Genomic DNA, 72,089 nt, shown 5'->3' with positions numbered 1-72,089 from the left:
CGAGAGGGAAATACTTTGAGGAGAAAGAAAATGGGTAAAATCCGTTCCGGTTTGCCTGGTGTGTCGGTACTTAGTCGAATCCTTTGATGACATTGCAAAGGTATTATGGGGTGATTTTTGTTAGGACTAGTCTGGGTTAGCTATAGCTTAGTTCATCCGTGAAGAAGTGAAGTACTCAAACTGTCTTGACAGACCAATCACAGTGTAGGGCGGGGGAGATGGCTATACACGTCAGAGACTGAAAATAGCTGCCTGTGTCACAACTGTTGCCTAGTCAGATCTTCGATAGCCTGGCCTGTGTATGTAGAAATCTCGTCCGAGATCATCACAACACCGTTTGACTTCCAGAAAGTATAGAGCCCCTCCCCCCCCAAAAAAAAACAACAACAACAACAAACCACCACCACCACCACCAACAACAACAACAACAACAACAACACAACAACAACAAAAACCCAACAACAAACAAACAAAAAAAAAAACACCCCAAAACAAAACAACCCCCCTCAAATCAGTGTCTATAATAGCAACGTGAACAAACAACGCAACAAGCAAACAGATATAAATGGCCAAACAAATTAAACAAACAAGTCAAATTTCCGATGATAAGTGTGGTGAACTTAACATGACTGTTTGCAAGAGCTGATAAAAGACAGTATGATTACCAGAATTGTGGGTGCCGATCGGTATTTATTACTTAAACATCGCAGGATTGAAATTGCATTTTAATTTTTGTTATTTAATTTGTGAATACTTTTTACCAAAAACCAACAACAACAAACAAACAAACAAACAAAACAACGAAAACAACGAAATCAATGGCCCGCTGTTCATGTGGCATGCATACAATCTCTGATCAGGAAAGGTGAATACGGTATATCATGTATAATATGTTGGGTTTCAAATATAGGGCATTGCTCTCTGGTTAAAGGAAACCAAAACCCAAAGAGCAATGTGGATTGAGTGAAAGTAGCAACACTAGTAGAACGCGTCAGTGAAAGTTTGAGAAAAATCGGACAATCGATGCAAAAGTTATGAATTTTTGAAGGTTCTGCTCAGTCATCAGCTTGATACTGACATAATTATTTCCCCTGCTTTCTGAAAGCGGTTAGTGAAGTGCTGTTTCATTATGCTAGAAAAGTGAAAGCATGTTTAATTTCCTTTATATTTTCTTTATAATTGTTGTCAACACATGACGTCATAAACTCAAGTAGTCTCCTCATCCAGCGGTTCCAATACCAAAACTTTAAAAATTCATAACTTTTGCATCGATTGTCCGGTTTCCCTCAAACTTTCACTGATGTGTTCCACTAATATTGCTGCTTTCACTCAATCCACATTTTTCTTTGGGTTTTGATTTCCTTTAAATCTGTACTATCATCATCTTCATGACCGTCAACCATTCGCAGAATCGTAATTCTGAAATGTCATGGCATGGATGTGGCTTATTTCCGACAGTTCATTCAGTTGGATGAACAAACATCAGAAATTAAACTGACGTAATACTAGCTTTCTGCTCACACTTTACGTAACTCGTCTATCACGGTCTATGAAGAGGAAAGGGTTTCATTCGCGTTCTTAAAAATCCCGCAGGGCTTATTTTACACTTGGTGACATTTAATGTCCGTTTTAAGACGATCTGTTCATATTCTCGATGTCTGAGATGGGATTAGGTTTGGCTTCGTCATGTTTCATCGTGCTTGGCTCAAGCGTGAAATACCTTCCATTTTCTGGTGCTGAGGATAAAACCACCGTGTTTTCGCGCTGACGGCGAATTGATAAGAATTAAAGAAGAAAGGGGAAAGAAGAAAAGTGGCACTGCGTTTTTCCGACCATTCGGGTTTCAAGGCTGGCGGCTGGATTTCGCGACAATGTGTTGTACAGCATCTTAACCGCATTTTGCATTGATTTCGCAGTACTTATTTCATTTGCCATGATAACCAAGTGAACAATGTTTACGTATTAATCCTATAGCTGTGTTTTTGTGAATTCATCACCACATAGTTAGACATCCATTACGTATCGAATATAGAAACGGAAGTTGAACTTTACTTGTTATTGATTGTCTCCTTTGCTTTGTAAGGGTTTGAATCATACTCTAATGAAACAGTGGCTATACCACGAATAGCTTATTGTCCCAGATCACACATCGAACGAATAATAGCGACGAATTCTAGTGGGTGTGCCCTTATCTATGTGCAACCAAGTAACAACAGTCGGGAAAATGCAGCAACTCGGCATAATAATGTTGTGTATGAGGAAAGAATGTATGAACGACAGAATGAACTACCAAGGATATGAAGAAGGCTTCACGCCCATTGTTGCAGATTATACAGGAGAACATCAGATGATCTAACGTCTGGGTATCATGGTTTACACGTGGATAGGAACCTCGTCAAACGAAATGGGAAGAGAGGACTTTAATTACTGGAAGCCATCAAGAGCTGTAAACTTTGAAGAGTGCATGCAGACAATCATTGGACTAAAAATGTGTTAGACAGAGTGGGTTCTGTAATACAGAAACAGGAGGAAAGAGAAAGAAGGTTTGAGGTGGATTTGTTTACGGGAGATTGCACTCTCCCACTGTCCTCTTCAGAATGATCAGAAATATGCAAGGTTAGATGAAAGAGGGGTTTATCTTCTGTTTACAAGGCTCCTCTTAAGAATAGGCGGAAGAAGACACTTCAAAGTTTGAAGATAAAGGGCGCCGCCAAAGTCAGAGACGGGGAGTTTATTTGCCTCTCACGGAACCCTTGTCCTCTTTACTATACTCGAGTAGCATGCGCGCTTCGGTGTTGATTACCTTCATGTTCTTATGTTCACTCAATGGAAATATTTTCCAAGACAAACGTCTAGACAGAAGCATGCAGTATAGCATTATCGGATGTTGCACTTTCTATGATGTGAAGACACTTATATACAAGCGTATCCCCCTCACCCCCCCCCCCCGGCATCCCGACATGCAGCGTAAAACTTTAAAGTTTATACGTCTCTTAATACGCCGAAGCATATTCTTCTCTTTCTCTTTAAAAAAAAAATAAAGTCCCCCCCCCCACGTACTGCTGTGATCCGCTGTTTCTTCCTATATTCGTATAAATGAGAAGAAAGAGCTTTGCTGTCCGATTTGAGTTGTTATCATAAAAAAAAATAGAGGAGAAGACTGAAAGTACTTTACGGTACATAATCACATCTATCATATATATTTGATATATGCATATTCATATTTACATAACATATACATTTATATATCATAATTATTTCATTATCATTATTGTTATTATTTTTATATATACATATATCTATATTTATATAATATATACATTTATATATTATTATTATTATTTAATCATTATTGTTATTATTTCTATGTATACATATATTTATATTTATATAAGTAATCTCTGCTGAGGAGAGCCTAAAACACTAGAATACTCTTTGCACACATATTTTTTCTTTTGTTAAGATTCATTATCCGCTTACTTCATCCTCATATCATTACACACTTAACGCAATGGAAACAACATGTTTAGAAACGATCGATGCACATCACCCCCCCTCCCCGGGGGGGGGGGGGGGGGGGGGGGGCGGTTGGGGCGGTGGTATACATCATGATACGCTGTGTATTTCAATACTTTGAAGCACACAACTGAATTACAAGTATTGTCTGCCTCATGTAATAAAACTTATTGTTGTCTTATTCTTTAATAATGTGCAATACACTATTGCAATTATATTTCTGTCGTTACCAAAAAATCAGTATGACATTTGCAATGATTACGTGTCTAAAAAGAATGTTAAAAAATAATTCAATTCAATTCGATTCAAACATTATTTCATTTTTCGAAAAGAACATAAACATTTCACTTTCTTATAACAGAGAATAAGGTTGCATAATCAAAACAAAGTAAATTGAGAAAAATATATTTGTGGAACCTTGGGGTAACAAATACGTTGTCATGAAAATTGACTGACTGAAGTGATAAAGACGATATAACAATACGCAAAACATCGAAAAATGGAGGGACCCACTAAAAAGACAAAGCTTGTAGATTGTTGGCTCCTCAGGTACAGGTAACTGTAACTGTACCTACACTCGTGAAAATGCAAAGAAAAAAAAAAGATAAAATAAGATAAAATCCGCTGCATATACCCATCCATCTTACGAATCGTCTCTATGTTATGGCTATATGGAATTTCGACTGAGTGTTATAATAAGCCGCTGATTAAAAACGTAATTAGATCCTCGAGCTTGTTTGTGGAAGGGAAGAAGCATGGGACGTGAGAAAGGTCAGAGAGTCACACTAAACAGTAAAGTAATATCAGAATCAAATACTTTTTATTACTTAAACAAAACAATACGACAAGCACGTCGTTGGACATAACATCCCGAAGACAAACAACAACTTTCGAGAAGTGAGTTCAAAAAGGAAAAGAAGAAGAGAAAGTGCAGTAACAACAACTATTAAAAATCTCAAACTAATTCTCCTCTCGAGGTTCTCCTGTCTCACGGCTTTGTCTAACATGAGTTTTTTAAAAACAAATTCTGTTTCTCTAAAAACGATTTACAATTTTTGTTTCATGATTGACCATTCCTTGAGCTATTACATCAATTTGATATGATTGGGAATCTCTCATCTATTTTTTAAACACTATAGATTTGGTGACAATGACATGTGTCATGGAGTTTCCATGGACGTTTTTACTTAGATATAAAACGTGATATTTTCGCAGCAAATGGTCGTTTAGTGAGACATTAACAACAAGAACATCACGGGCAATTTATCGCTGTGATCTCTAACCCGAGATAATATTATCAATGTGGTCAATCGTAGTTTGACACTGTAAAAACTCTGACGTAGGTGGGGTAGAATCCCATTGAACAATCTACGATATTGAATCGAGAGCCTCTAAGGTATTAACGGCACTGATTGAATCATTTCAACGACGCCCCAGCCTGCGGTCCTCACGTTGTGACTCGGGAGAATGAATGAATGAATGAATGAATGAATGAATGAATGAATGAATGAATGAATGAATGAATGAATGAATGAATGAATGAATGAATGAATGAATGAATGAATGAATGAATAAATGAATAAATGAATGAATGAATGAATGAATGAATGGATGGATGAATGAATATGAATGAATTTAATTATACATGAACGAACGAAAGTGTGAGTGAGTGAATGAATGAATGTACGGTGGTAAATGTTTGGAGAGTATAAAACACGTATACTTACTGCAATGATAGTGTTTATGCCCTTAGATAAATCAGTAAGAAGAAGTATAAAGGAGCTTTTATATGATATTCATTTAAGCTGGTTTCGGTGTATGATATTGACATAGACCAGATCAAATTAATCAAACGTTTAGTCTAGAGTAGGGCCTATATGCTTTCGACAGATAGGGAGATGCATGATGAGTTGGTGGTATCATTAGGTGATCCGAGTATCCTCTCGGATCACCTTCTGTATCTGTACTGATTCTTTATTAGGTGATCCGAGTATCCTCTCGGATCACCTTCTGTATCTGTACGGATTCTTTGTTAGGTGATCCGAGAATCATCTCGGATCACCTTCTGTATCTGTACGGATTCTTTATTCTTCTTCTTTATTTCTGGACAAAAGTTGTGCAGAGGTTAGCTCAGAAAGTCCACTTCCTATCAATGTCAAAATTATACCATATATGTATCATGTCCCAAAGACGACGGGTCAAGTAAAATCGTAGTGATTAGTCGACCGTGACGTCACTATGACGTCATTATATGAAAACACATTCTCAATCATATCTCTTTAATGGAATGAAAATTTTCAATGAAATTTACGTCACATATATTTCAAGTCAAGCGCATTCTACTCATATAATCAAAATTCATATTTTCTCTTAAAACGTGCGCGTACGCGCGCGTTGAAATATTTGTATGCTCAAATCGAGCTCAAATTTTTTTTGCACACGTTTCAGACCATTTGGAGCATTTTTTGAAAAATCGAAAAAATTGGACGGACGCGTACGCGCGCGCACATATACGCACGCACAGCTCATACGACATAGAAATTTCCCATTTTTTCACACTTATCGGATGCCTAAAATGTCAAGGAATATTTCTACCAAGTTTCAAGTCAATCCAACCCAATATGACGTCATACGGGCCCGTCAAAGTTGAAATTCCGCGCGCGCGTCAATGGCGATATACAGTGCAACAATGCCAAAAAACCGCCAATATTAAATCCGATTTTACTCGTCAGGATGGACGGTGACCCCCCATTTTCTTTACATATTCTAAAAGGTTATGAGTTGTACATGTCATTTCATGGGTCGGCGATACTGAAAAAATGATTAAAAGATATCAAATTTCTTAATAAAATAAAAAAAGTAAATTTTGAAAATGACGTCATCAAATTTCAAGTTCACTCGTGTTTATCTCACTTATCCTTTGCCGATTTTCACCCAGATTTCAATATGTTGTAGCTTATTAAATGGTCTTTCAGTCATATTTAACAACATTTTGATCGGATGATGGCATCACCTCATAAAAATGGATTGAATGTTATCTTGTCAAATTTGACCAGTTTACGTGTTATCTCTATGGGAGTGCAGTTTTTCTGGAAATGAAAATTGACATGACTATCTTTATCGAGCACTAGCTCACTTATGCTTCGGTGAATTTCTTCTAGATTTGAATATGTTGTAGCTGAGACTTTGGGCTATCGATAATGTGTCCTTCATTTTTTCATACGATGTCAGCATCACGTCGAAAAACTTGGTTGAAATTAAAGCTTATCTTCGATGTATTGAGATATTTCTTTCTTATTGCAACTTTCTTTGCAATAACTCAAGAAAAACAGCCTCTATCACCCCCATATTTTGCACATGTTTAGTTCGTGTCACGTACATTATTTCATAAAATAACAGCTACTTGATCGGGCACTATCTTGGGTATGTAAATTAGGGTCAAAGGTCATAAATGTTTAATCCTGTATCTTGGTGAATACATGTCTTATCTTTACCATATTTTGCACACGCAAAGGCCATGTTTCAAGAATCATTTCACAAAATGATCACTTTTTGCTCAGATGCCATCTTGTCTGTGCAAAGTGGGGTCAAAGGTCATATGTACTTTTTTCTGTATCTTCGTTATGACGTGTTATCTATATGGGAGGGAATTTTTCTAGATGTGAAAATTGACACGATTGTCTTTATCGAGCACTAGCTTACTTACCCTTCGGTGAATTTCTCCCAGATTTTAATATGTTGTAGCTTATTATTTGCTCTTTCTGTTTAGTTCGATCATAATTTTGATTGGGTGACGTCATTACCTCGTAAAAATGGATTGAAAGTAACCTTGTCAAATTTGACCAGTTTACGTGTTATCTCTATTGGAGTGGAGTTTATCTGGAAATGAAAATTGACATGACTGTCTGTATCGAGCACAAGCTCACTTACCCTTCGGTAAATTTCTCCCAGATTTTAATAGGTTGTAGCTGAGACTTTGGGCTATCGTCATGTACCATTAGTTCTTTCATACAATGTCGGGATCATGTTAAAAAACTTGGTTGAAATTAAAGCTTATCTTCGATGTATTGAGATATTTCTTTCTTTCTGCAACTTTCTTTGCAATAACTCAAGAAAAACAGCCTCTATCACCCCCATATTTTGCACATGTTTAGTTCGTGTCACGTACATTATTTCATAAAATAACAGCTACTTGATCAGACACCATCTTGGGTATGTAAATTAGGGTCAAAGGTCATAAATGTTTAATCCTGTATCTTGGTGAATACATGTCCTATCTTTCCCATATTTTGCACACGCAAAGACCATGTTATAAGAATCATTTCACAAAATAACCAATTTTTGCTCAGATGCCATCTTGGGTGTGCAAAGTGGGGTCAAAGGTCAAATATACTTAATTCTGTATCTTCGTTAGTGTATACGGAATTCGGTACCAAAGATGGCAGGTCTTACTCCCTTTTCTAAATGAGAATCCAAACATCACACGGCCAATGTCCCCTAAACGCAGATGAAACATTTATGGTCATGCCTATTGGGATCAGGACGTAAATCATTGATTTCCGAATAGATCGGATCACCTAATTTGTCAGTGTTGACAAATTCCAAGTCTAGTTAGGTGATCCGAGTATCCTCTCGGATCACCTTCTGTATCTGTACGGATTCTTTGTTGGTGGTTCTTCTTCTTCTTCTTCTTCTTTCTTTATTTCTGGACAAATTTTGTGTATCGATTAGCTCAGAAAGTATTCTTCCTATCAATGTCAAAATTATACCATATATGTATCATGTCCCAAAGACGACGGGTCTAATAAAATCATAGTGATCATTCGACCGTGACGTCACTATGACGTCATTATATGAAAACACATTCTCAATCATATCTCATCAATGGAATGGAATTTTTCAATGAAATTTACGTCACATATATTTCAAGTTATGCGGATTCTACTCATATTCTCAAAATTCATATTTTCTCTTAAAACGTGCGCGTACGCGCGCGTTGAAATATTTGTATGCTCAAATCGAGCTCAAATTTTTTTTGCACACGTTTCAGACCATTTGGAGCATTTTTTGAAAAATTGAAAAAATTGGACGGACGCGTACGCGCGCGCACATATACGCACGCACAGCTCATATGCAATAGAAATTTCCCGTTTTTTCACACTTATCGGATACCTGAAATGTCAAGGAATATTTCTACCAAGTTTCAAGTCAATCCGACTCAATATGACGTCATACGGACCCGTCAAAGTTGAAATTCCGCGCGCGCGTCAATGGCGATATACAGTCCAACAAAGCCCCAAAACCGCCAATTTTAAATCCGATTTTACTCGTCAGGATGGACGGTGACCCCCCATTATCTTTACATATTCTGGAAGCTGATGAGTGGTACATGTCATTTCATGGGTTGGCGATGCTGGAAAAATGATTAAAAGATATCAAATTTCTTAATAAAATAAAAAAAGTAAATTTTCAAAATGACGTCATCAAATTTCAAGTTCACTCGAGCGTATCTCACTTATCCTTTGCCAATTTTCACCCCGATTTCAGTATTATGTAGCATATTAAATGTTCTTTCATTAATATATAAACAACATTTTGATTGGATGACGGCATCACCTCGTAAAAATGGATTGAATGTAATCTTGTCAAATTTGACCAGTTTACGTGTTATCTCTATGGGAGTCCAGTTTTTCTGGAAATGAAAATTGACATGACTGTCTTTTTCGAGCAGTAGCTCACTTATGCTTCGGTGAATTTCTCCCAGATTTTGATATGTTGTAGCTGAGACTTTGAGCTATCGTGAGTGTGCCCTCCATTTTTTTATACGGTGTCGGGATCACGTCCAAAAACTTGGTTGAAATTAAAGCTTATCTTCGATGTATTGAGATATTCCTTTCATTTTGCAACTTTCTTTGCAATAAATCAAGAAAAACATACCCTATCAACACCATATTTTGCACATGTTTAGTTCATGTCACGTACATTATTTCATAAAATAACAACTACTTGATCGGACACCATCTTGGGTATGTAAATTAGGGTCAAAGGTCATAAATGTTTTATCCTGTATCTTGATGAATACATGTCCTATTTTTTCCGATATTTTGCACACGCAAAGACCATGTTACAAGGATCATTTCACAAAATAACCATTTTTTGCTCAGATGCCATCTTGGGTGTGCAAAGTGGGGTCAAAGGTCATATGTGCTTCTTTCTTTATCTTCGTTATGACGTGTTATCTCTATGGGAAGGAATTTTTCTAGATGTGAAAATTGACATGATTGTCTTTATCGAGCACTAGCTCACTTACCCTTCGGTGAATTTCTCCCAGATTTTAATATAATGTAGCTGAGACTTTGCGCTATCGTAACGTACATTTTTTTTTTCATACGTTAGCATCATGTCAAAAAACTTGGTTGAAATTAAAGGGAGGGTACAGTATTGGTGGAGATGAGAATTGGGCTTTTAACTTTTTGCAAGATACCAAGAAAACACTTATGATGTAGTACAGAGCATACCATTTTAAGAGGAATTCAAAGTTTATTTGATGAAAATCGGGTTTGGAATGACTAAAACATCCAAAAAAAAGTAAAACAAAGCAATCGTAATAAAATGGAACACACACACACGCACACGCACACACAAACACACACACACACACACACACACACACACACACACACACAAACTGTTTGAAAAAACATAACAAACAGCTTTATCCAGAAGTATAAAACCCTTCATACTGGTGGGTTTTTTTTTTCTTTTTTTGTCTCATGATCAAGTGTTGACATTATTAAAGTGAGAGCCGACGTGTGCAGCATATCAATGTCGGAATGCATTCTATTCACTGCACACAGAACCTCAATTATGATCAGAGACTGCTTCTTACTCCTACTCATTTGGTGTCACCAAACAAAGCAAAATGCCTGTACATGTATAGCAATGTGTTCCATTTGCGTGTCGCTTTGAGTATATTTTGTAACAAAGGTTCACCTCTTTGTGTAGCCAACATGTGATAATCATTAGGTATTGTACTTGCTGTCACATAAATGAGGCAAAAGCAGTCATTGTTTTAGGTCACTGGTTATACAGAATTTATTCCTCTTTGTTTAGATACATACAAATTTGAAGACCTCTGGTCTAAGTGTGCACACTAACAGCAGGGGCGGATCCAGGAATTCTATAAAAGGGGGCCTGTTTCGAAAACTAAACGGGCAATGTTCACTTTTTTTTTTTTTTTTTATCAACAAGTAATAACTTTCCCTTGAGAATGGCGAGAACATGCTTGCCTAAACGTCGAGATTGGGTAGGCCCTTCTCAGGGCCACACACTTATCCTAGAAAGAATATGTGGTGGACTGCGACACCTTCTACCACCCAACGTTCTACCACTACAGAAGGCTTTCAATATTTCATCAAATAATAAAGAGGGATCACATGCCCGATGCACTTGTTCGAAGGTAGACGTCGTGATGTGTTATATGTGACAAGATGCTTTTATCGTTATGTAATTGGATTGCGCACCAAACACACTCTCATCATAGTATACAGCCATATTCCAACTTCCTGAGCTATGACTCCACTCGATTTTACTAATAACAGTCGTTGACAACTGGATATTACGTTCAATTATGAATATGCACGTTTTATTGTCGTGTACATTATGTATCACACGCAGGTGATAATTATGGGGTGCTTTCAACAGAATTATTGATTAATCAGTGAGTTGATTATACAACTCTCAATGAGAATATAACAGCATCACCTGTATGTGCTCAAACAAAGGTCTTAAGCTTGAGGGGACATAATAGTGAAGGTGCGGCAATTACAAATAGGTGTACAAGGTACGAGCCATTGCGACAGTCCGAGTAGAATCCCAGGTCGATTTGGTGAAATACATTGGCCACGTCACTCTCCAAAGAGGCCTCGATCATGATCGTGAACTGCGGTTAATGATGGGAAAAGGGGACTACGTAGCAAGTAATATGGGAAAAGCCTACCTGTACCTTTTTTTTATAACCGTGGTCAAAGAACTGGTCAGCAAAAATCATCTCTTTTGTTTCTTTCTGCCATTGGGGGAGCATCTAGAGAGAGTAACATGATAAAAATACCAATTGAAATATCTCTCTCTCTCAGCCGCGGACTTATTGTCAAACTAACAGGGTACGTGCTGCTACAAGGTATCCCCCCCCCCCCCCCCCCCCCCGAGTACGTAAGTCCTGACTAGCACTGACGTACGACAAAAAAGGAAAAATAACCGTATATACACCGTCTTACTACCTGCCAAAAACAATATCAATGCATATACATAATTGAGTAGCAGGTTGTAAAAAGCAAATAAAACTGATTGTACAATACACTTGTGGTTGATCTGACTGAACTGTGTGTTGGTTCAACGGCTTCAAACAAAACCATGCATTATAGCATAGACTTGCTATAACACAGACAAATAAACATCTGTAATGAAAGGTACAAACAAAGCATATCTGCAAAGTATGACACAAAAATTGCATTTCTTGCTGCTTATGTGGTTCTGCAATGGCAGCCTCTAGGCCTTATACTACATTTAGAGTAAGCTGTACTGCATAAAGCATATAAAGTCATATTCAATAGAAATATGAGCACTTAACTTATCTGGTTGGTGTGAATACCCCCGTGGTAAGTTTTCTTCTATGGAGGTAACGTCATGACCATGCAAAAAAAATTAAGATTATAACAAATTATCACACACACAAAAAAAAAATCTGTACAAGCTGCATATAGCCAAGGCACATATATGATAACAATACATTCTGAATACCTATGACATTCATATAGTACACACATTAATTAACTTGTCGTTGTGTTGAAATCTACATCAAAGCCTTGACATTGTCAAGAGCAATAGGAGACGCCTTGTAACTTAATGAAATAATGTTTTCTTAAATAACGATACCACATAACGAGCTGGCCATCTGAAGTGGCACCTCAATCTAGATTGCCGGACCAGTGGATCCAACTTTGCAGCGGGCGGATTAGTCGCTATTTCAAACTAACAAAGTATGTGCTCCTACACTCCCCCTACCCCCCCCCCCCCCCTCCTTCTGGACCTGCCACTGAACAGGTGTCTGACACAATCTATGGCACTTGCACAAGTTCACATGTCATTTTTTTACAATATAAGTCACTGCTAAAAACAATACCCCTGCATCTTTTTTCATCAAAGCACAAAGAATTACAGGCCTCACTTGTCGCACTGAACCAACTGACTTAACTATCTCTGAGGTTCAATGAGGGCAGTCAATATCTACCATACTCTTGGTATCCTTCATACATTTTACATGACATTGCTAGGTTAATAACAACTCCTTATTTTATATAAAACATGATATACACATGTGAGTATCTCTTATGGCTATTCAAAACCTTTCTTTGCATGATTCAGTTCACAGTATACACAGCACCTCCATTATAAATACAAATATATGAAAATACCGATGAGTACAACTCTTAGAGCAAACTATCTCTTTTCTGTCATTCAACTCACTCTGATAAATCAGCAAACTACCATGTATTATGCTCTTTTATGTATGCCTTTATGATCATGAAATATTTCTTAGAACTGTGCATACACTTACTGTAAAAGTGGAAATTTTCGCGGTGTTGAGATTTTCGCGCATTTCGTGCAATCAGAAACTAGCGCAAAAATAAAAGCACGCTAACATTTTTGCTTGCCATATATTCCCGTAATTACTATCTTGATTCCATGGAATTAAAAACACGTGAAACTCTTCTTACCGGGCCAGGCGCGAAAAATTAGTCACACAAAAATATCCACTTTTACAGTACTGCGCATTCTCAGAATTTCCATATCCAAAAAGGTATGTCATGCTCAGGCAAAACAAAAAACAACACAAAAAACCAAAAAACAATACAGACTCCATACACATGATAATCTTACTGCATGTTGCATGTAAACCTAGCAAATATTTGCCTGAATACGAGTGATAGTATGTGTACTTTAGCAAAATGAGAATCTTCACTAAAATCTTCCATATAGACAAACTATTTTATTTTCTACACATCCACTAGTGTCACAAACAGTTTCATTCATTATCCTTCAGAAAAATAATTCTTTGTCCTGCAATACTTCTCAGATCACAACATGGCTGTTGGCAGTAACATCTACATCACCAGTTTTTGTACCGGAATTCAACTTAGCAGTCCAAGTTGTGATCAATAACCTACACATGCAATATCCAGGTCAAGAGTATTGTTTTCAGGGAAACATCATGTTTTTTTATCAACCATTTCAAGTTTGTAAATAGAATATCATTGAGTGAGTGTTTTATGTTTACGATATACAATGCATTGATGACGATTATGAGCTAACAAAAGGTTCCCTGGTTTTTTTTTTTTTTTTTGCATCTTGGTATGGAGGGGGTGGTATTCTTCGTGGCAGCCTTCAGTGCTCCGTGTCTTGTAGCGGCTTCTCTTCTATGGTGATGGGGTGGAATGCCTACTAGCACAGGGAGCTGGTTGGTAGGGGTTGATTTCAGGCAGCCTGTGATGGTGAAGAGAGCAGAGATGAGTTGGGCATCCACCTTCTTAGTATGGCACCTATGCCCTCAGGCAGAGACACAGTATTCAGCTGAAGCATAGACAAGGAAGAGAGCAGTGGAGCGGACAGTGGTAAAATCGCCTCCCCAGTTAGGCCGAATAGTCTACTTAAAAGGCACACTCTAGCAGATGCTTTCCCAGCTACATTCAGGGCATGGTGACAGAAAGTGAGTGAGAATGTCTTGCATGCCATGCAGTTTGATGTAGGGTTGACAGTCATCTACACAATAGAGATAGATGTGATCCACAGATGGTCCGATCATTTGGGCTTTCAAAAGTAGACTCCTAGTCTCGGTATCACATCAAGAGAATACTGCAAAGCTGGCATGTTCTCTCTATTGAGCAAGGCCTGGCGAGAAAGACATGAAAAACTTACTGTTACCGCTGCAAGAAATTCCTCTTTCAATATCGTTGAAATATTAGCATAAATATGATATCTGCTTTGTCTGGGAGAAAAGTTAACTGTGATAACTGTTAATGATATGGACTTTTAACTTCAAAAGGCTTCTCGTGTATATTTCAGACATATTGGCCCGAATTCACGAAGATGGTGCAATTGAAATCATGCTTTAAACTATGGAGAATTTGTATGCAGCGCCAAGTGTCACATGGTCTACCGTAAAAAGAGGAATGTTCACATGCATCTTACTTTCACGAATATTATTTTTTTATATGAATTAAACGCTACTGGCAATTAGCGAAAATTTCATGCCACAAAAAATGTATCAGCCCCAATTTGTGAATAATTGTTCTGCCAATATGTCATGTTCTACAGTATTTTGTTACAAATTAGGCAATATTACACATGTTGCTCCATATAAATTGTCTATGGTTTAAAGCATGCTTTCAGCCAAGTTCAGTGAAAATTAGTCATATGGTATTTTCAAGGAGATGAAAATGTTAAAAGTTTATGAATGACATACGATGGACAATGCACGACAAGTGTCAGATAAAGTGTGTTTGCAATAGCTCACTCGAGCCTTTGGCTTGAGTGTGATGAAAAGGAGAGGATACTAAACTTACCTCTGCAACACTTCAATGAAAGGATGGAGATGTTAGGCCCAAACACAGGCCACTTCAACCTTCAACAGGCAAAAGAAAAGCCATTGAATATTCATCATATGGATATAATCCAAGACTGATGTGTTATTTCGCCAGTTCTTTGCTTGCTCAATGTCTGCCAAATAGACTAATAAATGATAGAAATCGATCAATACGAACTGTTGAGGAAACAGGGGTTTGAGCACTAGTTAAAATGATTTGGGTGAAAGGATGCAAAACTTGTGGTATATACCACAAACATGACTGAGTCGAATCTTGTGTTAAAAACATGAAGAGTCATAGTCATCACTCTGTGTTTTATCATGAAGTATTGATTGATATGAATTACAACACATGAATGTATATTAGAATTTTGAATACATATACAACTCTTACTTTGTTCAGGGTCATTTAAACATTTTACTACCTGCTTTCCCTTGATTTCCTTTTTCTCATCAGAGGCAGACAAGAAATTCCAAAAAGGGGCAGGAGCCTTGTGCCCCCCTGCCTGGCTTTGCTACTGCTCGTGACACTTATCACACGATCGAAAAAACTTTTCCTTAGCATTCAACTGTCTGTATCAATTTACAGTACATATTCTCAAATGATCAGTTTGCAAAATCTAGTTCCTATAGTAAACACAATAATCTTCTAGGCTATGTTATATTGCTGTTCTATGTCTGTCTCATGTCTGTGCTTTGTTTTACTTCAATTCTATATCTGCTCTATTTCATTTCAATTCTGTTCTACATTGTAATGATTGTATGCTGCAATGATCACATTTCTGAGCTTTAATGAAACTGTCATTAGCAATTACTTTGAAACAAAATTGGTAAATCTCATCTCGTATCTACATCAACTGCCACTTAATATCTTATTAATAGCACTATTGCCAAAATACACTTACAGCCAGGATTAGTCTCTAAGTAATTTCTGAATGGTACAGTACTCATCTTTTTGTTTCACATTGTCACGGATCACAATATTTCTTTCAACGAACAAAGACCATTACTTTTGTCATGTGTTTTTGTCTAGATTCTGATGTCTTAATATTACAGACGTCTTGTTACTTTTTGTCTTGTAATGTCAGTTTTTTCTGTAGTAATCTCACTTTTGTTGAAGTTTTGTTTCATATTCATAAGCATGATCTTTTCAGTGGATCCCTCCCTTTCTTTTAACTTCAATCACTTCAGTATTAAATATAATGTATCACTACTACTGAGTCTTTTTTATTGTTGTATACTCTCTCCTACATTTGTAATGATATATTCTGTTTACCTAATTCTGCATTACAAAAGGAAATATGACAAATGAGAATAAATCTTTATTGATTTGAGAATATACCACATTACTTTGCATAAACTCACGATACCACTCATCAAAACTGTATTCTAATAGCTTCATGGTAACTGTAATAAAGGGGAATAACTTCAGCATGAAGTGTATCGATACCTGTGCTATATACATGATCAATCAATGTATCACCTTCTGTTGTAGCATCAAGTACATGTTGTTGATATCCATAAGAACACATCAATTTATGCACACAGGAATCACTCGAATTTTGTCTGAGATTTTCATTAAAGTCACCAATAACTATGCATTTTGTACTTCTTTGCTGCAATTCTATAAGTAACCTCTTTAGTTTCTTACAAAATTGTTTCTTGTCATATCTAGGAGGCCTATATATCACTGAAATGAGATATGAACAACAAGTTACTGCGAATGTAATATATTCTAGATTATTGACATGTAAATCCAGCCTACTAATAGATTTGACTTTACTATACACTGCAACTCCACCATGTGCTTGATTTTTCAGTGCAGAAAATAAGGGACTTTCATCAGAATAAGACTTTGACCGAGGCTGATTGTACATTTTAAACTGATCTAAATTCACATCAAAAATGTCATCATTAAGCCAAGTTTCAGTTAAACAAATAATATCAGAATTTTTTAATAGGAAATTTGATTGGATATCTTTGAAATGTGCTTTAAGACCTTGAATATTATGTAACATTATATTCATAGTTGCAATGGAGACATCATTACCAATGTTTGTGTCATCAATAAATGTTGGCATGTTCTCTAAACTTTCTTGAACAGCTGGATTGCAATACATAACTTTTGGATCAAAATCTTCAATCGTTAGTCCACCTAATGATCTAACACGGCTCAGAGCTACATATGCTTGCCCAGGCAAAAATATATTTTTCAGAGAAACAACAGCTTTTTCCACTGTCATGCCTTGTACTTTATGTATTGTGCATGCGTATGCTAATTTCAAGGGAAATTGTTTCCTAGTATATTTTTTTCCGATTGATTCCTGTTGCATTTCTATTGACTGAATTCCTACCTTTTCATTGTCAAATTTTACCACCACATTTGTGGGTCTTGCGTTTTCATTTACTCTTACTATGTCAGTTACAGTGCCAATGCAGCCATTTGATAAGCCTTTGGTCACATTCACATTTTTGATAAGCATCACTCTAGAATTTTCAGCAATCCAAAGATACGCTGGCAAGGAAGCTTTAGTACATCTCCGTGGCTTGTCACATCTTTTGTTTTTACCCTCATTATCAAATTCAGAATCTTCTGCATCAATACATATGATATTTGTGCATTTCTTGTGCAGCATTATTTTATTCCAGTCATTTACTTGTTTGTTTGAAGAATATATATGCAATCCATCCTCACATTGTTCTCCAGTTTGGCATGATTGAAGAACTGCTATATCATCACTAGATAATTCATCATTCTTTCCTTTTATCCTTAATTTGTTCAAAAGAACAGCAAACTTTGCATCATCTTTTTGTCTCATTATTTCATCCAAGTTAATTATAGAGAAGTTGTCTGTCCATAAAGAACTTTGCAGTGTATCTTTATACAAAGGAGTACCTTTTACTGGGGGTAACTGATAGAAATCTCCAACTGCAATAACTGAAACCTTTCCAAATGGAGTATTATCACGTGTCTGTTTTATTTGCCTTAAACGTCCATGTATATACCACAACAGCTTCTGATCAACCATGGATATTTCATCAATTATTAGTATCTGTAGTTGACCCAGTTGATTACGTAAATGACTTATCTTCTCTTCTCCAAGCGGTTGGTAAGGTAGTGTAGCAGAAATGGGTATGGACAGAGCATTATGAATAGTACTACCACCAATGTTGTAAGCCGCAATTCCAGTTGGAGCTACTTTCATAATTGAAATATCATCTGGATTACGCATCATTCTGCTAAGAATTCTTGTCCCTTCATTACATATGCATTTCACTAGATGACTTTTTCCTGTTCCAGCACCACCTGTCACAAATATCTGAAATGTTGTTGGTTCTTTTCCGTTAACTCTGTCAAGACACCATTGACGTATTTTGTAGAACACCTTTTGCTGCTTGCTATTAAAAGTTCTTAATAAGACATTGCTGTCTTCTCTCGAAATGCTACATGATCGAAATTCTATGCCATATGACTCTTTCTCCTGAGATTTGGACTCAAGATCTGGGATTCTAAATTCATTGTCAGCATCTTCAACTTCTTCATGGATTTTAGCTGTTTCATGTCTTTCAATTTCTGTTTCTGGGCAGAGTAATCCCCATGCATCTTCTTGTGGACCAAATTTCTCAAGATATTCTTGTGCTTGATCAATTATATCAGCATTTTTTTCAAACTGCCTGAGATTTTCATTGACAATACTTTTGACACTTTCCAGGTTTTTATTATACATTCGTACAGATCCAGTTTGGTAAAATTCCTGATATGTCAAAAATTGATTAGGTTTTAACTGTTTATCAATGCGGAATGGCAAATACAGTTGCAGTATACTCAGATAATATTTTTCTGGGGTTACGGTCGGTGAAAAACGAGGATATCTTACTACAGCATCATTGGTTCTTGATCGTTTTTGTACATAGCCCAGCTGATCTCTCAGTTTGAACACTTTCTGTTTCGGTTTCTTACCCTTTATATCAGATTCACTGAGTAGTCTATACTTTGAACAAAATGTGGCTAAACACATATTTTCAAATTCAAAACCATCAGGTCGGGCTTTATATTTATCAATTCTGCTTGGCATCCATGGACTCCTATCATCATCGTCTTGTCTGCTTTGAATAACACTCAATGGTAAACTCATTCTCACAGGGTTTGGTCCAACAGGTATAAACTCTACTTTTCTTGAGCACTCTTTCAGTCTCAGGCTACAAACACGATACACACTTTCTTGCGCTGAAACTTCACGGTTTTGCATGTACACATGTCCTATTTCTTTCATACTTTTCCGAGCATCTCCATTGCCCTCTTTCATTTCACTTTCTGCATTTTTCAAGAGCAAACCCATTTCTCTTTCTGCTTTTGACATGTATGACACAACATAAACAATGCAGGCATACTCATTTGTTATATACTGCAAATCCATATTGGCATTCCAAGCTCTGAGTAAGAATGGATTGTATTGATTCACCCATATATCTTTTGGATCTCTTCTCATGACTATATCTTCTTTTGTAGCTACGACGTTATAGGCATCTTCAAATTCCTTTTGACACATCCCAAGAACTTCAAAGAGCTGTCTAGCATTATCATATATTCGTTCCATACATGATGAATTCTTTACTGTAGACAGAATTTCTTGAGCTTCATCTGTAACTTCCGGATTATCATCAGGCTTCACAACAAATGTTTTCTCAGAAGGTGGTCTTGGAAAATTAAATCGACAGGTAGTTCCCTTTTTCTTGCATGATTTCGAATGTTTCTTTGAATGGAGTTGAACATTCTTCACTATTTCATATAGTTCTTCATCTTCATCCTCACATGGAATGTTGCATGAAATGTACTTATCAACAAAATCTGTGACATTTTCATCTTTGTCAATACCCAAGTTAGGTGCATTTTCAACCCAGAATAAACAGTGTGTGTGTGGAGATCCTCTCTGTTGAAATTCAATTCTGTAGAAGTAGTCAATTATTTTGCCAATAGGTTCTGCCGGAGAAAGAATCACTTTGTTCAAAAATGCATGAAAGCGTTTGTCAAACATACGAGCTACTGTCACTGGATTTGACCTTAATAAATTACACTTATCTGTCCAATCTAGATCATTTGCTTTTCTTCTATCACCTTGTTGATTCAGCAATGTATTAATAACTTCAGGCCATCTCATCTCAGCTGATGAAAATGATGCAAACCATGTAGGCTTTCCAAGTTGTCTAACCATTGCTAATACATCTTTCTGTGTAGATTGCCAGTATGGAGGTGTTCCCCTTATTTGTTTCAGAAATTTGTAACCTCTATTCGAATCCAGTATCTCACGAAGTTTTCTTGTATCTTTTAGATCTGAACATTGCATCGATATGGAATTATCTATTTCCTCTGAGCTTTTTCTGAGAGCTATAGAAACATTAGAAAGTATTTGTTGCAGTTCATATATACACTGAGCATAAAATATATATTCCGTATTTTTTGCAAATCTGTTGTCTACATGCATCAGGCGATTATGTAAATAACGACCAAGTGTTACATCAGTGTACCTGATATCATGAAATGTTGGCTGGCCTGTTGGAAATAGAGCAGGAAAACATTTTGCCTCATTACTCTTATCCATCAACAGCGATACAGGACTATTCTTTTCACAAGGTGCACAACATATAATATCATCGAAAAACTGATCAAGCACTTCCTGCCTCATATCAACCTTCTGTAAACATGTGTCCAACTGAATGCCTTGTAATTGTCCATCTTGATCATCCTCCATATCATCGTCATCATTAGTTTCATTTGAATCCAATGGTTTAACACAAGCTGCTTGACTTCTTTTCTCTGATAAATCAGAGCTCCATTCATTATCTATAGCAATATCAGAATACCACTTATTATTTTTCCTCAAGTATTTCAATGCAGCTAGCACATTCTTTTTCTTGACAAATTGATATTCATAATATCCTTTATATGACAGTTTTCTCTTCAATTTTACACGAATGAATTGATCATCAGTCTCTGGTCGAGGTAATATCTTTACAGTTTCATTTGTGCGTGAAGGTACACAAACTGTTGGGCCATGTACTCCATATTGTCCTCCTTTAGGCAGGTTCAAAATTTTCATAAATGGAATGTTCAGTGCAATCAAATGCATTTCCAACTGATTCAGATTTCCAAGTTCTGCAGGAATAGCATGTAATTCTAAATTATTTCTGCTAGCTTCAGCAGGCATATTACCAGCTAATAATTTCCTGTGGCAAGTGTAACAAATCCACAAAGAATTTCTTGGCGACTTGACTATTTGACAATCAACATCACAGTCATCACTGCATGTATGCAAGTACTCCTCTTTTAAGCATTTCGTATCATTATATTTTGCTTTTGTGCACTTCAATACTTGATTTTTGAATAATAATTTCAAACATACACAACATACATATTCAGGGCCATGTGAAACAATTTCCCTAAATTTTTTCAAAACATGATCACAATTTCTCATATTAATTTTCTCTTGCTTTTTTCGTTTCACGTTTCTCATTGCAACTTGCTGTCTGTACACAGAATTTGTCTTGTATTTAATGTTAGCAACTTTTCTCATAATTTTCTTATATCTTTCCCTGAATATAATATTGTTTTGATAATTAGCTTTCTTAATTTTCTTTAGCCTCTCTCTGAATGAAGCATTGCTGTGATATCTAGCTTTCCTCAGTTTCTTACGCCTCTCTCTGAATGAAGCATCGTTTTGATATCTAGCTTTCCTCAGTTTCTTACGCCTTTCTCTGAATGAAGCGTCGTTTTGATATCTAGTTTTCCTCAGTTTCTTAAGCCTTTCTCTGAATAAAGCATTACTTTGATATCTAGCTTTCCTCAGTTTCTTAAGCCTTTCTCTGAATAATGCATTGCTGTGATATCTAGCTTTCCTCAGTTTCTTAAGCCTTTCTCTGAATGAAGCATTGCTGTGATATTTAACTTTCCTCAGTTTCTTAAGCCTTTCTCTGAATGAAGCATTGTTGTGATATCTAGCTTTCCTCAGTTTCTTAAGCCTCTCTCTATATAAAACATTGCTTCCATAGTTAAGTTTTCTCATTTTCTTCAGCATTTCTCTGAATGAAGCATTGTTTTGATATTTGGCTTTCATCTTTTTCCTCATCCTTTTCTTGATCTTTTCTCTTAAGAGAGCATTGTATTGATATCTAGCTTTCATCTTTGTGCTCATCACTTTCTTCACATTTTCTCTGTAAGTGGGATCCAAGGTGTACTTGTCTTTTTGTCTCTTCTTAATTTTGTTTTTCTTTTCTACCCTGTAAGGTATATCTGTTTGATATTTTACTTTCTCTGCAGCTGCTTTTTTAAGTTTGCGGAATGGAAAAGACTGATCATTTGAAAAAATTTCTGTTTCTAACTGCTTTTCCTCATTTTTTTTCTTCTCTCTTTGTGCTCTCATTTGATCTCTATTTTTTTGTCTTGTAGTATTAGCACTACGTTTTATTCTTCGTTTTTTCCTTTTTGTAGTTTGCATAGTAGCATTAACTTCTTCAGATTCTTTAGGGTGCCTACTCATTTTAACTGCACGTTCCATCTCATCCCCTAAATCTTCATCATTCAATACATTGATTTGACAATCATCGGCATGTTTTGTAACTTTCCTCTTTGTTGTGAGTTTTCTATTTCTTGTCACAGGTGTTTCCATATCAGAAATATTTTGTGATCTTGACAGCTTTTGACATGAACTTGATTTTTGGATCCTTGGACAGACAGATACTACAACATCGTAATGATTGGCATTTGTGTGTTGCAAGTAAATACCTTTTTGTGATGTAACAATTCCAAACTGAAGTTTGCTCGCACCAAATAATTTCCATTTTGAACCATTATCTTCATATATATAAATATCAGTATCTAGTAAATTGGATAAGGCCATTATTTCCAGTTCTGTAGCCCATGTGCCATTGTCAAATACTCTTTCCTTTGCAATGTATTTTACAATATCTGTGTATCCTGATCTTAAAAGGCTTACATAATCTCCCTTGTTTTGTAAAATATGCTGAACTATTGCTTTTCGAACAACACGATGTGAATCTTCCTTGCCACATGTGACATATGATATAGCTCTGTAAAAGCAATTTCCATCACCTGTAATTCTATAGATAGTCAATGGTTGTGACAGAATAGCAATATCACCATTTTCTACCACATCTTCTTTCATATCATTACTGCTACATTTGTCATTAACCTTTACGCCTAATTTGCAACAAAGCTTCTCTCTGTCAGATTTACTCACAGGTCTGTACATGAGATTAATCTTTTTTACTTCTCCCACTTGTCTCACCTCAGATGCATCAATGTCGGCATTTACTGTCTGTTCACATGTGTTTTGTAATGGAATTTGTGTCTCTTGCAGGTTTGATACCATCATTTGTTTTGATGTCATTTTCCTCATTCTAACACTGCATTTCTTTAATGGTAGGGTTTCAGTAATCTTAGATGATAAATCATGACTTTCCTTCTTGTTTTTTACACTTGTATCTGAGGTCACATGAAATATAGGTAATTTCTCATCCAAAGTACTAGACAGAACAGAAGTTACACTTTCCACTGCGTCAAAATGATTGCCTCCAGTGAACAAAATATATATGCCTCTCTCAGTTGTTACTTTGTTGTAGTATCCTGGTTTCCTTGCAGACAGTATTTGCCAATTTTGTGTTCGATCATCATACACATATATATCACGATCTAGCATATGTGCCATTGAACTAATATCAGTGTGACCAGCCCATGTTCCTAAATCCATCAATTTCTCTTGAAGTACAAAATCCCTGACACTCTGATATTTCATTGTGTCTATTATATTTTTAAATAAATCACCCTTTTCCAGTAAATGTGCCACATTGGATTTCCTGAGCATGAAATGGTTTCTTTCGCTGCCAGTAACTACATGAGCAATACTTCTGTAAAAGCAGTTGCCATCACCCGCAACTCTCTTGATATCTACAGGCTTCCCAATATACAAACTTTCATTTCTATCCTCCATTGATTCATTGGCAGTACCACTGTAACTGACATTCAGATTATTGCACAAACACTGCTTGTCTTCGTATGTAATCGGCACAAATTTGAAATTTCGATCTCTTCTTTCTGTTGTCTTCTCAACTGAAACAAATTCAACTTCATTCTCATTTCCATAGTCATCACTGTATACATTTACTCTGTTTTCCTTTGTTTCATTTCCAGTCTTACAGCTATCACTGTTAATTCCTTTAACATGATCACAATGTTTTGAAATGTTGCTATTTTGATCATTTGTATTCCTACATGCAGTATTTACTGAGTTTGAATTCTTGGAACCACTAGTTGTCAATGCATTTTTCTTAGAATTGGATTCTAATACCAGGCCGGTTAGTTCAAACTGAGTACTACGTAAATCACATGCCATTGATTTTGCCAAATTCAAACAGTGTACCTGTATACCTTGCCATGATGAAATGCTAAGCAAGACACTGCATCCATCTTGTACCAAGTATCCATCATGACTTCTGGAATGAGAATCAAATACATAATAACCACTGTGATGTCTAATGATTGCAAATGTACTCTCAGCAAAATTCATAAGACATGCATCATATCTGCACAGTTCTTGTTCTAATGCTTGGCTCAATGACAAAGCACCAAAATTTGACAAATTGTTTTGATTTCCATCCAACACTCCATATTTTGATTCAGCATAGGTTATTTGAAAGTTTTCATCCAAAATATGAAGTTCCTTGGGTAATTCATCTATCATTACAAGCTCTTCATTCAATGGTGAATCCTTCTTTATGTAATAATACAACTCATTCCCAAGTGTCAGAATCTGATCAAGATCACGAGATCTCATTTCGATTCCATTCTTTGTTTGAGTGTAGAGAACTGCCACAAGGGAATTACATGCACATTGTTTGCCAGCAGTGTAACCAAATCGTTGATCACCTTGATTAAAATTTCCTTGTGCGATTGTTTTGGTCATAGGAAATAATTGCCTTCTAGCACATTCAGAACTTGAAAGAGAAACAGGCTTACAGACATGTTCTTCAGTCTCTAAATAACTTGCAGCTGGTTCATCATCTAATACATGCACTGTCGATTCCTGTACATCATATGAATTATGGTGGTCAGCACTTTCTGCAGAATCATCATTCATTATCATGCAGTCAGATGGATTAGTAGTTTTTTCACTTTCAGGCAAGAATATTGATTCATTACAAACTTGACAACACTGTGTAACTGAACAACGTCTGTGACATAGAGAGTGAACACTTACATCTGTACAAGAATTCACAGAGAACAATTCCTTCACTGATATTTGTCTGTCATTTTCAACATCTTCTCTTTCACTGCAACATGGGTTTAGTTCATGCACATTGTGCATTCTGTCACATTTCACTTTGGACATATCATTCGAGCTTGTGTTGTCTCTACTTGTGGAACTACTGTCCTCATGGTCAGATGTTTCATCCTTACACAACTTTTCATTCTTTGCTACATGTTCTTCTTCAGGAATGTCAGGTTTGACTTTTCCAGTATTACGCACCTGTGAGTCAGCATTTTTTACCGGTAGCACACTTTGTCTCTTGATCTTCGTGAAACGACCTTTCTTTCTTGGTTGCCGTGCATTTCCACCTCCATAAAGCCTGTTCACATTCCAAACTTCTTTTTCAATGTCTGTGGAAGAGACTGAGGCACATGTAGTCTGATCATCATTCGGTACGCAACATCCATTAGTCATATTCGGAGTGCTTTTAGCCACATCAGCCCAACTTCTCTGTGTTTTTGCATAGATTTGCTCAGTGTATTTTGCCATAACATGAGGTGACTGAACACACTTTGAATATACACTCAATACAGATTCAGTATACACCTGCAGACTATCATTTCGTTCTGTGTCCAAGTTTGCATACACATTTCGCTTCACGAGTTTACCAGGTTCTTTTTGCTTTGTTCCTACTTTTGATTTCTTGCCCTTACTGGTTTTGGCTCTTTTCTGTTTTTCAAGATAGTACGCTTTCATTGCTTTGCCAATGTAAGTCACACCAGGTTGGAGAATCACGCCATTTACTGATCTCACTGAGCTCTTGTTATTAGTCTTGGTCTTGGGATTGTCAGTCATTGTTTGGGATGTTTTTACTTTTCTCTTCCCAATCATTTTTGTCTTCCTCGATTTCATAGTTGTCCAACCATCATCAACTGCAGTTTCTAATGGCTGAAATTGGCTCTTGGTCAGATTTGTCATGAATATCGAATCTGATTCATCTCTCTCACAATCTGCTCTTTTCTGCACACACACATTTGTCATTTCTGGAATTCCAACTTTGCCCTTTCTTTTCACAAACCTCTTTTTCAGTCTCTTCGTTGATTTCTTCCTCTGGTTGCTCTTGCATGATGAATGTGAAATATCAACACCAAAATCTTCATCATCAATGTCTTCGAGAAGCTCATATCTGTTGAAATGACAGGGAATGCCAACTTTGTCAAAGATGCGATGGGCAATATTATTGCTTCCACATGCTGAACATATCCAAATCAACCTTGCATCACACATTCTAGCCTCATGACAAATAGTTCCTGTACACATCACATGAAACTGCTTGCCACAATCCTCACATGGTACTCTGCTTTCATTTTCATTGATCACATTGCAACATGCATCACATTCACTGACCTCTAGATTTCTCATCATGTCACAACTATGGAGGATATCTAGGATATCACCAATAATATCCTTGAATTCACTTGCTTCCATTGTCAAACTATATGGCCTTAAATCTTTAAACATATGCTACAATATATCAATCAACTATTCAATTAATAAACTTCTTGAATCCGTATACCTGTATGAATCACGTCTACTCCACTAGTATTATTATTTTATTTTAGCAATATTGCGTTTACTGTAGTGTCTTGAAACTTGCATGTACTAGTATATGTGTACTGTACTTAACTGTACAATGTGCTTGCAATGATGCAACACCCGGTCCTTTTTTACCAACAGATGCCGTTTTTTGTCTACCAAGCAAAATGTGTGTGCTAGTGCTATGTACTCAAAATTTCTTTTGTACTTCACTGTATTAAAGTCAATCAATAACACTGAAGCTATTTGTTTCTACCAAAATGTGGCGCTCTTTGTCTGTTACATGCTGGTAATTGATACTGTGGCAGTTGCAACAATGTGATTACTACACTCACACTTGTTTGTCTATTTTTGTGTTTACCGAGTTTGTTACCAGAATAACAGGTGTGATATTTTTTTTTTTTTTAATGTTTATATAAAAATAGCTTCAATAACAATATACAATTTGTATCAGTCAGGTCGCTTTAATATGAAAGTGAATATGAATTACACGCAATATTTTTCTTTCCCCACAAGGTAAATCTCTTTATAAGCACATGTACACGTACAATGCCAAAATCAATCAATTCTTCCACAAAATCAAGACGTCTTTAATACTTAATCCTCAATGTTGTGTCTAATATACTTTCTCCAAACTCTTTTTTGTTTAGTTTTTGAAGTTTCTCTGTCCTTTCTTCAGGTATCTTTGTTTTTCTCAAGAGTCTAATAGTTACACTTTGGCTGTCAACCACAACTCTGTGAGTCAAAAACTTTTTGCAATAAAAATGAAGTATACAATATCTGATGAAAAATAAAGACAATTTAACTATTAAATACGCACCAATTGTATTCAGATAATAGCATAAAATATACACAGATGAGATCCAGATATGATTCAAGACAAGTTTCAGATACCACTGAAAATGATATTCAGAAACGATTGGAGGTATGATTTAGATATGATTCCAAATGAGATTCAGATACAATTTGAGATGAGATTCAGATACAACTAAATAAGATTCAGTGCCTAAGGATATTTGCACAATCACACTGTCCACAGACTATTTTTCTAATGATATCTATCATTTCAAATTACTTTCCCAAAGCTTGTACTGTCAAAAATGCAAGTATATTTATTGGTTTTAATGAATGGAAATACCCTCCTACTAAATTACTTTTTATTTTGCTTCAACCAGTTGATAGCTTTCTGATTTATTTTTGACTTCAAAATTCAGTTGAGAATTTACAAAATCGCACAAGTGTTTCCCTTGCAAACAGCTTCTTTAATGCAGTCACTCAAAAACTTCAATTATATTTCCTGATTCATGTTTTCACGTGCACTTTCAAAAATCAATCAGTCAAACGAATTTCCTCCACACACAATCAATCTTCACCTGTATGTACTACAGTTTATCCCTAAATACTCAATGTGTATTCAAAACTAAAACTCTTATAATAACTGAAGATACACAACTTCAATTTCAGAGTTTTGAAATTTGTTGCTTTTTCTCTCTGGTTTACAATTCAGTTGAATTTTCAGTTGAAGTTTATTTCTCGGGCCTGGTAACCCGGATTCTGATTTTATATCTCGGGCCTGGTAACCTGGATTTTGAGTTTAGTTCTCAGGCCTTGTAACCTGGATTTTGAGTTTCCTTCTCAGGCCTGGTAACCTGGATTTTGAGTTTATTACTTGGGCCTGGTAACCTGGATTTTGAGTTTATTTCTTAGGCCTGGTAACCTGGATTTTGAGTTTATTTCTCAGGCCTGGTAACTTGGATTTTGAGTTTATTTCTCAGGCCTGGTAACCTGGATTTTGAGTTTATATCTATGGCCTGGTAACTTGGATTTTGAGTATGTAACCTGGATTTTGAGTTTATTTCTCAGGCCTGGTAACCTGGATTTTGAGTTTATATCTATGGCCTGGTAACCTGGATTTTGAGTTTATTTCTCAGACCTGGTAACCTGGATTTTGAGTTTATTTCTCAGGCCTGGTAACCTGGATTTTGAGTTTATTTCTCAGGCCTGGTAACCTGGATTTTGAGTTTATTTCTCAGGCCTGGTAACCTGGATTTTGAATTTATATCTCAGGCCTGGTAACGTGGATTTTGAGTTTATTTCTCAGGCCTGGTAACCTGGATTTTGAGTTTATATCTCAGGCCTGGTAACCTGGATTTTGAATTTATATCTCAGGTATGGTAACCTGGAATGAAGGGCTTGGATGATTTTTCAGATGAAGTTTCAATGGAATTCACTGGATGAAGATGTAATGGTATGAGATGAAAAATGTGGGTGAATGAAGTTTCAAATGAAAGCTTTTCTCAAAGACTCGAGATCTTGAGTTTTGAGGGTGACGGTGAAATGGTATGAGATGGTATGGAAAATGAAAATGATTGAACAGATGACACGTACTGAAAACGACAAACACATGTACAAACACACCTTAACAATAACAAACACAAACAGGAATCTCCTTCCACAGCAACCGGTACCTGCCAAAATAAATCACAAAAGAAAATGGTATTCGCAAACAAAATTCTACAAAATGTTTAAAAAAAAAAAATGGAAATTTGTAAAGCATTTGCTTTCTTACAAGACCACTAACTATATCTTTCTAAACTTGCATGTTTAAAGGAGATGCTAGTAACTGATCAGTGAAATTCTGAAACAAAAAAAGTATCATTTCTAAAATGTGCAAATATGCAATATGCATATATAATGTGCAAACATTATTGTTTCAAAAATATAAGAATAATCAATACATACATGTAACATTGCAGTATGTTTGGTTCTGACACAGACTATCTGTAACAACTAACTTGACCAGCAAGGTTTCATAACACAAGACTTATGGATTAGAAATCAAGAGCCACTATACAAACACGCTGTAGTAACATAACATTGGGCCCTAAAAATTTGCTGACCCCCGTCTGTAACTTTTAACCTTGTATAATGAGCTTTAACTCTGCAAAAGGACACATACCAGTAAGGTAATCCGGGAGCGCTCCTTGTTGTAAACACTGTCTACAGCGACTACAGTTTATACTGTGGCGTGAGTGTTGTTCGCAGTTGCCACTCACAATAGGAAGAACTGATAATGTAAGAGAGATGAACAATACAATCCAAAAATTTAATGAATATTAATAGAACATGTAAACTGTTCTACAATGTAAATACCCAACAGTCCTACAACTCCTAGATGTGCAAGGGACTGCATATTGCACTACCATTAGAAAATAAATTACATATCTTCAATTGCATTTCATGATTAAACAGGAATGATACTTCTGACACTCTGTAGGTATCTATGACAAAATAAGTCCCAAAACAAGTACATCGCCTTCCCTGTATGCCCCCTAGAAAAGAGAAAAATGAAATGAAAAAAAAAAACAGAAATCACTGCTATTTCAATACTACTACTAACATTATTTAGTAATCGGTACCATACTAGTAATACTATAGCATAACTATTGACCGATTCTGTGACGCGCTATGTGTATTTTTGGCATGGGCGCAGCCATAGTGGGTGTATCAGCCGACCCCCCCTCCGCACTCCCCCACCCCTCTCCCTACATTAGCACGCGCGCAGAATGAAAAACTGCTTTAGTCAATGGGCGTCTCGTACTGAGTGCGCGAATGCTTGCTTAGTGCGCGAACCTTTGTTACAAGTGCGTGATAAACTAGCCCCGGAGACCGCGCCGCCAGGCGCGGTCCTGGCGGCTTCCCCGCAGTTTCGCTTATGTGAGATTAACGAATAGCTCCCCTATTCTGTGCGCTTGTGCAAGTGATTGTGAATTCTGTGAACATCGGTGAGCTGCTTATAAGACATCATTTTGTGCATCACAAGCAATGAAATGCCTCAAACAGTCGCCGATGATAGTCATTTAGGTTTCATCGACCCATGTCAGTATTCCTAGTAGTTTCTGTTGAAAAATTAAGGAAATATAGCGCCGCAAAGGCACCCGTTTGTTCAACATGAAGATCTGATATGGGAGCACACGCAGTGTGGCGGCTGTCGCAGTTAGTGATAAACATGTTGCCCCGGGGTGGGGGAGAGCAGGGGGGGTCGGCTGATACACACACTATGGCTGCACCCTGTGCCGTAAAATGTCTGCTGCCCTCAACGAACCCAAATCGGTCAACACACAGCCCAGTCGCTGTACATAGGCACGTATTCGCACAGCGTACTTACACTACAGCGTCTGTTCGATCGAGCCAGTGTTTATAATAATACTACAATAGACAGTTGTTCTATAGTGATGATCATGTAATATACGCCCTCTATCGGTCTCTTAGTTACCTAAGATGGCGTCCATATTTATTTTACTGGGAGCCTACTGAGTACTGTAGTTAGATCTACACGCAATCGCGAGAGTACAAAGCCCTCTTAGTTAGATTGCCCTAATGTCAACTCTTACCGTAGCTTATTAGAACTAAAGCTTCCTAACAATTCTATAACAAATCATGATATGGCTCTCACCTTGCACATTCAGGTAACACGGTCTAACGTTACATTCTACGAAGCCTGGCCTTGCTCATGCTCTACTAAACGCTCGAAAGTATAGGGTCTAGGTCTACCTTAGCTACACGCAGCCGCTGTAGGACAGCGGCTGCACCTCCATTTCTTCGCAGACGTTGTCATTTTTCAGTGTGGTTGTGCGACTCCTTCATGAATATCTTTATTAATCGTGGAAAACTAAAATACAAGGAATTATCGTAATCTATGACAATCATTCAATAATCGGTATGCGATTTTTTGTTTAATTACGTCAAAAACTCACCGAAATCTGTGGCTGAAATCAGGTCTGTAAACGTCCTTATTGCTTCACTCCTCATCTGCGTGTTATTTGAATGGCATTCACTCTCGTATACTACAACGTACAACGTAGATAGTCGGAGAGGCGCCCTCTAGCTCTCCGACTACCTACGTTGTACGTTGTAGTATACGAGAGTGAATGTCATTCAAATAACACGCAGATGAGGAGTGAAGCAATAAGGACGTTTACAGACCTGATTTCAGCCACAGATTTCGGTGAGTTTTTGACGTAATTAAACAAAAAATCGCGTACCGATTATTGAATGATTATCATAGATTACGATAATTCCTTGTATTTTAGTTTTCCACGATTAATAAAGATATTCATGAAGGAGTCGCACAACCACACTGAAAAATGACAACGTCTGCGAGGGAATAGAGGTGCAGCCGCGTCGCTTCGCGACAGCGGCTGCGTGTAGTTAGGTCTACCTGTACGCACTACAACGTACTAGTCTAGTACTTCGCTGGTGCGTTGGGCGCCTGTGCTGCATGCATAAAGCCTAAAGGTGGGGTTAGATACTACATGTACCGGTACATCACGACTATACACATGAAACGTAGTTCTACAGGTCATCGCCATGATAAACTGTTTAGGCGTGCCTGTGTCTACATACCTACCTGGTATTGGTGAACCAAATCGTCAGTGTCAGAGAAAGGTCGTGTACAGACCACCCTTCAATTAGGAAATCAGACGTAGTGTGGTCATATAGAGCTTGAATATCAGAGACGTCGAGATGTCGTGAAAGACAGATCGAACAGTACTAGAGACATTATGTGTACAAGCGCACTACATACGCAGCGTACGCTTCTATACTCTGCTGCGTCATCGGTAGGCCAGAGAGGTAGAGGCATGCATGCACAAGGTAGGCGGTGCGCGCGCTGCTAACGACCTAGTACCTTGCCATAGAATGCCCGAGAATTCATTGCCTTGCTTGTTCATAAAATTGTTCGTAAAGTTACGCACAACTTTACGAACGCCCACACTATGGCAAGCCAAGTGTATTCCCTAACCATTGTTAATTTCAATTACGTTCAAATTTACACTAGCTATTAAATACTACATGTACAAAGTGGTACAGTACCGGTAATCATTCTTTTGTACATGTATGTTAATACACGTTTTCACCTAAAGGTATATTTCTGCATCAACGATGATAAAATATTGAAATACCAGTCTAACTTTGTTAAAACGTTCACACACACACGCACACACACACGCACACACACACACACACAAAAACATTACCACTAATTTATGTTCTTGGCGTTCATAAAGATATACGAAATGTCATGTTGTTGTTTTGCTTGTAGTGGCGTCGCAGTCACGGTCACAGTAAGACAATGTTTAACAAAGATCAGATCGATCCCAAATTATGCGCAGGCAGCTACAGAGCAGAGGAAACATAACATTTTGTCAAGGCCAGCTCTCACTGTATGATTAATGTTCGTGACTAACACTGCACTACCCCTATTTTCCTACGTACAGCACCGTCATATCTTACACATGTTTAGTTCATGTCACGTGCATTATTTCATAAAATAACAACTACTTGATCGCACACCATCTTGGGTATGAAAATTAGGGTCAAAGGTCATAAACGTTTCATCACTGACGTATCTTGATGAAAACATATCCTATCTCTCCATATTTTGCACAAGCAAAGACCATGTTACAAGAATCACTTAACAAAATAACCACTTTTTGCTCAGATGCCATCTTGGGTGTACAAAGTGGGATCAAAGGTCAAATATACTTCATTCTGTATCTTCGTTATAGTGTATACGGAATTTGGCACGAAATATGGCAGGTCTGACTCGCTTTTCTAAATAAGATTCCAAACATCACACGGCGAATGTCCCTAAACACAGATGAAACCTGTAGGGTCATGCCTATACCGTATTTGTTGCTGTATCTTCGTTATCTAGTGTACACAGAATTTGGTACCGGTACTAAAGATGGCAGATATGACTTCCTTTTCTAAATGAGAATCCAAATATCACACGGCCAATGTCTCCTCGACACAAATGAAACCGGTATGGTCATGCCTATTGGGATCAGGACTCAAATCATTGATTTTCGAAGAGATCGGATCACCTAATTTGTCAGTGTTGACAAATTCCGGTTCTAGTTAGGTGATCCGAGTATCCTCTCGGATCACCTTCTGTATCTGTACGGATTCTTTGTTCTTCTTCTTCTTCTTTCTTTATTTCTGGACAAAAGTTGTGTATCTACGTACTCAGAAAGTACCCAGAGTATCAACTTCAAACTCATACCATATATGTATCATGTCCCAAAGACGAAAAATCTATTGTATCATTGTGATTGGTCGATCGTGACGTCACTATGACGTCATTATATGAAAACACATTTTCATTCATATCTCATTAATGGAAAAGAATTTTGCAATGAAATTTACGTCACATACATTTCAAATTATGCGCATTCTACTCATATTCTCAAAATTGATATTTTCTCTTAAAACGTGCGCGTACGCGCGCGTTGAAATATTTGTATGCTGAAATCGAGCTCAAATTTTTTTTGCACACGTTTCAGACCATTTGGAGCATTTTTTGAAAAATTGAAAAAATTGGACGGACGCGTACGCGCGCGCACATATTAGCACACACAGCTCATATGCAATGGAAATTTCAAGTTTTGTTAAATTTATCAGATGCCTAAAATGTCAAGGAATATTTCTACCAAGTTTCAAGTCAATCAAACTCAATATGACGTCATACGGGCCCGTCAAAGTTGAAATTCCGCGCGCGCGTCAATGGCGATATACAGTGCAACGATGCCAAAAAAACGCCAATTTTAAATCCGATTTTACTCGTCAGGATGGACGGTAACCTTCCATTTTCTTTACATATTCTGAAAGTTGATGAGTTGGATATGTTATTTCATGGGTTGGCGATGCTGGCAAAATGATTAAAAGATATCAAATTTCTTAATAAAGTAAAAAAAGTAAATTTTCAAAATGACGTCATCAAATTTCAAGTTTACTCGAGCGTATCTCACTTATCCTTTGCCAATTTACACCCAGATTTCAGTATGTTGTAGCTTATTAAATGATCTTTCATTAATGTAATTACAACATTTTGATTGGAGGACGGCATCACCTCGTAAAAATGGATTGAAAGTAATATTGTCAACTTTGACCAGTTTACGTGTTATCTCTATGGGAGAGCAGTTTTTCTGGCAGTGAAAATTGACATGACTCTCTTTTTCGAGCACTAGCTCACTTATGCTTCGGTAAATTTCTCCCAGATTTTAGTATGTTGTAGCTGAAACTTTGGGCTATCGTAAGTGTGCCCTCCATTTTTTCATACGATGTCGGCATCAATTCGAAAAACTTGGTTGAAAATGGCACGAGGCTTCGATGCAGCGTCATTTTGCTTAATACACAGGGCCTATGGAGAATGAAATAGGTCATTGCGTAGCGCATCCGACTCGTAACCCTAAGGTCCCTGGTTCGAGGCTCACTCCTGCCAATATTTTTTTTTTAATTTTTTTAAACACTTTTTTTCTTCTTTTTCTTTAGTTAATCTTAATCTCCCTTTCCTTACTTTATCTTTTTCTGATTTTTTTATGCTTCTCCTTCAAATTTCTATAAAATAACATAATTTTTTCTTTATTTTTCTTCTTTCTACTACTTTCTGTGCAATAGATGAACAACAACAATGGCTATCAATCCCATATTTTGCACATGCCTAGTACATGTCACGTACATTATTTCATAAAATAACAACTACTTGATCGGACAATATCTTGGGTATGTAAATTAGGGTCAAAGGTCATAAATGTTTCATCTTGTATCTTGGCGAATTCCTGTCCTATCTTTCCCATATTTTGCACACGTATAGACGATGTCGCAAGAATCATTTCACAAAATAACCACTTTTTACTCAGATGCCATCTTGTCTGTGCAAATTGAGGTCAAAGGTCATATGTACTTCTTTTTGTATCTTCGTTATGACGTGTTATCTCTATGGGAGGGAATTTTCTTTAATGTGAAAATTGGCATGATTGTCTTTATCGAGCACTAGCTCACTTACCCTTCGGTGAATTTCTCCAAGATTTTAATATGTTGTAGCTGAGACTTTGCGCTATCGTTTTGTTTCCTTCGTTTTTTCATACAATGTCGGGATTACGATGAAAAATTGGTTGAAATTAAAGCTTATCTTCTATGTATTGAGATATTTCTTTCTTTCTGCAACTTTCTTTGCAATAACTCAAGAAAAACACGCCCTATCACCCCCATATCTTGCACATGTTTAGTTCATGTCTCGTACATTATTTCATAAAATAACAACTACTAGATCGGACAACATCTTGGGTATGTAAATTAGGGTCAAAGGTCATAAAGGTTTCATCTTGTATCTTAGTGAATACCTGTTCTATCTCTCCCATATTTTTCACACGTATAGACGATGTCGCGAGAATCATTTCACAAAATAACCACTATTTCATCAGATGCAATCTTGGGAGTGCAAAGGTGGGTCAAAGGTCATATGTATTCATTGCTGTATCTTCGTTATTCAGTGTATACAGAATTTGGTACCAAAGATGGCAGATATGACTCCCTTTTCTAAATGAGAATGCAAACATCACACGGCCAATGTCTCTAAACACAGATGAAACTTGTATGGTCATGCCTATTGCGATCAGGACTCGAATCATTGATAAAAAAAATCGGATCACCTTAATTTGTCAGTGATGACAAATTACAATCTCTAATTTTCTTTATTTTTCTTTCTTTCTACTACTTTCTGTGCAATAGATGAACAACAACAATGGCTATCAATCCCATATTTTGCACATGTTTAGTTCATGTCACGTACATTATTTCATAAAATAACAACTACTTGATCAGACACCATCTTGGGTATGTAAATTAGGGTCAAAGGTCATAAATGTTTCATCCTGTATCTTGGTGAATACATGTCCTATCTTTCCCATATTTTGCACACACAAAGACCATGTAACAAGGATCATTTCACAAAATAACCACTTTTTGCTCAGACGCCATCTTGGGTGTGCAAAGTGAGGTCAAAGGTCATATGTACTTCTTTCTGTATTTTCGTTATGACGTGTTATCTCTATGGGAGGGATTTTTTTTTAATGTGAAAATCGACATGCTTTTCTTTATCGAGCACTAGCTCTCACTTACCCTTCGGTGAATTTCTCCCAGATTTTATGTTGTACCTAAGACTTTGCATTTTGCATCTTGGTGAATACCTCTCCTATCTTTGCCATATTTTGCACACGAATATAGACGATGTCGCAAGAATCATTTCACAAAATAACCACTTTTTCCTCAGATGCCATCTTGGGAGTGTAAAGGTGGGTCAAAGGTCATATGTATTCGTTGCTGTATCTTCGTTATTCAGTGTATACAGAATTGGTACCAAAGATGGCAGATATGACTCCCTTTTCTAAATGAGAATCCAAACCTCACACGGCCAATGTCTCTAAACACAGATGAAACTTGTATTGTCATGCCTATTACGATCAGGACTCGAATCATTGATTAAAAAAAAATCGGATCACCTTAATTTGTCAGTGATGACAAATTACAATCTCTAGTTCTTCTTCTTCTTCTTCTTCTTTATTTCTCCGCAAAAGTTGTGTAGAGATAAGCTCAGAAAGTGCATTGCCTATGAATGTCAAACTTATACCATATGTGTATCATGTCCCAAAGACGACATGTCAAGTAAAATCGTAGTGATCAGTCGACCGTGACGTCACTATGACGTCATTATATGAAAACACATTTTCAATCATATCTCATTAATGGAGTGAAATTTCTCAATGAAATTTACGTCACATAAATTTCAATTCAAGGGAATTCTACCCATATTTTCAGAATTCCTCGCATCGTAAAGACGTGCGCGTACGCGCGCGTTGAAATATTTGTATGCTCCAATCAAGCTCAAATTTTTTTTGCATACGTTTCAGACCATTTGGAGCATTTTTTGAAAAATTGAAAAAATTGGACGGACGCGTACGCGCGCGCACATATACGCACGTACAGCTCATATGCAACAGAAATTTCCCGATTTTTTACATTTATCGGATGTCTGAAAAGTCAAGGAATATTTCTAGCAAGTTTCAAGTCAATCCGACTCAATATGACGTCATACGGGACTGTCAAAGTTGAAATTCCGCGCGCGCGTCAATGGCGATATACAGTACAACAATGCCCCAAAACCGCCAATTTTAAATCCGATTTTACTCGTCAGGATGGACGGTGACCCCCCATTTTCTTTACATATTCTGAAAGCTGATGAGTTGTACATGTCAGTTTATGGGTTGGCGATACTGAAAAAGTCATTCAAAGATATCAAATTTCTTAATAAAGTTAAAAAAGTAAATTTTCAAAATGACGTCATCAAATTTCAAGTTCATTCAAGCATATCTCACTTTTTCTTTAATTGATTTACGTCCAAATTTCAATATGTTGTAGCTTATTAAATGGTCTTTCAGATATATAATAACAACAATTTGATTGGATGACGGCATCACCTCGTAAAAATGGATTTAAAGTAATCTTGTCAAATTTGACCAGTTTACGTGTTATCTCTATGGGAGTGCAGTTTTTCTGGAAATGAAAACTGACATGACTATCTTTATCGAGCACTAGCTCACTTATGCTTCGGTGAATTTCTCCCATATTTTAGTATGTTGTAGCTGAGACTTTGGGCTATCGTTAATGTGCCCTTCGTTTTTTCATACGGAGTCGGCATCATGCCCAAAAACTTGGTTGAAATTAAAGCTTATCTTCCATGTATTTTCATATTCCTTTCTTTCTGCAACTTTCTTTGCAATAACTCAAGAAAAACAAGCTCTATCAGCCCAATATTTTGCACATGTTTAGTTTATGTCACGTACATTATTTCATAAAATAACAACTACTTGATCGGGCACCTTCTTGGGTATGTAAATTAGGGTCAAAGGTCAAAAATGTTTCATCCTGTATCTTGGTTAATACATGTCTTATCTTTCCCATATTTTGCATACGTAAAGACCATGTTACAAGAATCATTTCACAAAACTAGAGATTGTAATTTGTCATTACTGACAAATTAAGGTGATCCGATTTTTTTTTAATCAATGATTCGAGGTCTGATCGCAATAGGCATGACCATACAGGTTTCATCTGTGTTTAGAGACATTGGCCGTGTAATGTTTGGATTCTCATTTAAAAAAGGGAGTCATATCTGTCATCTTTGGTACCAAATTCTGTATACACTAGATAACGAAGATTCAGCAACAAATACATAATTTAGGCATGACCATACAGGTTTCATGTGTGTTTAGGGACATTCGCCGTGTGATATTTGGAATCTCATTTACAAAAGCGAGTCAGACCTGCCATCTTCGGTACCAAATTCCGTATACACTGTAACGAAGATACAGAATGAAGTATATTTGACCATTGACCCCACTTTGCACAGCCAGGATGGCATCTAAGCGAAAAGTGGTTATTTCGTAAAATGATTCTTGTAACATGGTCTTTGCGTGTGCAAAATATGGAAGAGATAGGACATGTATTCACTAAGATACAGAATGAAACATTTATGACCTTTGACCCTAATTTACATACCCAAGATGGTGTCTGACTAAGAAGTTGTTATTTTATGAAATAATGTACGTGACATGAACTAAACATGTGCAAACTTTGAGGGTGATAGACGCTGTTTTTCTTGAGTTATTGCAAAGAAAGTTGCAGAAAGAAAGACATATCTCAATACATTGAAGATAAGCTTTAATTTCAACCAAGTTTTTTAACGTGATCCCGACATCGTATGAAAAAACGAAGGGTAAAATACGATAGCCCAAAGTCTCAGCTACAACATATTAAGATCTGGGAGCAATTCACCGAAGCATAAGTGAGCTAGTGCTCGAAAAAGATAGTCATGTCAAATTTCATTTGCAGAAAAACTGCACTCCCATAGAGATAACACGTCATAATGAAGATACAGAAAGAAGAATATATGACCTTTGACCCCACTTTGCACAGACATGATGACATCTGAGCAAAAAGTCGTTATTTTGTGAAATGATTCTTGTAACATGGTCTTTGCGTGTGCAAAATATGGGAGAGATAGGACATGTACTCACCAAGATACAGGATGGAACATTTATGACCTTTGACCCTAATTTACATACCCAAGATGGTGTCCGATCAAGTAATTGTTATTTTATGAAATAATATACGTGACATGAACAAAACATGTGCAAAATATGGGATTAATAGCCATTGTTATTGTTCATCTATTGCACAGAAAGTAGTAGAAAGAAAGAAAAACAAAGAAAAAATTATGTTATTTTTATAGAAATTTGAAGGAGAAGCATGAAAAAATCAGAAAAAGATAAAGTTAGGAAAGGAGATTCAGACTAACTAAAGAAAAAGAAGAAAAAAAGTGTTTAAAAAAATTAAAAAAAAAACTGGCAGGGGTGAGCATCGAACCAGGGACCTTAGGATTACGAGTCGGATGCGCTATGCAATGACCTATTTCATGCTCCATAGGCCCTGTGTATTAAGCAAAATGACGCTGCATCGAAGCCACATGCAATTTTTCAACCAAGTTTTTCGACGTGATGCCGACGTCGTATGAAAAAATAGAGGGCACACTTACGATAGCTCAAAGTCTCAGCTACAACATACTAAAATCTGGGAAAAATTCACCGAAGCATAAGTGAGCTAGTGCTCAAAAAAGATAGTCATGTCAATTTTCTCTGCCAGAAAAACTGCTCTCCCATAGAGATAACACGTAAACTGGTCAAATTTTACAAGGATACTTTCAATCCATTTTTACGAGGTGATGACGTTATCCAATCAAAATGTTGTTTTAATATTAATGAAAGAACATTTCATAAGCTACAACATACTGAAATCTGGGTGAAAATTGGTGAAATTTAAGTGAGATACGCTCGAGTGAATTTGAAATTTGATGACGTCATTTTGAAAATTTACTTTGTTTACTTTATTAAGAAATTTGATATCTTCTAATCATTTTTTCAGTATCGCAACCCTATGAAATGACATGTACAACTCATCAGCTTTTAGAATATATCAAGAAAATGGGGGGTCACCGTCCATCCTGACGAGTAAAATCCGATTTAAATTTTGCGGTTTTTTGGCATAGTTGCACTGTGTATCCCCATTGACGCACGCGCGGAATTTTGAATTTGACGGGCCCGTATGACGTCATATTGAGTCGGATCGACTTGAAACTTAATAGAAATATTCCTTGACATTTCGGACATCCGATCCGTGTGAAAAAACTGAAAATTTCTATTGCATATGAGCTGTGCGTGCGTATATGTGCGCGCGCGTACGCGTCCGTCCGATTTTATCAATTTTTCAAAAAATGCTCCAAATGGTCTGAAACGTATGCAAAAAAAATTTGAGCTCGATTTGAGCATACAAATATTTCAACGCGCGCGTACGCGCACGTATCAAGAGAAAATGTGAATTTTGAGAATATGAGTAGAATGCGCATAACTTGAAATAAATGTGACGTGAATTTCATTGAAAAACTTCATTCCATTAATGAGATATGATTGAGAATGTGTTTTCATATAATGACGTCATAGTGACGTCAAGGTCGACTGATCACTTTGATTTTAGTTCGATTGCCGTCTTTGGGACACGATACATACATGGTATAAGTTTGAACTTGATAGGCATAGCACTTTCTGAGCTAACCTCTGCACAACTTTTGGGGAGAAATAAAGAAAGAAGAAGAAGAAGAAAGAATCCGTACAGATACAGAAGGTGATCCGAGAGGATACTCGGATCACCTAATAACCACTTTTTGCTCAGACGCCATCTTGTCTGTGCAAAGTAGGGTCAAAGGTCATATGTACTTCTTTCTTTATCTTTATTATGACGTGTTATCTCTATGGGAGGGAATTTTTCTAGATGTGAAAATTGACATGATTGTCTTTATCGACGACTAGCTCAATTACCCTTCGGTGAATTTCTTCCAGATGTTAGTATGTTGTAGCCAATGTAATACTCTTTAAGTTTTGTTAATCAAAGTTTTAATCGGATGATGTCTTCACCACGTGAAAATGGATATAATGTAACCTTGTCAAATTTAACCAGTTTACGTGTTATCTCTATGGGAGGGAATTTTTCTGGAAATGAAAATTGACATGACTTTCTTTATCGAGCACTACCTCACTTACTCTTCTGTAAATTTCTCCCAGATTTTAATATGATGTAGCTGAGACTTTGGGCTATCATCAGTGATTCTTCATTTTTTCATACGATGCCGAGATCACGTAAAAACTTGGTTGACATCAAACTTATATTCGATGTATTGAGATATTTCTTTCTCTCTGCAACTTTCTTTGCAATAACTCAAGAAAAACAGCCCCTATCATCCCCATATTTGGCACATGTTTAGTTTATGTCACGTACATTATTTCATAAAATAACAACTACTTGATCAGACACCATCTTGGGTATGTAAATTAGGGTCAAAGGTCATAAATGTTTTAACCTGTATCTTGGTGAATACATGTCCTATCTTTCCCATATTTTACACACGCAAAGGCCATGTTACAAGAATCATTTCACAAAATAACCACTTTTTGGTCAGATGCCATCTTGGCTGTGCAAAGTTGGGTCAATGGTCAAATATACTTCATTCTGTATCTTCTTTATAGTGTATACCGAATTTGGTAACAGAGATAGCAGACCTAACTCTCTTTTCTAAATGAGAATCCAAATATCACACGTCCAATGTCTCTAAACACAGATGAAACCTATATGGTCATGCCTATTGCGATCAGGACTCGAATCATTGATTAAAAAAAATCGGATCACCTAATTTGTCAGTCTTGACAAATTCCAAGTCTAGTTAGGTGATCCGAGTATCCTCTCGGATCACCTTCTGTATCTGTACGGATTCTTTCTTCTTTTTAGGTGATCCGAGTATCCTCTCGGATCACCTTCTGTATCTGTACGGATTCTTTGTTAGGTGATCCGAGTATCCTCTCGGATCACCTTCTGTATCTGTACGGATTCTTTCTTCTTTTTAGGTGATCCGAGTATCCTTCGGATCACCTTCTGTATCTGTACGGATTCTTTCTTCTTCTTTCTTTCTTTATTTCTCCGCAAAAGTTGTGCAGAGGTTAGCTCAGAAAGTCCGCTGCCTATCAATTTCAAAATTATACCATGTATGCATCATGTCCCAAAGACGACAAATCTAATGTATCATTGTGATCAGTGGACCGTGACGTCACTATGACGTCATTATATGAAAACACATTCTCAATCATATCTCATTAATGGAATGAAATTTTTCAATGAAATTTACGTCACATATATTTCAAATTATGCGCATTCTACTCATGTTCTCAAAATTCATATTTTCTCTTAAAACGTGCGCGTACGCGCGCGTTGAAATATTTGTATGCTCCAATCGAGCTCAAAATTTTTTTGCACACGTTTCAGACCATTTGGAGCATTTTTTGAAAAATTGAAAAAATCGGACGGACGCGTACGCGCGCGCGCATATACGCACGCACAGCTCATGTGCAATTGAAATTTCCAGTTTTTTCACTTTGATCGGATGTCTGAAATGTTAAGGAATATTTATACCAAGTTTCAAATCAATCCGACTCAATATGACGTCATACGGGCCCGTCAAAGTTGAAATTCCGCGCGCGCGTCAATGGCGATATACAGTGCAACTATGCCAAAAAACTGCCAATTTTAAATCCGATTTTACTCGTCAGGATGGACGGTGACCCCCCATTTTCTGTACATATTTTGAAAGCTGATGAGTTGTACATGTCATTTCATGGGGTGGCAATGCTGACAAAATGATTAAAAGATATCAAATTTCTTAATAAAGTAAAAAAAGTAAATTTTCAAAATGACGTCATCAAATTTCAAGTTCATTCGAGCATATCTCACTAGTCCTTAGTCAATTTTCACCCAGATTTCAGTATGATGTAGCTTATTTAATGTTCTTTCAAACATAGAATTACAATATTTTGATTGGATAACGGTATCACCTCGTAAAAATGGATTAAAAGTAATCTTGTCAAATTTGACCAGTTTACGTGTTATCTCTATGGGAGTGCAGTTTTTCTGGAAATGAAAATTGACATGACTATCTTTATCGAGCACTAGCTCACTTAAGCTTCGGTAAATTTCTCCCAGATTTTAATATGTTGTAGCTGAGACTTTACGCTACCGTAAGTGTGCCCTTCGTTTTTTCATACGATGTCAAAATCACGTCAAAAAATTGGGTTGAAATTCAGGCTTATCTTCGATGTATTGAGATATTTCTTTCTTTCTGCAACTTTCTTTGCAATAACTCAAGAAAAACGGCCTCTATCACTTCTATATTTTGCACATGTTTAGTTCATGTCACGTGAATTATTTCATAAAATAACAGCTACTTGATCGGACACCATCTTGGGTATGTAAATTAGGGTCAAAGGTCATAGGTGTTTCACCCTGTATCTTAGTGAATACATGTCTTATCTTTCCCATATTTTGCACACGCAAAGACCATGTTACAAGGATCATTTCACAAAATAATCACTTTTTACTCAGATGCCATCTTGTCTGTGCAAATTGAGGTCAAAGGTCATATGTACTTCTTTTTGTATCTTCGTTATGACGTGTTATCTCTATGGGAGGGAATTTTCTTTAATGTGAAAATTGACATGATTGTCTTTATCGAGCACTAGCTCACTTACCCTTCGGTGAATTTCTCCCAGATTTTAATATATTGTAGCTGAGACTTTGCGCTATCGTTTCATTTCCTTCGTTTTTTCATACGATGTCGGAATTACGATAAAAAATTGGTTGAAATTAAAGCTTATCTTCTATGTATTGAGATATTTCTTTCTTTCTGCAACTTTCTTTGCAATAACTCAAGAAAAACATGCCCTATCACCCCCATATTTTGCACATGTTTAGTTCATGTCTCGTACATTATTTCATAAAATAACAACTACTAGATCGGACAACATCTTGGGTATGTAAATTAGGGTCAAAGGTCATAAATGTTTCATCTTGTATCTTAGTGAATACCTGTCCTATCTTTCCCATATTTTCCACACGTATAGACGATGTCGCGAGAATCATTTCACAAAATAACCACTATTTCATCAGATGCAATCTTGGGAGTGCAAAGGTGGGTCAAAGGTCATATGTATTCATTGCTGTATCTTCGTTATTCAGTGTATACAGAATTTGGTACCAAAGATGGCAGATATGACTCCCTTTTCTAAATGAGAATGCAAACATCACACGGCCAATGTCTCTAAACACAGATGAAACTTGTATGGTCATGCCTATTGCGATCAGGACTCGAATCATTGATAAAAAAAAATCGGATCACCTTAATTTGTCAGTGATGACAAATTACAATCTCTAGTTTTTCTTTATTTCTCCCCAAAAGTTGTGCAGAGGTTAGCTCAGAAAGTGCATTGCCTATCAATGTCAAACTTATACCATATATGTATGGTGACCCAAAGACGACAAATCTTGTAAAATCATTGTGATCAGTCAACCGTGACGTCACTATGACGTCATTATATGAAAACACATTTTCATTCATATCTCATTAATGGAATTGAATTTTTCAATCAAATTTACGTCACATATAGTTCAAGTCAAGCGCATTCTACTCACATTCTCAAAATTCATCTATATCTTAAAACGGGCGCGTACGCGCGCGTTGAAATATTTGTATGCTCAAATCGAGCTCAAATTTTTTTTGCACACGTTTCAGACCATTTGGAGCATTTTTTGAAAAATTGAAAAAATTGGACGGACGCGTACGCGCGCGCTCATATACGCACGCACAGCCCATATGCAATAGAAATTTCCCGTTTTTTCACACTTATCGGCTGCCTGAAATGTCAAGGAATATTTCTACCAAGTTTCAAGTCAATCCGACTCAATATGAGGTCATACGGGCCCGTCAAAGTTGAAATTCCGCGCGCGCGTCAATGGCGATATACAGTACAACTATGCCAAAAAACTGCCAATTTTAAATCCGATTTTACTCGTCAGGATGGACGGTGACCCTCCATTTTCTGTACATATTTTGAAAGCTGATGAGTTGTACATGTCATTTCATGGGGTGGCAATGCTGACAAAATGATGAAAAGATATCAAATTTCTTAATAAAGTAAAAAAAGTAAATTTTCAAAATGACGTCATCAAATTTCAAGTTCATTCGAGCGTATCTCACTAGTCCTTTGTCAATTTTCACCCAGATTTCAGTATGATGTAGCTCATTTAAAGTTCTTTCAAACCTAAAATTACAATATTTTGATTGGATAACGGTATCACCTCGTAAAAATGGATTAAAAGTAATCTCGTCAAATTTAACCAGTTTACGTGTTATCTCTATGGGAGTGCAGTTTTTCTGGAAATGAAAATTGACATGACTATCTTTATCGAGCACTAGCTCACTTAAGCTTCGGTAAATTTCTCCCAGATTTTAATATGTTGTAGCTGAGACTTTACCCTACCGTAAGTGTGCCCTTTGTTTTTTCATACGATGTCGGAATCACGTCAAAAAATTGGGTTGAAATTCAGGCTTATCTTCGATGTATTGAGATATTTCTTTCTTTCTGCAACTTTCTTTGCAATAACTCAAGAAAAACGGCCTCTATCACTCCTATATTTTGCACATGTTTAGTTCATGTCACGTACATTATTTCATAAAATAACAACTACTTGATCGGACACCATCTAGGGTATGTAAAGTAGGGTCAAAGGTCATAAGTGTTTCACCCTGTATCTTAGTGAATACATGTCCTATCTTTCCCATATTTTGCACACGCAAAGACCATGTTACAAGGATCATTTCACAAAATAACCACTTTTTACTCAGATGCCATCTTGTCGTTGCAAATTGAGGTCAAAGGTCATATGTACTTCTTTTTGTATCTTCGTTATGACGTGTTATCTCTATGGGAGGGAATTTTCTTTAATGTGAAAATTGACATGATTGTCTTTATCGAGCACTAGCTCACTTACCCTTCGGTGAATTTCTCCCAGATTTTAATATGTTGTAGCTGAGACTTTGCGCTATCGTTTTGTTTCCTTCCTTTTTTCATACGATGTCGGGATTACGATAAAAAATTGGTTGAAATTAAAGCTTATCTTCTATGTATTGAGATATTTCTTTCTTTCTGCAACTCTCTTTGCAATAACTCAAGAAAAACACGCCCTATCACCCCCATATTTTGCATATGTTTAGTTCATGTCTCGTACATTATTTCATAAGATAACAACTACTAGATCAGACAACATCTTGGGTATGTAAATTAGGGTCAAAGGTCATAAATGTTTCATCTTGTATCTTAGTGAATACCTGTCCTATCTTTCCCATATTTTCCACACGTATAGACGATGTCGCGAGAATCATTTCACAAAACTAGAGATTGTAATTTGTCATCACTGACAAATTAAGGTGATCCGATTTTTTTTTATCAATGATTCGAGTCCTGATCGCAATAGGCATGACCATACAAGTTTCATCTGTGTTTAGAGACATTGGCCGTGTGATGTTTGCATTCTCATTTAGAAAAGGGAGTCATATCTGCCATCTTTGGTACCAAATTCTGTATACACTGAATAACGAAGATACAGCAATGAATACATATGACCTTTGACCCACCTTTGCACTCCCAAGATTGCATCTGATGAAATAGTGGTTATTTTGTGAAATGATTCTCGCGACATCGTCTATACGTGTGGAAAATATGGGAAAGATAGGACAGGTATTCACTAAGATACAAGATGAAACATTTATGACCTTTGACCCTAATTTACATACCCAAGATGTTGTCTGATCTAGTAGTTGTTATTTAATGAAATAATGTACGAGACATGAACTAAACATGTGCAAAATATGGGGGTGATAGGGCGTGTTTTTCTTGAGTTATTGCAAAGAGAGTTGCAGAAAGAAAGAAATATCTCAATACATAGAAGATAAGCTTTAATTTCAACCAATTTTTTATTGTAATCCCGACATCGTATGAGAAAAACAAAGGAAATAAAACGATAGCGAAAAGTCTCAGCTACAACATATTAAAATCTGGGAGAAATTCACCGAAGGGTAAGTGAGCTAGTGCTCGATAAAGACAATCATGTCAATTTTCACATTAAAGAAAATTCCCTTCCATAGAGATAACACGTCATAACGAAGATACAAAAAGAAGTACATATGACCTTTGACCTCAATTTGCACACCCAAGATGGCATCTGAGTAAAAAGTGGTTATTTTGTGAAATGATCCTTGTAACATGGTCTTTGCGTGTGCAAAATATGGGAAAGATGGGACATGTATTCACTAAGATACAGGGTGAAACACTTATGACCTTTGACCCTACTTTACATACCCAAGATGGTGTCCGATCAAGTAGTTGTTATTTTATGAAATAATGTACGTGACATGAACTAAACATGTGCAAAATATAGAAGTGATAGAGGCCGTTTTTCTTGAGTTATTGCAAAGAAAGTTGCAGAAAGAAAGAAATATCTCAATACATCGAAGATAAGCCTGAATTTCAACCCAATTTTTTGACGTGATCCCGACATCGTATGAAAAAACAAAGGGCACACTTACGGTAGGGTAACGTCTCAGCTACAACATATTAAAATCTGGGAGAAATTTACTGAAGCTTAAGTGAGCTAGTGCTCGATAAAGATAGTCATGTCAATTTTCATTTCCAGAAAAACTGCACTCCCATAGAGATAACACGTAAACTGGTCAAATTTGACAAGATTACTTTCAATCCATTTTTACGAGGTGATACCGTTATCCAATCAAAATATTGTAATTTTATGTTTGAAAGAACATTAAATAAGCTACATCATACTGAAATCTGGGTGAAAATTGACAAAGGACTAGTGAGATACGCTCGAATGAACTTGAAATTTGATGACGTCATTTTGAAAATTTACTTTTTTTACTTTATTAAGAAATTTGATATCTTTTAATCATTTTGTCAGCATTGCCACCCCATGAAATGACATGTACAACTCATCAGCTTTCAAAATATGTACAGAAAATGGAGGGTCACCGTCCATCCTGACGAGTAAAATCGGATTTAAAATTGGCGGTTTTTTGGCATAGTTGTACTGTATATCGCCATTGACGCGCGCGCGGAATTTCAACTTTGACGGGCCCGTATGACCTCATATTGAGTCGGATCGACTTGAAACTTGGTAGAAATATTCCTTGACATTTCAGGCAGCCGATAAGTGTGAAAAAACGGGAAATTTCTATTGCATATGAGCTGTGCGTGCGTATATGAGCGCGCGCGTACGCGTCCGTCCAATTTTTTCAATTTTTCAAAAAATGCTCCAAATGGTCTGAAACGTGTGCAAAAAAAATTTGAGCTCGATTTGAGCATACAAATATTTAAACGCGCGCGTACGCGCACGTTTTAAGATATAGATGAATTTTGAGAATGTGAGTAGAATGCGCTTGACTTGAACTATATGTGACGTAAATTTAATTGAAAAATTCCATTCCATTAATGAGATATGAATGAAAATGTGTTTTCATATAATGACGTCATAGTGACGTCACGGTCGACTGATCACAATGATTTTACAAGATTTGTCGTCTTTGGGTCACCATACATATATGGTATAAGTTTGACATTGATAGGCAATGTACTTTCTGAGCTAACCTCTGCACAACTTTTGGGGAGAAATAAAGAAAACTAGAGATTGTAATTTGTCATTACTGACAAATTAAGGTGATCCGATTTTTTTTTTCATCAATGATTCGAGTCCTGATCGCAATAGGCATGACCATACAGGTTTCGTCTGTTGTTAAAAACGTTGGCCGTGTGATGTTTGAATTCTCGTTTAGAAAAGGGAGTCATATCTGCCATCTTTGGTACCAAATTCCGTATACACTAGATAACGAAGATACAACAACAAATACATATGACCTTTGACCCACCTTTACACTCCCAAGATGGCATCTGAGGAAAAAGTAGTTATTTTGTGAAATGATTCTTGCGACATCGTCTATACGTGTGCAAAATATGGAAAAGATAGGACAGGTATTCGCCAAGATACAAGATGAAACATTTATGACCTTTGACCCTAATTTACATACCCAAGATGTTGTCTGATCAAGTAGTTGTTATTTTATGAAATAATGTACGTGACATGAACTAAACATGTGCAGAATATGGGGGTGATAGGGCGTGTTTTTCTTGAGTTATTGCAAAGAAAGTTGCAGAAAGAAAGAAATATCTCAATACATAGAAGATAAGCTTTAATTTCAACCAAGATTTTTATCGTGATCCCGACATCGTATGAAAAAACGAAATCAAAGTTATCGATAGCGCAAAGTCTCAGCTACAACATATTAAAATCTAAGAGAAATTCACCGAAGGATAAGTGAGCTAGTGCTCGATAAAGACAATCATGTCAATTTTCACATTAAAAAAAATTCCCTCCCATAGAGATAACACGTCATAACGAAGATACAAAAAGAAGTACATATGACCTTTGACCTCAATTTGCACAGACAAGATGGCATCTGAGTAAAAAGTGGTTATTTTGTGAAATGATCCTTGTAACATGGTCTTTGCGTTTGCAAAATATGGGAAAGAAAGGACATGTATTCACTAAGATACAGGATGAAACACTTATGACCTTTGACCCTAATTTACATACCCAAGACGGTGTCCGATCAAGTAGTTGTTATTTTATGAAATAATGTACGTGACATGAACTAAACATGTGCAAAATATAGAAGTGATAGGGCGTGTTTTTCTTGAGTTATTGCAAAGAAAGTTGCAGAAAGAAAGAAATATCTCAATACATCGAAGATGAGCCTGAATTTCAACCAAAATTTTTGACGTGATCCCGACATCGTATGAAAAAACGAAGGGCACACTTACGGTAGCGTAAAGTCTCAGCTACAACATATCAAAATCTGGGAGAAATTTACCGAAGCTTAAGTGAGCTAGTGCTCGATAAAGATAGTCATGTCAATTTTCATTTCCAGAAAAACTGCACTCCCATAGAGATAACACGTAAACTGGTCAAATTTGACAAGGTTACTTTCAATCCATTTTTACGAGGTGATACCGTTATCCAATCAAAATTTTGTAATTTTATGTTTGAAAGAACATTAAATAAGCTACAACATACTGAAATCTGGGTGAAAATTGACAAAGGACTAGTGAGATACGCTCGAATGAACTTGATATTTGATGACGTCATTTTGAAAATTAACTTTTTTTACTTTATTAAGAAATTTGCTATCTTTTAATCATTTTGTCAGCATTGCCACCCCATGAAATGACATGTACAACTCATCAGCTTTCAAAATATGTAAAGAAAATGGGGGGTCACCGTCCATCCTGACGAGTAAAATCGAATTTAAAATTAGCAGTTTTTTGGCATAGTTGCACTGTATATCGCCATTGACGCGCGCGCAGAATTTCAACTTTGACGGGCCCGTATGACGTCATATTGAGTCGCATTGATTTGAAACTTGGTATAAATATTCCTTAACATTTTAGACATCCGATCAAAGTGAAAAAACTGGAAATTTCAATTGCATATGAGCTGTGCATGCGTATATGCGCGCGCGCGTACGCGTCCGTCCGATTTTTTCAATTTTTCAAAAAATGCTCCAAATGGTCTGAAACGTGTGCAAAAAAATTTTGAGCTCGATTGGAGCATACAAATATTTCAACGCGCGCGTACGCGCACGTTTTAAGAGAAAATATGAATTTTGAGAACATGAGTAGAATGCGCATAATTTGTAATATATGTGACGTAAATTTCATTGAAAAATTTCATTCCATTAATGAGATATGATTGAGAATGTGTTTTCATATAATGACGTCATAGTGACGTCACGGTCGACTGATCACAATGATACATTAGATTTGTCGTCTTTGGGACATGATGCATACATGGTATAATTTTGAAATTGATAGGCAGCGGACTTTCTGAGCTAACCTCTGCACAACTTTTGCGGAGAAATAAAGAAAGAAAGAAGAAGAAAGAATCCGTACAGATACAGAAGGTGATCCGAAGGATACTCGGATCACCTAATAACCACTATTTCATCAGATGCAATCTTGGGAGTGCAAAGGTGGGTCAAAGGTCATATGTATTCATTGCTGTATCTTCGTTATTCAGTGTATACAGAATTTGGTACCAAAGATGGCAGATATGACTCCCTTTTCTAAATGAGAATGCAAACATCACACGGCCAATGTCTCTAAACACAGATGAAACTTGTATGGTCATGCCTATTGCGATCAGGACTCGAATCATTGATAAAAGAAAAATCGGATCACCTTAATTTGTCAGTGATGACAAATTACAATCTCTAGTTAGGTGATCCGAGTATCCTCTCGGATCACCTTCTGTATCTGTACGGATTCTTTCTTCTTTTTTAGGTGATCCGAGTATCCTTCGGATCACCTTCTGTATCTGTACGGATTCTTTCTTCTTCTTTCTTTCTTTATTTCTCCGCAAAAGTTGTGCAGAGGTTAGCTCAGAAAGTCCGCTGCCTATCAATTTCAAAATCATACCATGTATGCATCATGTCCCAAAGACGACAAATCTAATGTATCATTGTGATCAGTCGACCGTGACGTCACTATGACGTCATTATATGAAAACACATTCTCAATCATATCTCATTAATGGAATGAAAATTTTCAATGAAATTTACGTCACATATATTTCAAATTATGCGCATTCTACTCATGTTCTCAAAATTCATATTTTCTCTTAAAACGTGCGCGTACGCGCGCGTTGAAATATTTGTATGCTCCAATCGAGCTCAAAATTTTTTTGCACACGTTTCAGACCATTTGGAGCATTTTTTGAAAAATTGAAAAAATCGGACGGACGCGTACGCGCGCGCGGATATACGCACGCACAGCTCATGTGCAATTGAAATTTCCAGTTTTTACACTTTGATCGGATGTCTGAAATGTTAAGGAATATTTATACCAAGTTTCAAATCAATGCGACTCAATATGACGTCATACGGGCCCGTCAAAGTTGATATTCCGCGCGCGCGTCAATGGCGATATACAGTGCAACTATGCCAAAAAACTGCTAATTTTAAATTCGATTTTACTCGTCAGGATGGACGGTGACCCCCCATTTTCTTTACATATTTTAAAACCTGATGAGTTGTACATGTAATTTCATGGGGTGGCAATGCTGACAAAATGATTAAAAGATAGCAAATTTCTTAATAAAGTAAAAAAAGTAAATTTTCAAAATGACGTCATCAAATTTCAAGTTCATTCGAGCGTATCTCACTAGTCCTTTGTTAATTTTCACCCAGATTTCAGTATGTTGTAGCTTATTTAATGCTCTTTCAAACATGAAATTACAAAATTTTGATTGGATAACGGTATCACCTCGTAAAAATGGATTAAAAGTAACCTTGTCAAATTTGACCAGTTTACGTGTTATCTCTATGGGAGTGCAGTTTTTCTGGAAATGAAAATTGACATGACTATCTTTATCGAGCACTAGCTCACTTACCCTTCGGAAAATTTCTCCCAGATTTTGATATGTTGTAGCTGAGACTTTACGCTACCGTAAGTGTGCCCTTTGTTTTTTCATACGATGTCGAGATCACGTCAAAAATTTTGGTTGAAATTCAGGCTTATCTTCGATGTATTGAGATATTTCTTTCTTTCTGCAACTTTCTTTGCAATAACTCAAGAAAAACACGCCCTATCACTTCCATATTTTGCACATGTTTAGTTCATGTCACGTACATTATTTCATAAAATAACAACTACTTGATCGGACACCATCTTGGGTATGTAAATTAGGGTCAAAGGTCATAGGTGTTTTATCCTGTATCTTAGTGAATACATGTCCTATCTTTCCCATATTTTGCAAACGCAAAGACCATGTTACAAGGATCATTTCACAAAATAACCACTTTTTACTCAGATGCCATCTTGTCTGTGCAAATTGAGGTCAAAGGTCATATGTACTTCTTTTTGTATCTTCGTTATGACGTGTTATCTCTATGGGAGGGAATTTTTTTAAATGTGAAAATTGACATGATTGTCTTTATCGAGCACTAGCTCACTTACCCTTCGGTGAATTTCTCCCAGATTTTAATATGTTGTAGCTGAGACTTTGCGCTATCGTTTTTTTCCTTTGTTTTTTCATACGATGTCGGGATCACGATAAAAAATTGGTTGAAATTAAAGCTTATCTTCTATGTATTGAGATATTTCTTTCTTTCTGCAACTTTCTTTGCAATAACTCAAGAAAAACACGCCCTATCACCCCCATATTTTGCACATGTTTAGTTCATGTCACGTACATTATTTCATAAAATAACAACTACTAGATCGGACAACATCTTGGGTATGTAAATTAGGGTCAAAGGTCATAAATGTTTCATCTTGTATCTTAGTGAATACCTGTCCTATCTTTCCCATATTTTTCACACGTATCGACGATGTCGCGAGAATCATTTCACAAAATAACCACTATTTCATCAGATGCAATCTTGGGAGTGCAAAGGTGGGTCAAAGGTCATATGTATTCATTGCTGTATCTTCGTTATTCAGTGTATACAGAATTTGGTACCAAAGATGGCAGATATGACTCCCTTTTCTAAACGAGAATGCAAACATCACACGGACAATGTCTTTAAACACAGATGAAACTTGTATGGTCATGCCTATTGCGATCAGGACTCGAATCATTGATGAAAAAAAAATCGGATCACCTTAATTTGTCAGTGATGACAAATTACAATCTCTAGTTAGGTGATCCGAGTATCCACTCGGATCACCTATTGTATCTGTACGGATTCTTTCTTCTTCTTCTTCTTCTTCTTTCTTTATTTCTCCCCAAAAGTTGTGCAGAGGTTAGCTCAGAAAGTACTCTGCCTATCAATTTCAAACTTATACCATGTCTGTATCGTGTCCCAAAGACGGCAATCGAACTAAAATCAAAGTGATCAGTCGACCGTGACGTCACTATGACGTCATTATATGAAAACACATTTTCAGTCATATCTCATTAATGGAATGAAGTTTTTCAATGAAATTTACGTCACATATGTTTCAAGTTATGCGCATTCTACTCAAATTCTCAAAATTCACATTTTCTCTTGGTACGTGCGCGTACGCGCGCGTTGAAATATTTGTATGCTCCAATCGAGCTCAAATTTTTTTTGCACACGTTTCAGACGATTTGGAGCATTTTTTGAAAAATTGAAAAAATCGGACGGACGCGTACGCGCGCGCGCATATACGCACGCACAGCTTATATGCAATAGAAATTTCCGGTTTTTTCACACGTATCGGCTGCCTGAAATGTCAAGGAATATTTCTACCAAGTTTCAAGTCAATCCGACTCAATATGACGTCATACGGGCCCGTCAAAGTTGAAATTCCGCGCGCGCGTCAATGGCGATATACAGTACAACTATGCCAAAAAACTGCCGATTTTAAATCCGATTTTACTCGTCAGGATGGACGGTGACCCCCCATTTTCTATACATATTTTGAAAACTGATGAGTTGTACATGTCATTTCATGGGTTGGCAATGCTGACAAAATGATTAAAAGATATCAAATTTCTTAATAAAGTAAAAAAAGTAAATTTTCAAAATGACGTCATCAAATTTCAAGTTCATTCGAGCATATCTCACTAGTCCTTAGTCAATTTTCACCCAGATTTCAGTATGATGTAGCTTATTTAATGTTCTTTCAAACATAGAATTACAATGTTTTGATTGGATAACGGTATCACCTCGTAAAAATGGATTAAAAGTAATCTTGTCAAATTTGACCAGTTTACGTGTTATCTCTATGGGAGTGCAGTTTTTCTGGAAATGAAAATTGACATGACTATCTTTATCGAGCACTAGCTCACTTAAGCTTCGGTAAATTTCTCCCAGATTTTAATATGTTGTAGCTGAGACTTTACGCTACCGTAAGTGTGCCCTTCGTTTTTTCATACGATGTCAAAATCACGTCAAAAAATTGGGTTGAAATTCAGGCTTATCTTCGATGTATTGAGATATTTCTTTCTTTCTGCAACTTTCTTTGCAATAACTCAAGAAAAACGGCCTCTATCACTTCTATATTTTGCACATGTTTAGTTCATGTCACGTGAATTATTTCATAAAATAACAGCTACTTGATCGGACACCATCTTGGGTATGTAAATTAGGGTCAAAGGTCATAGGTGTTTCACCCTGTATCTTAGTGAATACATGTCTTATCTTTCCCATATTTTGCACACGCAAAGACCATGTTACAAGGATCATTTCACAAGATAATCACTTTTTACTCAGATGCCATCTTGTCTGTGCAAATTGAGGTCAAAGGTCATATGTACTTCTTTTTGTATCTTCGTTATGACGTGTTATCTCTATGGGAGGGAATTTTCTTTAATGTGAAAATTGACATGATTGTCTTTATCGAGCACTAGCTCACTTACCCTTCGGTGAATTTCTCCCAGATTTTAATATATTGTAGCTGAGACTTTGCGCTATCGTTTCATTTCCTTCGTTTTTTCATACGATGTCGGAATTACGATAAAAAATTGGTTGAAATTAAAGCTTATCTTCTATGTATTGAGATATTTCTTTCTTTCTGCAACTTTCTTTGCAATAACTCAAGAAAAACATGCCCTATCACCCCCATATTTTGCACATGTTTAGTTCATGTCTCGTACATTATTTCATAAAATAACAACTACTAGATCGGACAACATCTTGGGTATGTAAATTAGGGTCAAAGGTCATAAATGTTTCATCTTGTATCTTAGTGAATACCTGTCCTATCTTTCCCATATTTTCCACACGTATAGACGATGTCGCGAGAATCATTTCACAAAATAACCACTATTTCATCAGATGCAATCTTGGGAGTGCAAAGGTGGGTCAAAGGTCATATGTATTCATTGCTGTATCTTCGTTATTCAGTGTATACAGAATTTGGTACCAAAGATGGCAGATATGACTCCCTTTTCTAAATGAGAATGCAAACATCACACGGCCAATGTCTCTAAACACAGATGAAACTTGTATGGTCATGCCTATTGCGATCAGGACTCGAATCATTGATAAAAAAAAATCGGATCACCTTAATTTGTCAGTGATGACAAATTACAATCTCTAGTTAGGTGATCCGAGTATCCTCTCGGATCACCTATTGTATCTGTACGGATTCTTTCTTCTTCTTTCTTTCTTTATTTCTCCCCAAAAGTTGTGCAGAGGTTAGCTCAGAAAGTACTCTGCCTATCAATTTCAAACTTATACCATGTATGTATCGTGTCCCAAAGACGGCAATCGAACTAAAATCAAAGTGATCAGTCGACCGTGACGTCACTATGACGTCATTATATGAAAACACATTTTCAGTCATATCTCATTAATGGAATGAAGTTTTTCAATGAAATTTACGTCACATATATTTCAAGTTATGCACATTCTACTCATATTCTCAAAATTTACATTTTCTCTTAGTACGTGCGCGTACGCGCGCGTTGAAATATTTGTATGCTCAAATCGAACTCAAATTTTTTTTGCACACGTTTCAGACCATTTGGAGCATTTTTTGAAAAATTGAAAAAATCGGACGGACGCGTACGCGCGCGCGCATATACGCACGCACAGCTTATATGCAATAGAAATTTCCCGTTTTTTCACACGTATCGGCTGCCTGAAATGTCAAGGAATATTTCTACCAAGTTTCAAGTCAATCCGACTCAATATGACGTCATACGGGCCCGTCAAAGTTGAAATTCCGCGCGCGCGTCAATGGCGATATACAGTACAACTATGCCAAAAAACTGCCAATTTTGAATCCGATTTTACTCGTCAGGATGGACGGTGACCCCCCATTTTCTATACATATTTTGAAAACTGATGAGTTGTACATGTCATTTCATGGGTTGGCAACGCTGACAAAATGATTAAAAGATATCAAATTTCTTAATAAAGTAAAAAAAGTAAATTTTCAAAATGACGTCATCAAATTTCAAGTTCATTCGAGCGTATCTCACTAGTCCTTTGTCAATTTTCACCCAGATTTCAGTATGATGTAGCTTATTTAATGTTCTTTCAAACATAAAATTACAGTGTTCTGATTGGATAACAGTATCACCTCGTAAAAATGGATTAAAAGTAATCTTGTCAAATTTGACCAGTTTACGTGTTATCTCTATGGGAGTGCAGTTTTTCTGGAAATGAAAATTGACATGACTATCTTTATCGAGCACTAGCTCACTTAAGCTTCGGTAAATTTCTCCCAGATTTTAATATGTTGTAGCTGAGACTTTACGCTACCGTAAGTGTGCCCTTTGTTTTTTCATACGATGTCAAAATCACGTCAAAAAATTGGGTTGAAATTCAGGCTTATCTTCGATGTATTGAGATATTTCTTTCTTTCTGCAACTTTCTTTGCAATAACTCAAGAAAAACGGCCTCTATCACTTCTATATTTTGCACATGTTTAGTTCATGTCACGTGAATTATTTCATAAAATAACAGCTACTTGATCGGACACCATCTTGGGTATGTAAATTAGGGTCAAAGGTCATAGGTGTTTCACCCTGTATCTTAGTGAATACATGTCTTATCTTTCCCATATTTTGCACACGCAAAGACCATGTTACAAGGATCATTTCACAAAATAATCACTATTTACTCAGATGCCATCTTGTCTGTGCAAATTGAGGTCAAAGGTCATATGTACTTCTTTTTGTATCTTCGTTATGACGTGTTATCTCTATGGGAGGGAATTTTCTTTAATGTGAAAATTGACATGATTGTCTCTATCGAGCACTAGCTCACTTACCCTTCGGTGAATTTCTCCCAGATTTTAATATATTGTAGCTGAGACTTTGCGCTATCGTTTTATTTAATTCGTTTTTTCATACGATGTCGGAATTACGATAAAAAATTGGTTGAAATTAAAGCTTATCTTCTATGTATTGAGATATTTCTTTCTTTCTGCAACTTTCTTTGCAATAACTCAAGAAAAACACGCCCTATCACCCCCATATTTTGCACATGTTTAGTTCATGTCTCGTACATTATTTCATAAAATAACAACTACTAGATCGGACAACATCTTGGGTATGTAAATTAGGGTCAAAGGTCATAAATGTTTCATCTTGTATCTTAGTGAATACCTGTCCTATCTTTCCCATATTTTTCACACGTATAGACGATGTCGCGAGAATCATTTCACAAAATAACCACTATTTCATCAGATGTAATCTTGGGAGTGCAAAGGTGGGTCAAAGGTCATATGTATTCATTGCTGTATCTTCGTTATTCAGTGTATACAGAATTTGGTACCAAAGATGGCAGATATGACTCCCTTTTCTAAATGAGAATGCAAACATCACACGGCCAATGTCTCTAAACACAGATGAAACTTGTATGGTCATGCCTATTGCGATCAGGACTCGAATCATTGATAAAAAAAAATCGGATCACCTTAATTTGTCAGTGATGACAAATTACAATCTCTAGTTTTCTTTATTTCTCCCCAAAAGTTGTGCAGAGGTTAGCTCAGAAAGTGCTATGGCTATCAAGTTGAAACTTATACCATGTATGCATCATGTCCCAAAGACGGCAAATCTAATGTATCATTGTGATCAGTCGACCGTGACGTCACTATGACGTCATTATATGAAAACACATTCTCAATCATATCTCATTAATGAAATAGAATTTTTCAATGAAATTTACGTCACATATATTTAAAATTATGCGCATTCTACTCATGTTCTCAAAATTTATATTTTCTCTTAAAACGTGCGCGTACGCGCGCGTTGAAATATTTGTATGCTCCAATCGAGCTCAAAATTTTTTTGCACACGTTTCAGACCATTTGGAGCATTTTTTGAAAAATTGAAAAAATCGGACGGACGCGTACGCGCGCGCGCATATACGCACGCACAGCTCATATGCAATTGAAATTTCCAGTTTTTTCACTTTGATCGCATGTCTGAAATGTCAAGGAATATTTATACCACGTTTCAAGTCAATCCGACTCAATATGACGTCATACGGGGCCGTCAAAGTTGAAATTCCGCGCGCGCGTCAATGGCGATATACAGTGCAACTATGCCAAAAAACTGCCAATTTTAAATCCGATTTTACTCGTCAGAATGGACGGTGACCCCCCATTTTCTTTACATATATTGAAAGCTGATGAGTTGTACATGTCATTTCATGGGTAGGCAATGCTGACAAAATGATTAAAAGATATCAAATTTCTTAATAAAGTAAAAAAAGTAAATTTTCAAAATGACGTCATCAAATTACAAGTTTACTCGAGCGTATCTCACTTATCCTCTGCCAATTTTCTCCCATATTTCAGTATGTTGTAGCTTATGAAATGTTCTTTCATTAATGTAAAAACAACATTTTGATTGGATGACGTCATCGCCTCGTAAAAATGGATTGAATGTATCCTTGTAGAATTTGACCAGTTTACGTGTTATCTCTATGGGAGAGCAGTTTTTCTGGCAGTGAAAATTGACATGACTCTCTTTTTCGAGCACTAGCTCACTTTTGCTTCGGTGAATTTTTCCCAGATTTTAGTATGTTGTAGCTGAGACTTTGGGCTATCGTAAGTGTGCCCTTCATTTTTTCATACGACGTCGGCATCACGTCGAAAAACTTGGTTGAAAATGGCACGTGGCTTCGATGCAGCGTCATTTTGCTTAATACACAGGGCCTATGGAGCATGAAATAGGTCATTGCATAGCGCATCCGACTCGTAATCCTAAGGTCCCAGGTTCGAGGCTCACCCCTGCCAATATTTTTTTTTTCATTTTTTTAAACACTTTTTTTCTTCTTTTTCTTTAGTTAGTCTTAATCTCCCTTCCTAACTTTATCTTTTTCTGATTTTTTTATGCTTCTCCTTCAAATTTCTATAAAATAACATATTTTTTTCTTTATTTTTCTTTCTTTCTACTACTTTCTGTGCAATAGATGAACAACAACAATGGCTATCAATCCCATATTTTGCACATGTTTAGTTCATGTCACGTACATTATTTCATAAAATAACAACTACTTGATCAGACACCATCTTGGGTATGTAAATTAGGGTCAAAGGTCATAAATGTGTCATCCTGTATCTTGGTGAATACATGTCCTATCTTTCCCATATTTTGCACACACAAAGACCATGTAACAAGGATCATTTCACAAAATAACCACTTTTTGCTCAGACGCCATCTTGGGTGTGCAAAGTGAGGTCAAAGGTCATATGTACTTCTTTCTGTATTTTCGTTATGACGTGTTATCTCTATGGGAGGGATTTTTTTTTAATGTGAAAATCGACATGCTTTTCTTTATCGAGCACTAGCTCTCACTTACCCTTCGGTGAATTTCTCCCAGATTTTATGTTGTACCTAAGACTTTGCATTTTGCATCTTGGTGAATACCTGTCCTATCTTTGCCATATTTTGCACACGAATATAGACGATGTCGCAAGAATCATTTCACAAAATAACCACTTTTTCCTCAGATGCCATCTTGGGAGTGTAAAGGTGGGTCAAAGGTCATATGTATTCGTTGCTGTATCTTCGTTATTCAGTGTATACAGAATTGGTACCAAAGATGGCAGATATGACTCCCTTTTCTAAATGAGAATCCAAACCTCACACGGCCAATTTCTCTAAACACAGATGAAACTTGTATTGTCATGCCTATTACGATCAGGACTCGAATCATTGATTAAAAAAAAAATCGGATCACCTTAATTTGTCAGTGATGACAAATTACATTCTTCTTCTTAGGTGATCCGAGTATCCTCTCGGATCACCTTCTGTATCTGTACTGATTCTTTGTTTTCCTTCTTCTTCTTCTTCTTTATTTCTGGACAAAATTTGTGTATCGGTTAGCTCAGAAAGTCCTCTTCCTATCAATGCCAAAATTATACCATATATGTATCATGTCCCAAAGACGACGGGTCAAGTAAAATCGTAGTGATCAGTCGACCGTGACGTCACTATGACGTCATTATATGAAAACACATTTTCAATCATATCTCATTAATGGAATGGAATATTTCAATGAAATTTACGTCACATATATTTCAAGTCAAGCGCATTCTACTCATATTCTCAAAATTCATATTTATCTCAAAACGCGCGCGTACGCGCGCGTTGAAATATTTGTATGCTCAAATCCAGCTCAAATTTTTTTGCACACGTTTCAGACCATTTGGAGCATTTTTTGAAAAATTGAAAAAATTGGACGGACGCGTACGCGCGCGCACATATACGCACGCACAGCTAATATGAAATAGAAATTTTCAATTTTTTCACACGGATCGGATGTCCGAAATTTCAAGGAATATTTCTACCAAGTTTCAAGTCGATCCGACTCAATATGACGTCATACGGGCCCGTCAAATTCAAAATTCCGCGCGTGCGTCAATGGGGATACACAGTGCAACTATGCCAAAAAACCGCCAATTTTAAATCGGATTTTACTCGTCAGGATGGACGGTGACCCTCCATTTTCTTTACATATTCTGAAAGGTGATGAGTTGTACATGTCATTTCATGGGCTGGCTATGCTGATAAAATGATTAAAAGATATCAAATTTCTTAATAAAGTAAAAAAGTAAATTTTCAAAATGACGTCATCAAATTTCAAGTTTACTCGAGCGTATCTCACTAATCCTTTGCCAATTTTCACCCAAATTTCAATATATTGTAGCTTATGAAATGTTCTTTCATAAATGTAATAAAACAATTTTGATTTGATGACGACATCACCTCAAAAAAATGGATTGAAGGTAACCTTGTCAAATTTGACCAGTTTACGTGTAATCTCTATGGGAGTGCAATTTTTATGGAAATGAAAATTGACATGACTATTTTTATCGAGCACTAGCTCACTTATGCTTCGGTGAATTTCTCTAAGATTTTAATATGTTGTAGCTGAGATGTAGGGCTATCGTTAATGTGCCCTTCGTTTTTTCATACGTTGTCGGGATCACGTAAAAAAACTTGGTTGAAGTTAAAGTTTATCTTCGATGTATTGAAATATTTCTTTCTTTTTGCAACTTTCTTTGCAATAACTCAAGAAAAACAGCCCCTATCACCTTCATATTTTGCACATGTTTAGTTCATGTCACGAAAATTATTTCATAAAATCACAACTACTTGATCAGACGCCATCTTGGGTATGTAAATTAGGGTCAAAGGTCATAGATGTTTCATCCTGTATCTTGGTGAATACATGTCCTATCTTTCCCATATTTTGCACACGTAAAGACCATGTTACAGGGATCATTTTATAAAATAACCACTTTTTGCTCAGATGCCATCTTGTCTGTGCAAAGTGGGGTCAAAGGTCATATGTACTTCTTTTTCTATCTTTGCTATGACGTGTTATCTCTATGGGAGGGAATTTTTTAGATGTGAAAATTGACATGACTCTCTTTATCGAGCACTATCTCACTTATGCTTCGGTGAATTTCTCTCAGATTTTGATATGTTGTAGCTGAGACTTTGCAGTATCAGGACTCGAATCATTGATTAAAAAAAAAGATCGGATCACCTTAATTTGTCAGTGATGACAAATTACAATCTCTAGTTTTTCTTCTTCTTCTTTATTTCTCCTCAAAAGTTGTGCAGAGGTTAGCTCAGAAAGTCCGCTGCCTGTCAATTTCAAAATTATATCATGTATGCATCATGTCCCAAAGACGGCAAATCTAATGTATCATTGTGATCAGTCGACCGTGACGTCACTATGACGTCATTATATGAAAACACATTCTCAATCATATCTCATTAATGAAATAGAATTTTTCAATGAAATTTACGTCACATATATTTAAAGTTATGCGCATTCTACTCATGTTCTCAAAATTCATATTTTCTCTTAAAACGTGCGCGTACGCGCGCGTTGAAATATTTGTATGCTCCAATCGAGCTCAAAATTTTTTTGCACACGTTTCAGACCATTTGGAGCATTTTTTGAAAAATTGAAAAAATCGGACGGACGCGTACGCGCGCGCGCATATACGCACGCACAGCTCATATGCAATTGAAATTTCCAGTTTTTTCACTTTGATCGCATGTCTGAAATGTCAAGGAATATTTATACCACGTTTCAAGTCAATCCAACTCAATATGACGTCATACGGGGCCGTCAAAGTTGAAATTCCGCGCGCGCGTCAATGGCGACATACAGTGCAACTATGCCAAAAAACTGCCAATTTTAAATCCGATTTTACTCGTCAGGATGGACGGTGACCCCCCATTTTCTTGACATATATTGAAAGCTGATGAGTTGTACATGTCATTTCATGGGTAGGCAATGCTGACAAAATGATTAAAAGATATCAAATTTCTTAATAAAGTAAAAAAAGTAAATTTTCAAAATGACGTCATCAAATTACAAGTTTACTCGAGCGTATCTCACTTATCCTCTGCCAATTTTCTCCCATATTTCAGTATGTTGTAGCTTATGAAATGTTCTTTCATTAATGTAAAAACAAAATTTTGATTGGATGACGTCATCGCCTCGTAAAAATGGATTTAATGTATCCTTGTAGAATTTGACCAGTTTACGTGTTATCTCTATGGGAGAGCAGTTTTTCTGGCAGTGAAAATTGACATGACTCTCTTTTTCGAGCACTAGCTCACTTTTGCTTCGGTGAATTTTATCCAGATTTTAGTATGTTGTAGCTGAGACTTTGGGCTATCGTAAGTGTGCCCTTCATTTTTTCATACGACGTCGGCATCACGTCGAAAAACTTGGTTGAAAATGGCACGTGGCTTCGATGCAGCGTCATTTTGCTTAATACACAGGGCCTATGGAGCATGAAATAGGTCATTGCATAGCGCATCCGACTCGTAATCCTAAGGTCCCTGGTTCGAGGCTCACCCCTGCCAATATTTTTTTTTTCATTTTTTTAAACACTTTTTTTCTTCTTTTTCTTTAGTTATTCTTAATCTCCCTTCCTAACTTTATCTTTTTCTGATTTTTTTATGCTTCTCCTTCAAATTTCTATAAAATAACATATTTTTTTCTTTATTTTTCTTTCTTTCTACTACTTTCTGTGCAATAGATGAACAACAACAATGGCTATCAATCCCATATTTTGCACATGTTTAGTTCATGTCACGTACATTATTTCATAAAATAACAACTACTTGATCGGACACCATCTTGGGTATGTAAATTAGGGTCAAAGGTCATAAATGTTTCATCCTGTATCTTGGTGAATACATGTCCTATCTTTCCCATATTTTGCACACACAAAGACCATGTAACAAGGATCATTTCACAAAATAACCACTTTTTGCTCAGACGCCATCTTGGGTGTTTAAAGTGAGGTCAAAGGTCATATGTACTTCTTTCTGTATTTTCGTTATGACGTGTTATCTCTATGGGAGGGATTTTTTTTTAATGTGAAAATCGACATGCTTTTCTTTATCGAGCACTAGCTCTCACTTACCCTTCGGTGAATTTCTCCCAGATTTTATGTTGTACCTAAGACTTTGCATTTTGCATCTTGGTGAATACCTGTCCTATCTTTGCCATATTTTGCACACGAATATAGACGATGTCGCAAAAATCATTTCACAAAATAACCACTTTTTCCTCAGATGCCATCTTGGGAGTGTAAAGGTGGGTCAAAGGTCGTATGTATTCGTTGCTGTATCTTCGTTATTCAGTGTATACAGAATTGGTACCAAAGATGGCAGATATGACTCCCTTTTCTAAATGAGAATCCAAACCTCACACGGCCAATGTCTCTAAACACAGATGAAACTTGTATTGTCATGCCTATTACGATCAGGACTCGAATCATTGATTAAAAAAAAATCGGATCACCTTAATTTGTCAGTGATGACAAATTACAATCTCTAGTTAGGTGATCCGAGTATCCTCTCGGATCACCTTCTGTATCTGTACGGATTCTTTGTTAGGTGATCCGAGTATCCTCTCGGATCACCTTCTGTATCTGTACGGATTCTTTCTTCTTTTTAGGTGATCCGAGTATCCTCTCGGATCACCTTCTGTATCTGTACGGATTCTTTGTTTTTCTTCTTTATTTCTCCTCAAAAGTTGTGCAGAGGTTAGCTCAGAAAGTCCGCTGCCTGTCAATTTCAAAATTATATCATGTATGCATCATGTCCCAAAGACGGCAAATCTAATGTATCATTGTGATCAGTCGACCGTGACGTCACTATGACGTCATTATATGAAAACACATTCTCAATCATATCTCATTAATGAAATAGAATTTTTCAATGAAATTTACGTCACATATATTTAAAGTTATGCGCATTCTACTCATGTTCTCAAAATTCATATTTTCTCTTAAAACGTGCGCGTACGCGCGCGTTGAAATATTTGTATGCTCCAATCGAGCTCAAAATTTTTTTGCACACGTTTCAGACCATTTGGAGCATTTTTTGAAAAATTGAAAAAATCGGACGGACGCGTACGCGCGCGCGCATATACGCACGCACAGCTCATATGCAATTGAAATTTCCAGTTTTTTCACTTTGATCGCATGTCTGAAATGTCAAGGAATATTTATACCACGTTTCAAGTCAATCCGACTCAATATGACGTCATACGGGGCCGTCAAAGTTGAAATTCCGCGCGCGCGTCAATGGCGATATACAGTGCAACTATGCCAAAAAACTGCCAATTTTAAATCCGATTTTACTCGTCAGGATGGACGGTGACCCCCCATTTTCTTTACATATATTGAAAGCTGATGAGTTGTACATGTCATTTCATGGGTAGGCAATGCTGGCAAAATGATTAAAAGATATCAAATTTCTTAATAAAGTAAAAAAAGTAAATTTTCAAAATGACGTCATCAAATTACAAGTTTACTCGAGCGTATCTCACTTATCCTCTGCCAATTTTCTCCCATATTTCAGTATGTTGTAGCTTATGAAATGTTCTTTCATTAATGTAAAAACAACATTTTGATTGGATGACGTCATCGCCTCGTAAAAATGGATTGAATGTATCCTTGTAGAATTTGACCAGTTTACGTGTTATCTCTATGGGAGAGCAGTTTTTCTGGCAGTGAAAATTGACATGACTCTCTTTTTCGAGCACTAGCTCACTTTTGCTTCGGTGAATTTTTCCCAGATTTTAGTATGTTGTAGCTGAGACTTTGGGCTATCGTAAGTGTGCCCTTCATTTTTTCATACGACGTCGGCATCACGTCGAAAAACTTGGTTGAAAATGGCACGTGGCTTCGATGCAGCGTCATTTTGCTTAATACACAGGGCCTATGGAGCATGAAATAGGTCATTGCATAGCGCATCCGACTCGTAATCCTAAGATCCCTGGTTCGAGGCTCACCCCTGCCAATATTTTTTTTCCATTTTTTTAAACACTTTTTTTCTTCTTTTTCTTTAGTTAGTCTTAATCTCCCTTCCTAACTTTATCTTTTTCTGATTTTTTTATGCTTCTCCTTCAAATTTCTATAAAATAACATTTTTTTCTTTATTTTTCTTTCTTTCTACTACTTTCTGTGCAATAGATGAACAACAACAATGGCTATCAATCCCATATTTTGCACATGTTTAGTTCATGTCACGTACATTATTTCATAAAATAACAACTACTTGATCAGACACCATCTTGGGTATGTAAATTAGGGTCAAAGGTCATAAATGTGTCATCCTGTATCTTGGTGAATACATGTCCTATCTTTCCCATATTTTGCACACACAAAGACCATGTAACAAGGATCATTTCACAAAATAACCACTTTTTGCTCAGACGCCATCTTGGGTGTGCAAAGTGAGGTCAAAGGTCGTACTTCTTTCTGTATTTTCGTTATGACGTGTTATCTCTATGGGAGGGATTTTTTTTAATGTGAAAATCGACATGCTTTTCTTTATCGAGCACTAGCTCTCACTTACTTCACTTCACTTCGGTGAATTTCTCCCAGATTTTATGTTGTACCTAAGACTTTGCATTTTGCATCTTGGTGAATACCTGTCCTATCTTTGCCATAGTTTGCACACGAATATAGACGATGTCGCAAGAATCATTTCACAAAATAACCACTTTTTCCTCAGATGCCATCTTGGGAGTGTAAAGGTGGGTCAAAGGTCATATGTATTCGTTGCTGTATCTTCGTTATTCAGTGTATACAGAATTGGTACCAAAGATGGCAGATATGACTCCCTTTTCTAAATGAGAATCCAAACCTCACACGGCCAATGTCTCTAAACACAGATGAAACTTGTATTGTCATGCCTATTACGATCAGGACTCGAATCATTGATTAAAAAAAAATCGGATCACCTTAATTTGTCAGTGATGACAAATTACAATCTCTAGTTAGGTGATCCGAGTATCCTCTCGGATCACCTTCTGTATCTGTACGGATTCTTTCTTCTTCTTTGTTTCTTTATTTCTCCGCAAAAGTTGTGCAGAGGTTAGCTCAGAAAGTCCGCTGCCTATCAATTTCAAAATTATACCATGTATGCATCATGTCCCAAAGACGACAAATCTAGTGTATCATTGTGATCAGTCGACCGTGACGCCACTATGACGTCATTATATGAAAACACATTCTCAATCATATCTCATTAATGGAATGAAATTTTTCAATGAAATTTACGTCACATATATTTCAAATTATGCGCATTTTACTCATGTTCTCAAAATTCATATTTTCTCTTAAAACGTGCGCGTACGCGCGCGTTGAAATATTTGTATGCTCCAATCGAGCTCAAAATTTTTTTGCACACGTTTCAGACCATTTGGAGCATTTTTTGAAAAATTGAAAAAATCGGACGGACGCGTACGCGCGCGCGCATATACGCACGCACAGCTCATATGCAATTGAAATTTCCAGTTTTTTCACTTTGATCGCATGTCTGAAATGTCAAGGAATATTTATACCACGTTTCAAGTCAATCCGACTCAATATGACGTCATACGGGGCCGTCAAAGTTGAAATTCCGCGCGCGCGTCAATGGCGATATACAGTGCAACTATGCCAAAAAACTGCCAATTTTAAATCCGATTTTACTCGTCAGGATGGACGGTGACCCCCCATTTTCTTTACATATATTGAAAGCTGATGAGTTGTACATGTCATTTCATGGGTAGGCAATGCTGACAAAATGATTAAAAGATATCAAATTTCTTAATAAAGTAAAAAAAGTAAATTTTCAAAATGACGTCATCAAATTACAAGTTTACTCGAGCGTATCTCACTTATCCTCTGCCAATTTTCTCCCATATTTCAGTATGTTGTAGCTTATGAAATGTTCTTTCATTAATGTAAAAACAACATTTTGATTGGATGACGTCATCGCCTCGTAAAAATGGATTGAATGTATCCTTGTAGAATTTGACCAGTTTACGTGTTATCTCTATGGGAGAGCAGTTTTTCTGGCAGTGAAAATTGACATGACTCTCTTTTTCGAGCACTAGCTCACTTTTGCTTCGGTGAATTTTTCCCAGATTTTAGTATGTTGTAGCTGAGACTTTGGGCTATCGTAAGTGTGCCCTTCGTTTTTTCATACGATGTCTGGATCACGTCAAAAATTTTGGTTGAAATTCAGGCTTATCTTCGATGTATTGAGATATTTCTTTCTTTCTGCAACTTTCTTTGCAATAACTCAAGAAAAACACGCCCTATCACCCCCATATTCTGCACATGTTTAGTTCATGTCACGTACATTATTTAATAAAATAACAACTACTTGATCGGACACCATCTTGGGTATATAAATTAGGGTCAAAGGTCGTAAGTGTTTCATCCTGTATCTTAGTGAATACATATCCTATCTTTCCCATATTTTGCAAACGCAAAGACCATGTTACAAGGATCATTTCACAAAGTAACTACTTTTTACTCAGATGCCATCTTGTGTGTGCAAATTGAGGTCAAAGGTCATATGAACTTCTTTTTGTATCTTCGTTATGACGTGTTATCTCTATGGGAGGGAATTTTTTTTAATGTGAAAATTGACATGATTGTCTTTATCGAGCACTAGCTCACTTACCCTTCGGTGAATTTCTCCCAGATTTTAATATGTTGTAGCTGAGACTTTGCGCTATCGTTAAATTTGATTTTGTTTTTCATACGATGTCGGGATCACGATAAAAAACTTGGTTGAAATTAAAGCTTATCTTCTATGTATTGAGATATTTCTTTCTTTCTGCAACTTTCTTTGCAATAACTCAAGAAAAACACGCCCTATCACCCCCATATTCTGCACATGTTTAGTTCATGTCACGTACGTTATTTCATAAAATAACAACTACTTGATCGGACAACATCTTGGGTATGTAAATTAGGGTCAAAGGTCATAAATGTTTCATCTTGTATCTTGGCGAATACCTGTCCTATCTTTTCCATATTTTGCACACGTATAGACGATGTCGCAAGAATCATTTCACAAAATAACCACTTTTTCCTCAGATGCCATCTTGGGAGTGTAAAGGTGGGTCAAAGGTCATATGTATTTGTTGTTGTATCTTCGTTTTCTAGTGTATACGGAATTTGGTACCAAAGATGGCAGATATGACTCCCTTTTCTAAACGAGAATTCAAACATCACACGGCTAACGTTTTTAACAACAGACGAAACCTGTATGGTCATGCCTATTGCGATCAGGGCCCCGTTGCAAGAAACTCAAATTGCGTTTAAACGCAACTCACATCCTACGCAAGTATCTCACGCAACTTGCGTAGGATACTTGCGCGCTGTTGCTAGAAGAGACTTGCGTTTGATTGCAACTTGCGTTTGATTTTTGGAGTTGCGTTTAAACGCAAAGTTTCTAGCAACAGGGCCCTGGACTCGAATCATTGATGAAAAAAAAAATCGGATCACCTTAATTTGTCAGTAATGACAAATTACAATCTCTAGTTAGGTGATCCGAGTATCCTCTCGGATCACCTATTGTATCTGTACGGATTCTTTCTTCTTCTTCTTCTTCTTTATTTCTTTCTCCTCAAATCTTGTGCAGCGGTTAACTCAAAAAGTCCCCCACCTATCACTTTCAAACTTATACCATGTATGTATCATGTCCTAAGGACGACAGATCTAGTGTATCAATGTGATCAGTTGACCGTGACGTCATTATGACGTCATTATCTGAAATCACGTTTACATCAATATCTCATTAATGGAACGGAATTTTTGAATGAAATTAAGATATCATATAGTTCAAGTCAAGGTCTATTGATATATTTCATAAAATTTGGTCACGTTCATACTAAACGAGCGCGTACGCGCGCGTTGAAATTTAAACATGCTCCAATCAACCTCAAAATTGTTTTGCACACGTTTCAGGTCATTTACAGCATTTCAAAAAAAAATCGACGGACGCGTACGCGCGCGCGCATATACGCACGCACAGCTCATATGCAATAGAAATTTCCCGTTTTATCGCACGGATCGAATGTCTGAAATGTCAAGGAATATTTCTACCAAGTTTCAAGTCGATCCGACTCAATATGACGTCATACGGGCCAATCAAAGTTTAAATTCCGCGCGCGCGTCAATGGCGATATACAGTGCAACTATGCCAAAAAACCGCCAATTTTAAATCCGATTTTACTCGTCAGGATGGACGGTGACCCCCCATTTTCTTTACATATTTTGAAAGCTGATGAGTTGTACATGTCATTTCATGGGGTGGTAATGCTTACAAAATGATCAAAAGATATCAAATTTCTTAATAAAGTAAAAAAAGTGAATTTTCAAAATGACGTCATCAAATTTCAAGTTTATTCGAGCATATCTCACTAGTCCTTTGTCAATTTTCACCCAGATTTCAGTTTATTGTAGCTTATTTAATGTTCTTACAAACTCAAAATTACAAAGTTTTGATTGGATAACGGTATCACCTCGTAAAAATGGATTGAAAGTAATCTTGTCAAATTTGACCAGTTTACGTGTTATCTCTACGGGAGTGCAGTTTTTCTGGAAATGAAAATTGACATGACTATCTTTATCGAGCACTAGCTCACTTACCCTTCGGTAAATTTCTCCCAGATTTTAATATGTTGTAGCTTAGACTTTACGCTACCGTAAGTGTGCCCTTCATTTTTTCATACGCTGTCGGGATCACGTCAAAGATTTTGGTTGAAATTCAAGCTTATCTTCGATGTATTGAGATATTTCTTTCTTTATGCAACTTTCTTTGCAATAACTCAAGAAAAACGGCCTCTATCACTTCCATATTTTGCACATGTTAAGTTCATGTCACGTAAATTATTTCATAAAATAACAACT

At 36.6% G+C, this 72,089-nt stretch overlaps 1 long non-coding RNA gene across 3 annotated transcripts; it reads right to left on the bottom strand.

Moving 5' to 3' along the window:
• Positions 1 to 15,214: 15,214 nt before the first annotated feature.
• LOC139743669 (uncharacterized) lies at positions 15,215 to 32,568 on the bottom strand. Of its 3 annotated transcripts, none has more exons than XR_011711772.1 (6): positions 32,426 to 32,568; positions 29,975 to 30,082; positions 29,434 to 29,483; positions 26,498 to 26,605; positions 25,699 to 25,841; positions 15,215 to 24,664 (listed from the first exon to the last, which is right to left on the bottom strand). It is a non-coding gene; the product is annotated as an uncharacterized lncRNA (long non-coding RNA). The 3 variants fall into 3 exon arrangements; XR_011711773.1 differs by having other exon boundaries at positions 25,699 to 25,829; XR_011711771.1 differs by having other exon boundaries at positions 25,699 to 26,605.
• Between the last annotated feature and the right edge of the window lie 39,521 nt (positions 32,569 to 72,089).

The sequence above is a fragment of the Diadema antillarum genome, unplaced genomic scaffold (genome assembly GCF_040938485.1).
Source record: "Diadema antillarum isolate AM-2024a unplaced genomic scaffold, OU_Dant_1.0 seq00001101_RagTag, whole genome shotgun sequence".
NCBI lineage: Eukaryota > Metazoa > Echinodermata > Echinoidea > Diadematoida > Diadematidae > Diadema > Diadema antillarum.
The sequence above is the reverse complement of the archived record's forward strand: the minus strand, read 5'-3'. Positions and strand labels throughout refer to the sequence as shown.